Consider the following 72,089-nt stretch of genomic DNA (forward strand, 5'->3'; position numbering starts at 1 on the left):
AAGATTTTTGTCTATCAGAAGCTGCCTTCAAACGATCCCGAATTAATCTAACCTTATCTTTAGTCTTAGAAACCAATTCAGGACCCAAAACTCGTTGTTCACCCAACTAAATCCAACATAGCAGAGTACGACTCTTACAACCATATAAAGCCTTGTAATGTGCCATCTGAATGCTAAACTTGAAACTGTTATTGTAGGCGAACTCAGCTAGCGACAAATAATCCTCCCAACTACCTCGAAAATCTATCACACAGCTCTGAAGCATATCTTTCAGTATCTGAATCACCCTCTCAGATTGACCATCAATTGAGGATGGAATGCAGTACTGAAGTCTAATCTTGAACCCAGAGCCTCATGCCACTTCTTACAAAACCAAAATGTAAAGCGAAGATCTCTATCAGAAATAATCAACATAGGAACCACATGCAGTCTAACTATCTCAAAGATATAGAGCTTCGCTAACTATTGTAGAGAATAATCCGTCCAAACTAGAATGAAGTGAGCAGACTTGGTCAACCGATCCATGATGACCCAAACAGAATCCTTCTTATGAGTGTCAAGGGCAACCCACTAACTAAGTTCATCGTCACGCTTTCCTATTTCCATAAGGGAATCTTAGCTGACTGCAACAACCCCGAAGGTAACTAGTGTTCAGCCGTAACCTGCTGGCACGTCAGACAGCGAGCTACGAAATCCATAACCTCACTTTTCAAACCCAGCTACCAGTACAACTCACAAAGATGTGATACATTTTATTACCACCGGAATGCATAGCATAAAGGCTACTATGTGCCTCCTTCAGAATCGACTGTCTAAAATTTGAATCATTCGGTACACAAATTCGTCTTCGGAAATACAGAACACCATCATCACTCAACCCAAAATCTGAAGTACTGCCACTCTCAACCTGACAAAACCGCACACCCAAAGACTCATCCACATCTACTTATCTCGAATCTGAGCAATCCAAGTTAGCTAAATTGTAACTCAGCTAACAGACTCCCATCATCGAATAGACTAAGACGAGCAAACATCGTCTTTAAATCAGTCATCGCTTTACGGCTTAGAGCATCGGCCACCATATTAGCCTTACCAAGATGATACTCTATCATGCGGTCATAATGCTTGAGTAATTCAATCCATTGGCGTTGCCTAAGATTCAAATCTTTCTGTGTAAGGAGATACTTGAGGCTCTTGTGATCAGTGTAGATGATACACCTCTCACCATACAGATAGTGTCTCCAGATTTTCAACGCAAAGACTACTGCAGCCAGCTCAAGATCGTGCGTCAGATAGTTCCCTTCATGTGCCTTAAACTGACGGGACGCATAAGCCACAACCTTACCATCCTACATCAGAACCAACTCAAATCAACATCCGACACATCACTGTATACCACAAACTCCTTACCGGATTCAGGCTGTATCAGAACAGGTACCTGAGTCAAAACAAACTTAAGCTTCTCAAAGCTCGCTTTTTGCTCATCAGTCCAAACAAAAGAAACTCCCTTATGCAGAAGCTTAATTAACGGAGCTGTAATCAGAGAGAACCCCTCGACAAATCGCAGATAATATCTCGCCAAACCCAAAAAGCTACGGATCTCAGATACGTTATTAGGCTGCCTCCAATCCAGCATTGCCTTTATCTTCTTCGAATCTACTTGAATCCCCTTAGCAGATACCATATGCCTTAGAAAAGTTACTTCTCGTAACCAAAACTCACATTTTCTCAACTTAGCGTAAAGCTACTTTTCACATAAAATCTAAAGCATTAACCTAAGGTGCTCATCATGCTCATCCTCGGTCTTGGAGTATACCAGAATATCATCGATAAAGACCACAATAAACTGATCCAAATACAGTTAAAAGACTCGATTTATCAAATCCATGAATATCGCAGGAGCATTTGTCAGACCAAAAAGCATAACTAAGAACTCTTAATGTCCATAGCGAGTCCTAAATGCAGTCTTATGAACATCAGCTTACTTAACCCTCAACTGATGATACCCAGATCGAAGATCAATACTAAAAAACATTGAAGCCCCTCGAAATTGATCAAACAGGTCGTCGATCCTCGGAAGCAGATACTTATTCTTCACAGTCAACTTATTCAACTGCAGATAGTCAATAAATATCCTAATGGTCCCATCCTTTTTCTTCACAAACAGAACCAGTGCCCCCCATGGAGACATACTAAGACAAATGAAACCATGTTTTAGAAGTTCTTACAGTTGAGCCTTAAGCTTTGTAAGCTCCTTCGATACCATTTGGCATGGAGCAATAGACACTGAAGCTGTACCCAGTAGAAGCTTAATTTCGAACTCGACTTCTTGATTCAGAGGTAAACCCGATAACTCCTCAGGAAAGACATCTAGAAAGTCCTTCACTACTCTTATACTCCCAACAGAAGAATCTCTAGAATCAGGAACACTGACATATGCCAAGTACGCCTTACACTCTTTTCGAATCAGTGTTTCAACCACAAGAGCGGAGATTACATTGGATAGATAATCTCGACGCTTACCAATCACTACCACCTCCATATTATCCTTGGTCCTTAGAACGACCCTTTTAGATGCGCAGTCCAAACTGACCCGGTGCTTAACCAACCAGTCCATAACCAAAATTAGGTCAAACTCCCTAAACAAAAGCTTCATCATATTTGTGAGAAAAATAATCCCTTGCACCACTAAAGGAACATCCCTATAAAGTTTACTAACTAGAACAGACTGCCCCAATAGACTCAATACAATAACCTCACTAGAAGTGCTCTCAACAGAAATCCCTAGAGTTATAGATACAGTACTAGCTATGTAGGAGTGTGTAGAACCTATGTCTATCAGAGCAGTATAAGGTACATCAAATATAAGAAACGTACTAGTGATAACATCAGGAGTATCCCTATCCTCTCGATGTTGTACAACATAAACTAGTGCAGGTTGCCTCGCCTACGTCTGACTAGCATCTCTGCTCGGTGCTCTCTGCCCACGACCCATACCATTACCACTTCTAGCCTGTCCATGACCCCTAGGTGGCTGCTGAACTACCCTCTGAGGCTGCAAAGAACCCGATGTTGAAGCTAGCATCTGATCAGCCCTCTATGGACACTCTCTAATACAGTGCTCTAGAGACCCGCACCTCAAACAAGCCCCTATCCTCCTCCAACATTTGCTCGGATGGCACCTACCATAATCACTACATGTCTGCAACCTAGTAGGAGCAACAGAGGCCCTTACTCTAATAGGCCCATCAGATCTGGCTTTTTTTTAGGCTTTAGAATAGAATTAAAGGACTCTGAATCCCTCTTATTCTTGCCTCTCTTACGGTTTCTATTTTGGTGCTCCACGCACTTAACATCCTTGACTCTCAACCAGAACTGTGAACTCTCACTCTTTTTGTAGAGCAATCAATACTTTTAGATTATCCCTTAATCCGTCCTCAAATTGGACACACCTCTCATACTCAGTCGCAACCATGCCTCGAGTGTAGCGACTTATCCTCAAAACTTAACATCTTTGACTCTCAACCAGAACTGTGAACTCTCACTCTTTTTGTAGAGCAATCAATACTTTTAGATTATCCCTTAATCCGTCCTCAAATTGGACACATCTCTCATACTCAGTCGCAACCATGCCTCGAGTGTAGCGACTCAGCCTCAAAAACTCGACCTTATACTCGGCTACAGATCTATCACTTTGCGTGAGATTTATGAACTCACACCTACGAGCATCCACATAATTAGCTCTCACATACTTGCTCTAGAAGGTAGTCTTAAAGAAATTCCAATTCAGATGATCAGGCTGGGTACCCTCCTCAACTATCAACCACCACTGATAAGCCTCATCGCAAAGCAAGGAGACTACACCTTTCAGTTTATACTCAAGAGTGTAGTCCAGATCATTCATGATCATCTCGGTGGCCTCTAACTAGTATTTAGCCACATCAGGGGCGACTTCATTGACACCCCTAAACAACTCAGCACCATTAAATCAAAGTCGTTCAGTTACTGACCTTCAGTCCAAGCTTCAGAATGGGGTCTAGTGACCTTCTCCAAGATCCTCAGCATGGCTTGAGATAGTGCGTCGTCCCCAGCCGAGTGACTCTGAGACCTAGTCTCAGTAAAAGACGATACTAGTATCTCATTCATATCCAAATTCGGCATATTGCTCAGAGAGGAAGACTCAACTCGAGCCCTTCTACGGCCTCTACCACGGCCTTTAATACTACGTCTGCGAGTTCCACGAGTGCTCATCGCAAATTCGAGTTTTAATCTACGTTAAAAGTTTTATGCATCAATTTCAGTATCTATTAATAGATGTTTTATATATAAATTGTCAGAAGTTCAGAATTATTTTCAGAGATTTTTGTCTCTAGCTAACTCAGTATAGTTTTAGAAGATACTATCTACAGTGTTTCAGAGCAGTTCTAACTAAGTTTTTAGAAATATTTATAGGATCAGCGCCGGAGACTCGGTGTGCCATATACTTTCACAATTATTCAAATCATTTAAAAACCAATTCTTTTGGAACATAATTTTGAAACCTAAAATTTACAGCCGAGTTTTGCAACCTGACTCTGATACCACTAAATGTAACACCCCAAATCTGACTTAGACGTTATGGCTGAATCTTAGAGAAGTCACAAAGAATGGGTTTAGTTACGTAAAATCATTCCAGTTATTTAACTCATATACTTTATATCCATTTTCGAAAATGTTAGTTAAATTGATTTGTTTGCCAAAACCTACTTTACAGTAGAAGCTCAATAAATCGATACGTTTTCGAAAACCGATTTGTACTTTTAGAAAAACTTAGTTTGTTTAAAAATCGTAAATTTCATAAAATAGTTTATCATGGCATGCAAGTTATTAACAAACCAAAAACTATAGTTAAAAATCATAAATTCCAGAGAGTCCTAGAAATTACAAACTCTCAGATTATAACCCAAAATAATAAATAAAACCATAAATTAATAACTTTAAATAATTTTACGGAAGAATGGTCACCACTGAGTCCCTGCTACACCGATTCGCCTAAGACTGTGGATTACCTGACAGTACAGACAAACATATATGAGTTTACGTAAACTCAGTATATAACCCAGCAGAATTAAGCATACAATCATACAGAATCATATACACAGCCAGAATCAGATACATATTCAGATAACAGATTCCGAAGCAGATATGCAAACGTCCTACCCCTATCTTCTACACATCAACTCTGACCATTCCGTCATACCATATGGGGTTAAAAACACCTGTCTATCCCTACACACTACGTTGTGCCGTTAAGACACATATCAGATAGTATACAGTAAGCTACTAGAATAAAGATGATTAACGCCAAATAGAATAATTGCTCCTTATATACAAATCTCACCCAAAACAGATATAAAGTACATAAATAGAATTAACAGATTAAACATGCGTATCATGTTTATATATACAGATATCAGAGTAATCAGATATATATGGTATTATCATATTCAGAATAGAATATCAGACTATCAGATCTATAGTTCTAGGGTTTGTTTAGCCCTTATCGACCCTATAGTACGCCCACATTCGAATGGGACGACCCGTGTGACCCTAGGAGAAATTTTAGAAATATGGGCCTACACGTCTAGATTAGCCTTGCCCATGTGGCCCACACGTCCAACTTGGCCTAGCCCGTGTGGCTCACACAGTAACACTCAGGCCATCACACGGTTGTATGCTGCGCACGATCATGCCTTCGTTGATCACACGATCGTGTCTCGCACATGACCATCCACACGACCGGCCACACGCTCGTGTGGTGTCGATAGTGGCTATTTTTGAATTTTGCTGAAACCTGGATCTCTGTGTTTTGGGTACACATCTGGTATCGATTTGATGTAAAACCACTCTCGAGCCTCTCAAAACCTAAAAACAGAGCATCCCACACATTTTTAGCAACCAATTTACAAGTCTAACACGTCATCCACTAAAGTGAAAATTGACTTACTGCCCACCAAAAACGACCCCAACCTTAACTAAGTTGTTGATGTGAAAATCGATGCTTAACTACCTTCACTTAAGCAATAGAATTCATCGATTACTCACCAATACTAGTTATTATAACATTGCCCAAAACTCAAAATCTAATGTTAACAAAGCTAAGTCTCTACTTACCTACTCAATTGAAGAATCCAAATCGTAACAGCAATAATTGATCAAGAAAAACGACAGCAACAGAAGAGGGAAACAAAAATTGAATGTGAAATAAAATAGAAGGGAAGAAAGAAAAATGTTAGAGAGAAGGAACTTGACGATAGGAAATTTGGGGATTTTTGGAAGAGAGAGAAAATAAAATAAAATAAAATAATAAAAAAACAAAATTATAATCCAAATCCCTCAAATCTCTCCCACTAACCCCACTACCAAACCACCTACTCAGAATTTCAGTTCAAACGAAATACTAACAGACAATCGAGCAAAAATAATAATGCCCACACTCGTGCAAAGATTTGAACACAGAACCTTCAACACACCAACTCCCTTACCTCTCAAACCAACAGACTCATTCTTTTATAAAATTACAAGCAATTAAATATAAGCCCGCTGAACAAGGATCAGGCTTAATTCTAAAAATAACATAATTTGTTTAAGGTAAGGCTTGAATTTGGGACCTCACACACACACATACCTAGAACATTTAACCACTGAAACAAATATACATGTGTCAAATATTTACAGAAACAAAAACAAATTATTCAGGGCGTTACACAACAAGTTTAGGACCAAGTAGCATACAGGAGCTCAGATTGGTTTTCCACATAAGATGGTTCGAATTATTTTAATTAAGATATTGGGCTTTGGAATAGGTGTTTTCAAACTTGAAAATTTCCTGAAACTTGAATGAGCTTAGCTAAATTAAGATTTCAGATCACAAGATTTCTAAGCTAGATTTTAAATTAGTTTTTAAAACTAATTGATGTAATTTTTCCAGATTCAACCATAACGACTAGGCCGGATTTTGGGTGTTAAAAACAATTGAGACCCAAAATTTAATCACAAATTGAAAAAAAAAACATAAAAAAAAGAAACCATGGAAACGTCAATAAAGGTTACATTTGAGCCAAGTCTAAGCAACGTTTTAAAAATAAAATCAATTATCGAATCGGTCAGGTCACCAATTTTCAATTCAATTGATTTAACTGTTGGTCTAACGATAATTAAATAATCAATTAAAAAAATTATAAATTGATTCAATCACTTATTTCTATCCCAAATGTCGATATTTTAATGATTTTGAACGATTCACTCAAAAATTAATTCAAATCCTTTGTCTAGATTGATATACCAAATAATTTTTGTTTCAATTAATCTAACTAATTAATCGAATCCAATCCCAACGTCACTTTAAATTACTAGCTAACTTAGTGGCACCACATTCCGTACTAGCATTGGCAATAATAGCAACAAAATAATTAATTATAGGGAAGATTTGTCCTAAAAGAAAAACCTAGTCCTAGATATTATTATTATTATTAGATAGGTTGGAAAAATAAAGGTCAAAGGTTAGTGTTAAGGTTATATGTGGTTCAATTATGAAGATGGCCATGGGATACACTAGCTAATAGCTATGACAAAAAGAAAAAACGAAAAAAAAAACAGATAAGATATACCCATTCATGAATTTATCTCTCAGTCTTAGCCCTTTAGCTCCCTAGTTTCACTGTTTTAGATGTGGAATGCCACTGTAGAAAAAGCTGAAAGCTATAATAGTAGTCGGGGTAAATTAACATTTAATCTTTAAATTTGGTAATTTTTTCACATTTTATCTCTAAATTTTTTTGATTTACATTAGTCTTAGAATTTGATAGTTTTTCTCAAAATTATTCCATGAATTTGAATTCAGTTAAGGTATATGATGATGTTGCACTTTGATATTATTCCAAATCATCATATGAATTTTTTTTTTAGGTTTTCTATAAAATTTTAAAACTTTTATACGATGATGTGGCACAATTTCAAAGTACCATGCCACACTTTAATGAAATCTAAATTTACGGATCAATTTGAAAAAAAGTTGCCAAGTATTGAGATTAATGTAGACAAAAAAAATTTAAAGATCAAGTTGAGAAAAAATACCAAATTCAGGGACTAAATATTATTTTATTTTTTATTTATATTTGATTTACTAATAGTAAATATATATTGTTTCATAACACCTCATTCAAATAAGTCATATTTAGATATTTTTAAAATATTTAAAAAATATAAAATTTTGCAAAAAAAATATAAATATATGTTTTTGTAAGATAAAAAAAAATCTTAAAGTAAAGTTTCAAAGAAGGAAAAAGAAAAAGAAAAAAGAAAATGGCATAAAGGTTAATATAACATATAGTTTTTGTATTTATATCATAATGATGCTAGATTAGAATTATAATACATTTTATGATGTATTTTAATAAACTTTTTGAATGTAGAATTGTTAAATTAATTTCAGCACAATAGGAAGTGGGAGAGCCACCAAATGTAAATAAGTTGATTCAAAAGGTTAAGCTTTATTTTGTTAGGACACTTATTATTAAATAACTAAAAGTGTAAATGAGTGTTAGAATGAGTGAATTAATTGATATATCTAAAAAGAATTATTGGTTGATATTGATGTTAATGGTGAGTTTGAAAATAAACAATCAACCACATCTTTTTATATGTCATAATTAACATTGGTTTCAATTAGTACCTAACAAAATCAGATTTTAATTACTCTTTATCTATTCAACTTGAAATTAAATAAAATAAGAATGGATTTTGATGAAATTATTTTTCTCTTTTTAATAAAATATGCAGCGCATTTAATTTCTATCTGATAATCAATAAGATTTTATTTATCTTACCAATTTAATCGTTTTTATCGAGTCAAGACTTGTAATTGGAACATACCAGAATCCTTTAGTTTGACCAGTAGATGTTGGAGCCAAGTCTTTGGCATTATGAATGCAGCCTATTATTTGAAACATTAGTGCTGTAGGAGCCGACAACCTTTAAAGCTTGTGACACATTTGCTTCCTTATTATGATATCACTTTATTTTATAACTTATTGCAATTCATCCATTAAACCTAAATGGAGTAAAGAGAATTATGAAGGTTGACATTGCAAAGCAGATAAAAAGCATATTTTATAAGGTATATTAAAATGAAATCATTTGATAAGGTATATCAAAATGAATATTTGATAAGGTATATTAAAATGAATATTTAAGTTTTAGACTTTAATTTTTATAAAAAGAGGTATATTAAAATGAAACCATTTGTATTTATTTTTAAAATTTCTTGATATATATCATCATCTACTCTCTCAAAGTATCAAATATAAACATTTTTTTTTATATTATTGGCTTTTAATTAGCATGCAGGATGTGGATTGATGTTGGGGATCGATCCATATAAATAATGAACAAGAAAAGTAGAGAAGAGTGAACACAAATATTTTACATAGAAAACTCCACCAAAGAGGATAAAAAACCACGAGTAAAGGAGGATTCAACTTTTCATTAAATGAGTAAACAAGCGAGAGCACAATATGGAGAAAATAACCTAAATGTACAACATGTACATTACCCAAAACCTTGAATACAAAGCTTAAAATTCCAAAGAGCAAACCGATAAACAAAACGCTAAATCTCATAGGGCACTCACAAAAGGGGTATAAAATACTCTCCATAATTACCATGAAGTTCTCACTAAAACTCTTATGTGACTACATCTTGTCGCTCTAAAAAATAAGCTCTCGCTAATTGGCACCTCAAAACAGATATACAATGACCCTTTTAAATAAGCTTAGATTAGAGTTCTAATCAAACTAAAATATCTCTGGAATAATGAGAGTCCAAATGGGAAAATATAGCATAGTTTAAATGGGAGAAGAATACGAGGCACACCCTACAAATCTCCACCTTGACTCGTATTTACCACTCCTCCTTTTCCATATCCCGTCACAGGCCTAACTTGAATCTTGGAGAATGTCAACCAAGTCTAAATCGTGCTCGAACTTGAAAACTGAAAGACTTCAAGTCTTCAAATTAAAGTTTTATAATGCAACAAGAGCCACTAATACCCGAATAGGAGAGAAAACATAAACTCTCTCCGCTTGATAGTACCCCTCTATGACCAACCTTGCCTCAAAACAGTCAACGAACCATTCGAGTCCTAAAGACCAAAATGGGATGAAATTCTTCTCTAAATTAGGCACATTCTAACATCTGACACGGCTACATCTTCAACTGAATTATATGTAGAGAACAACGAATCATCACCCTTGTCACTGAATTATATGTAGAGAACAATGAATCATCGCCCTTGTCATTGGCCACATTAACTACCTCCGTAATTATTTGAAATTGTCAGAAACTGAAATTTGTGGTCCGTTGAACTTTTGAATATCCAAAGACGTTATGCCAACGAACGAGTTAATCTGCGGAAGTTGAACCATAGCTCTGATACTAATTTTTTGGGGATCGACCCATATAAATGATGAACAAGAAAAGTGAAAAAGGGTTAACAAAAATATTTCATGTGGAAAACTCTTCCGTAGAGGATAAAAAAACTACGAGCAAAAAAGGATTCAACTTTTCACTAAATGAGTAAATGAACGAGAGTACAATTTGGAGAAAATAACCTAAATGTACAACACGTACATTACCTAAAACTCTGAATACAAAGTTTAAAATCTTAAAGAGCAAATCGATAAATAAAACCCTAAATATTATAGGGCACTCACAAAAGGGGTATAAAATACTCTCCATAATTACCACAAAACTCTCAACAAAACTCTTATGCGGCTACATCTTGTCGCTCTAAAAAAAAAGCTGTTGCTAATTGGCACCTTAAAACAGAGATACAATGACCCTTTAACTAGGCTTAGATTATAGTTCTAATCATACTGAAATATCACTGGAATAATTTGATGTGATTTCGCACATGAAGACTGAATCCAATCTTGATGAGATGAAACAAGATGAATATAGACTAAATTTTCTAGGTCCAGCTATTCAAGAAGTGTTCAAATCCAAGTTTGAACTTTTACATTTTCCAATTGGGCCAACTATGGGGGGCTAAGCCAAATGGGTCAAAAAAGAGCTTATCGGGTCTATGTGTGGACGTTTGAATCAAATTCAAATTATTCTTGTTTTGGTTGGGCCAAGTCAAAGTCAAATGCTGATTTAAAAGTTGGATAAAACCTTTGTTGGGTTTGATTAATCATGGGAAAATTTAAAGGACTTTAATTAAGTTTTCAAATTAATAAGTTTGCATCTTTAAATTATGTCTTGCATTATGTGTTTTGCATTTAATTAAGTCATGCATAAAAGTATCTCATATGTTAATTAAGTTTGTGTATTAATTATGTCATGCATTATGAAATTTATATGTTAAATAAGTTTGTATTTTAATTAAGTCATGCATTTATGCATCTTACATGTTAATTATGTTAAGCATGAGTTTGTTTCTTAAGTGTGTGAAGTGTGTTATATATTTTGGTTGTTTCTCTTCATAAATACGTGAGTTATAGTATGTTAATGTGGTGTTTATAGTTGAATAAGAATATGACAATATTGCAAATGTTTAAAGTCTATTTACTCTTGTTGTAGGTGACTTTTCATTGGACCAAGATGGCTTTTCAAATCTGATTGGTTTTTGTGCCTTCAAAGCTCATTATGATGCCATTTTAAGAGATCTTTGCACAAGCATTATGACATTCAATCAAAGGGAAAACAAAGGGACAACAAAAGGGAAATGAAGGGACAACAAAACTGCTCATTAAATGATCATTAAGCCTTCATCAAGTATAGAGACATGACTATTCAAATACATATGGACTAAGTGAAGAGACATGGCTTTTCAACTACACACGGAACAAGTGAAGAGACATGACCTTTCAAATATCTTCCATTAGTCATGATCGAATTTAATTGCTTTGAATGAATGTGTTAATAGCTATTCTGGATACATTAGGTGTCGAATTTGAAAGGTCACCTATAGGTCTATATAAAGCTAGACTTGAACATTTTGTAAGGTGAAGACATAATATATCAGAATTAAAATTTATTTGTGAGAAATTTTCTCTTCAGTTCTTCATTGAACTAAACCGAACTTATCAAACTTTTCTAAATTTGTGGCGTTCAAATTGTCTTATCACTCCGTTCATCATCCTGAGGTATGGTGACTTCACTTATACCAAGGTTCTAGTAGCTTTATGAGTTAAGTGGGTCTTAGCTTTAATATAGCTAAGGTTCTTTAGCTACTACTACTACGGGTCGAGGTTTCCACCCATTGAACCCTTTCAAGACGATCCAACCCAATTGAGCCTTTTCTCAAACCCTCCAAGTCTGGAAAATTGCATCATAATTAGAGCCCAACTAGGAAAATAGAGCAGAGTTTAACTAGGAGAAGAATATGAGGCACACCCTACAATTTACATGCAGTTAAATATATTAGTCATTCACCTTGATAACTTTTTTTTTTGGTCTCAACTTTTTTTGGGTTCACATTAACCCCTGAAATTGACAAGTTTTTCTAATTTCGTCTCCAAAATTGGATTACATTAAGGTATGATGATGTGGCATAATCTCAAAGTGCCACATCATCACACCTCAATAGAATTCAAATTTAGGGTCCGAATAATGAAAAATTATGATTTTATATAATTTTTTTAAAAAAAATCAAATAAAGACGTGTCACAATTTTAAAGTGTCACATCATACTTTAATGAAATACAAATTTAAGGATCAAATTGAGAAAAACTACCAAATTTCATGAGTAATGTGAACCAAGAAATATTTCAAGGAAGTTGCTAAATTCAAGGAATTTATCCTAAAAAATCTCTATTATTATTTAAGTCTCTGATTGAGTCAACTAGAAACCAACTCGATTAGAGAAATTACAAAAATGTCTTTCCATATTTAAAATAAGTTATATTATTCAAAAGGTCTTCTTATTTTTTTATAAAACCTAATAAAAATTTACATATGATAGAATTTGAATCTATGCTACTTTACCACTGAACCAAAGCTTTATTTTAAGATAATATTTACATTTTAATTGTATCATGCATATCTATTATTTAATTTATTTTTTTATTTTAATATCATACATATTGAATGCATTATTGTTAATTAATTTTGTAACCTTCCAAACCCAGCCTAGATATTATGACCGAATTCTGAAAGTTACATTAGCCACCGAAATGGCTAAGAAAAAATATCCGGTTGTAAAATCACTCTTTTGTTAAGTTTTCGGAAAACTTAGCATGGTTGCATAAAGCTTGTTAAAAACACTGGTTGATTAGCTGGTCCCTTGTTAAGCTCAATTTATTAAAAGGTCTTGCAGTTTGAAATAAAGATTAGTTGATTACATTAGAAAAACCCCTTTTAAGTCGATAAATATTAGTTGAAATTCTATCATATGTTATTGTGTCAATAACAACTCGATAAAGATTAGTCGATAAGGGTTATTGTGTTTTATAAAAAATAAGGGAAAAATCCCTTATTTTAAGTCGAGAAAGATTAGTTGAAATAAAGATTAGTTGATTACATCGGAAAAAACCTTAGTTTTATTGTTGTGCAGCAAAAAATTTATTGTGTTTGATTTTCATAGAAAAATCCATATTTTAAGTCATGTTAGGCCAATTTTCAAATTTGTTCAAATTTGTTCAGTTTCCATTAAAACTCATGCATGCAAAAGTCCCAGTTCAGAATGTCCTATACCACAGTCCATACTTAAATAAAAATTATGGTACCAAATAAAATAATACCAAAGTAATTAAAAAAAAACTTTAATGCTAGAAAATCTTTAATGAAACTTTCAAATGTCGAATCCAAGCCTAATCCTGAGGGTTATTTGTAAGTAGTAAACTAGGGTGTGAGCGTAAAAATCCCAGTGTGAGTCCATACAATATAAGCATTTAATCAATCAAACAGACATTCATTTATTAAACAGATCAACCAATTAGTCATGGCATTACAACATTTGAGTATAGCATGCTAAATGATTCAATGTAATAATCTTACCCATTCATCCATTATATACCACGAGTTCCCCAAAACCTTCATTCGAACTTCAATATAGTAAGGGTTCAAGTCCGTGGTGGTTAAAACCACCAATAACAGTATGATAAAATTGTTGGTAAAAATGCAAACAAGCTACCAATAAAAACATAATAAATCGCCCAATCTCCTCAAATCTCCGGTGCTGTGTACTGACAACAATATTGCGGACTTTAAATGTCTTATGGTTCTCCACGAAACTCCTCCATCCCACCCCATGCAAGTGCAATTATGGCATACAATTAGTGAAGTACATCATGCTTATCAATAGTAGTTCAGTACAATGGCATGCTTCTCATGCTTCTCATGCTTTTCGGTAAACAGTATCGAGGTATGCCTTGCATATTTTCAATTAACAGAATCAGTGGCATGTGCACATGCTTTCAATACAATCAATGTCATATATGGTATGTAATATAATTACGTATATAACACAATTTTAGTCATGGCAAATTTACATGCGCATTAAATAGTAATACATAATTTAGTATGCTATACACGCATTCCATTTATAATTTCATCACCCAAATAGAACATTTAACAATCAAACTTTCTATTTAATTACGTACATTGCTCGACACCTCACTTATTTGCATTTAAGTCATTCGACCAAACCAAAATCAGCAATCAAATGACATTATTTAAATATATTTATTTAAGTTTTAGGTTATTTAGACTTAGGGAAGACCACACTTAATAAGTGTAAACACGAAACCTTAATCCATAGCTCCTAAGACTTAAATCTGATCAAGACTCGCTTAGAACAACAAAAATTATTCATAAAAATTCAGCTCCCTAAAGCCCTCATAGGGTTCGGCCATGCAACAAATTTTTAACTGACACTTAAGATCTGAAGTGGAAATTTACCACTTACCTTAACTAGCTTATGACGACTAGCAAACAAACTCTCCAACGCTACGATTGATCCGTATGATTTGGATCCAGATCTTGAACATTTAAACACCAAGAAAATGATAATTCATCAGATTCGGCCATATCAGAATATATAAACTATAAAGAGAACTACTTAGACTTAATTGAGTTAACCGAAAAATTCTGCACTTACACATCCGCGACGACAGGAAAATAATGAAGAGTAGAGGAAGAGAAAAATATGGGTGAGGACGGCAAAAGGTGAAAAGGCTGCTGATGTGTGACAATGACAGTAAAAAAAAAAAATGGGCGGCACAGGCTTAAAAGATAAAAAGAAAAGAAAATTTTGCGAGAAAAATTGAACTCAAATCTATAAACAAATTACCCTACTATTTAGCCACTAGACTAATTATTTATTCTTAATAATAACTTACAATTTTATCAATAAGTATAATTTTATCAATAAGAAAGTTAAGATGTGACAAATATTAAACTATAGATTTCGTTATTTATTATATATTATTTTAAAATTAATATTTATGTTTTAAATACATCACTCTATATACGGGTGATAAAATTTATAATATATATAAATATATATTTTTAATAATCCATGCCTTTTCCAACTTTTATGTTTAATTTAATAAGCTAGTGATTTCCATTGGCCATTGGCTTCTGGGTCATTATCTTCTTAATTAAAAATCTCAACCGAGGACTTAAATTGTGGTTCCGTTGATTTTGATGGCTTCCACCAACACTTTACACTTTGTGTTATCTATATTTTTTGAAGTTTATTTTTATAATATTTATATTCAATTCAACACATATTTTCATATGAAAATGATATGATAATAAAATAATAACATTTATATGGGATCTAAGTGCATAATGATAACTACTCAGCCTCTTTTCTTTAGAGGAACAATGAGGGCCCTCAATGCATGAAAGCTTCTTTTTAGCTTTCCCAAATTCAAGAGCTATGGTTTTTTTTTTCAACTATTAAAAATCCCCCTTTTCAATTCCACTAATTTTCAAACCAATCTCCTTTCTTTCTTTTTCTTTATTTATTAGTACTATTATTAGAAAGATTCTAAAATCTTTTACTATTGGAAAGCTCATAATCATTGCATCAAAGTAGCTAAAATCTTTTCATTTTCCCTAATAATATATGTACTTGTATTCAACACATATTTGAATGTGACTACAAAAAAGACTTACGCATATCTGTCTAACATAAAGCTGTATCAAATACTCGACTCTAGTCTACAACGAGCAAGTTATTTTGCATTAATCCCTCACCAATGGTAGGGTATTCTGGTGATAGATGCCACTCTCCATCCACCAAGAACTTGATTTCATACCTTCATTAAATGTGAAAACGAAAGTTAGAAATACTTGAAAGCAAATATGATGGAAGCCGTGGATTGCCTTTTGCTTTCTTTACTAAAAAATAAGCAAATTAGTCCCTGCATATTAGATTATTAAAATTTTCATCCATTTCTACTATTAAAAAATGATCCTAATATATCAGCATAAAGTACACAAGAAACGCCACATGTCACTGTTTGATTGTCTTGCCAGTTTTTAATAATACAAATAGATAAGAGAAAGAACCAATTTGCTCATTGATTTAACTCACAGAGACTAATTTTTTTGCCCAGGAGCAAATTGCAATCCGACTCCTACTATAGAGGTTTTCATGGTACTTTTATCAAAATATATAACAGCTAATGCATTGAGAGCACAAGGATTGATTATACCTTCCGGGTCTAAGCAATAATGTGGTGGAGAACGTGGCGAATGAACCGGTGTACTCTGGTGATAAGTGTTCCCCTTGACTCCATCCGTCGAATGACCCCATAACTTGTACGCTCTCAGCCATGCCACACCAGAATAAGGGTATTTCCTTGGATTGGACGGCATCCACATCCTTTAGCTGTTCCTTCAGTTTCTCAAGTACAGCTACACACACAAAGATACAAATCATAAAAGTTGGTTAACAATGGAATATTTTGTTGCTCAAAACTCAGAAGGGAACCATTACCTTCTAAGCGGGTATGAAGATGAGACTGAATGTATCTCCCATTGATTTTTCTAGAACCTTGTGGAATGCCAGCTTTAGATATTTCTTCTGCTAGCAAGACTAATGCCTGTAAATGAAAAACAATGTGCAAATCTAATAACAGAAGCTTTAACTTTAAAAGGGTTAGATGACTTAACCAGTTGGAATAATTAACAAAACAATCATAGGCATAATGAATGAGCAATTTTGCGGTAAAAGTATCATGGAGGGCCCTGTACTAGGAATCAGATTGTATTTTGCCCCCTTTAGACAAAAAAGGGCAAATTAATCCCTGTATGTTAGATTAAAGAGTATATCGGTTATTGCTACTAGTACCTCATCTTGATGTACAAAAACCAGTTTTTAACAGTAAAAATAGATGACATATTTAACAAAAGGACATGCTTTTTAATCTAACGTACAAAGACTAATTTATCCATTTTTTGAGTAAAGGGGCAAAATACAATCTGACTCCTAGAACAAGAACCTTTATGGTAGTTTTACTGCAATTTTGCATACATAAAACTCAAAGATTTTGGTGTAACTATGACAGAGCCAAGGGCAATTGCTCTCCCATATTACGAAAGGAGTGGTATACTAAAAAACTGCTCAATCTAAAGCATCATCATTCCAACAAAGGGAAAAGTTTTGCATGAAGAATTTTGTAAAGTACCGATTTTCAAAGTATATGAAAAACATTTTGGCCTCACCAGCACCAGCGACAATAGCTCTTCTAAAGTCTAAGCCTCGACACGAATTTCTAAAACTAAAAATCTAGAAGCATATACAGAAAAGAAAATTTTCCAAGCTTGGAACCAAAAGAATTTACCCTTACAATTTGCTTGATCACTAGTACCTCATACATGGCATTGATGAAAAGTGTCGACATTTTCTTTCAATAAGGTTGCATTAACAATCCACAATATAAGAAAAAGGAAAAGTGCATATATGTAGAATGAAAAAACAAAAGTAACTGAAGTGAATATTAACCTGAATTTCTAGTTCCATGACAGCAAGTTCACTTTTGAAGTTGACTAGTGCTTCCTCTTTCATATGTAACTGTAGACAGCATAGACAAGTCACTTTGGGATATGAAGGCATTTTGTTTTGGCTCGGGGTTAATGCGAGTAGGTTTACACGGTTAACAATTTTCACTGTAAAAGCGATATCACATAAGTCACGAAATTTCTTGGCTTGTTTCGCTGTTTAGAGATATAAAAACCTTGATTGTAGAATATGATCAAACTCTATTCATGAAGTGTTTTGGGCACCAATTTGTCTTTTACCAAAATTCTTCAGAACATTATTGCTGAACTTGGTGCTTCCTATTTACATTTAAATGAACAGAACTCTCTTCAAGCCGGTAATACAAAAGTTTTTAACATTAAAAGAGAGAAAATTTCCGTTGGGAGAACAAAGAAGCAATATATCTATTTCATGGTTGGCCAACCTTTTCTTCCTCAGTGTGATGCCAAATCTAAGCTAAGACCTTAACTCAATATATACATGTACAAACCTGTCGTTTTAGGAAGCGGTTTTGCTGGTTAGCTTCACTTAGTTTTTTGGTGAGCTTTGCCCTCTCAGAGTCAGCCAGTAGGGATTTCAGCTGCTGCACAATGGCATATACACATTAACATTAAACATTTAAGTGAAAATATATATACAATTACATTCAAACAAGTTATGATGCACAAGGCCCCTTTTGGTTGATGATTTTACCATTTGCCTTTTGTTTTCTATTCATTTTTAAATTTGCTTTTTTAGCAAAAAAAAAAAGGTGTATTTACAAATAATTATGCAAGTTTACCTCTTCACTGCTTAGTGGTTTAGCAAGAAGCTGCTCTGGTGAATCTTCGGAAGTATGCTCATCTTCAGTAAAAGGATCTTCTGACTGTAGAGATGAGGATTCCTCCAAACCAGCATGGATGGCATATGTCTTACAGACAATAGGGCTCCTATGTTGCTTTCTACCAGAATCTATACTCAAATAAGCCAACCTTTGATTACTCATCATTAGTTTCCGGACACTCAACGTACATTGAAATCTGTGGGTATTTTCCCAGTCTAATACTCTGAGGTTTAATGGAAACCATGACACTTGCTTGTCAGGACAACACCTGACAAAATCACAAGGAAATGTAAGCATGATAATGAGAAGCTAGCGTAACAAGAACCATTTATAATTAGCAAAGTAAATTTCAGACAAAACTTCATTGTCACATCTAATATAATAATCACGAAGGCCTACCTTGTAGTAGCAATCTCCATTCCAAGGAATTTCCTCAGAGAAAGTGACCAAAAACAAAGCTTAGAAGTAGAAATTTATCAGAGAAAGTAGAAGTAAAAATTGTCACAAGTAAAGAAGCCTTTTTGTTCATGAATGCATCTCTAAATAGAGCATCAAAAAAATGAAAACTTGGGACAGATCGACAGTTCCAAAAGGGCAGAGCTATATTCATACTTGCTTCCCCGGTTATATAACTTGAGACACCATAACACAGTGCTAAATGCTAATAACAGTACCGTTTCTTCTGTGCCATAATTCTATTAGTGACAATCACCACACCTCAAAACATTTACACATGAAAGTGGATTGAATCATTAATCAGAGAATATTATAATGCTACTAACAAGTGTTGGGTGCAGTGGTAAGACACATTGCATTCCCAAGGGGAGGCCCAGGTTCAAAAATTGGAGAAGGCATTATTGGGAGGGACAGCCACGAACCCCGACCATAGACTGTAAAACGGACATGAAGAATACCCAAAAAAGAGAATATTATAATGCTACAGACTTCTCAGGGAATTAATGCAACTCAACCTTTTAGTTTTGCGCTTTTTACTAAAAGAAAACCAAATGGAGGAACTGATGTATCTAACATAAATCAAAATTACCCTACAGGACACTCTAGCCACAACTATGCCAATGCTTCCCTTTAAGTTTTTTAAATTATAAGTTAACTTAATGGTAAAAATACACTTTGGCCCCCCAAAGATTAAAAAATTTCAGTTTAATCCCTTTAAAATTCTAAAATAACAAGCATATACAGAGATAAAATTGTACTTTGACTTCTTTAAAATTTTATAATTTAATTGACCCCCTCCCCCAAAGATAAACTTCGCTTTGTCCCTGCGTAAAACTAAAATGAAGTCCAAGACCCAATTCTCATTACTTGTAAACCTATCTTCTTGGATTAAAATCAGACGATATTTGCAGTTCCCTTAAAAGGAATTAACAAAAAGACATAAATATATCATTTTACTTAAAGCATCAAATAAGTATAATCCTACCAAATTGATATCCTACCCATTAATCTATATCTTTCAAACCCTAATTTTCTTCAAAGAACAATGAAAAAGAAACAGCTTCCAAATTTCAATCCTCCCACAGTGGCATTTAATCAAACACATTGAAAACAATTAATCCATTAATTATAAAAAATTAAGAACTAAAATTTAAGTTGATTGCAAGCATTTACATAAATAAAATGTTAAAATTAACAAAAATAAAAAAGAGAACTTACAGAGAATCGGAGTTAGCTCTGAGACCGTGGAGAGGAGAGCTTTTTGTTGGACGAGTATTTATGAATGTTCAGCTTTAAACGTGTTAAGGCTTCTTTACTTGACATCTGGCATACAAAGTTGAATACGTGCGATGTTGCACGTGTGAATCAAAATCTTACACGCGCCGAATCTACTAAAAATTAAATATGTGAATGATATTAAATTAAGTTGTTATTATGTTTGTTAAACATCACTTAATTAGTTAGTAAACTCAGTTAATTAGTTTATTTTTTAATAATTGAGAAAAAGTTTTATGTTTATGAGATAGATTTAATTAAACGATGTAATATTAATTTAAAATATGATATTTTTAAGAAATGTTACATATTGAACCCTTATAATTTAAAAACTCGAATATTTGCATTTACTATATTCTCAACCCAATCAATATAACTGTATTCCATTAAGTACATTGTACTATTTTTAATAAATCAAATGCCAAGATCAAAGATAGTATGCACGTGCCTAATAATTCATTTGACTACCTTGATATGATATTCTTTAGAATTAACTTTATATCTGACACAAATACCAACACTAGAGCCCAAATTGGGACGACTAACTTGGAGATAAAGTAGAGTGTCAATCATTCTTTTGAATGTGGTTGGGGGAGTGCTCAGAAGTGAGCACTCCCTGAGCATTTGTGTAGAACTTTTCATTAACAAACATAGGTGTATTGACTGGCTTAGAGTTTTCAGGCTCAAACTTCTTATGCCATAACTCTAATTTTGATATAATATCTCTTTTGCAATTGACTGATTGCACCACCTTGTAATAGTTATCTAAAGTGGGAGCAGCCTCCATGATCTTCTCATTAGTTTTAGTAATAACAAAACACTTGTCTTTTGTAAAAGTAATAAACATACATTGACCACACAATTGACTTATGCTCATTAGATTGGCTTTGAGATCATTCTCCAACAACACATTCTTCAAATGAGGCATGCTAGAAACATTCAAGGCCTCTTTATCAAGTATTTGACCTTTCTTCCCATCACCAAAAGTCACCCTTCCAACAGGAGAATCTTCAAAATTAGTGAGATAAGACTGATTACCTGTCATATGTCGAGAGTAGCCATTGACAAAATACCATACTTCAAAATCGTCTTGACCCCAATACAATGCAGTATGACATGTTATAACAATACTAGAAACAATACAATAGGCATGATTTTAACATGCGATCAGCGGCAAAAATAGTAGGCATGAATTATCATGCATACAGTATTTTAGTATCAGTAAACATGTTTTTATCATGTTATTGATTTTAACAGAAACAGTAGGCTTGTCTTTAACATGCATTTAGATATATTAGTCTCAGTGAACATGATTTATCATGCTATCAATATCAATAACAGAACTGTGGCATGCTTTAGCATCGTAGATCACACTAAAACAATATAGCATCATTTAATATCCTTACACACATGATCGGTATTACAAGTTTCGTAAATCAGGGGATTTACTTTTAGCCAATCCTAATAAAGGATTTACCACTCATTGATGGTAACACCCCACACCCGTACCCTACGCCGGGACAGAATATGAGGTGTTACCTAAGTCGGTCAAATACATTCACACGTTTCTTAGTCATCAAAATTTTGTCAAATTTAAAACTTTTCCACTCTAAATCGAAAACTCCATAATAAAGGCCTACTAGGCTCTAAACGTTCATTTAAAACCATTCGGGAATGATTCGAGTCTTACCACGAACCCTGAAAAATGTTACTAGCCACAGGGGCACACGCCCGTGTGGGAGGGGCAACACGCCTGTGTGACCAATTCGACATGGTAGTGCTATTGGCCCATGTGACTCACACGGCCTAAGCAATACAAGGACACGCCCGTGTCCCTCACACGTGCAGAATTAATTCTAAATTCACACCTACAGGAGTTTTCACACAGCCTGGCATACGCCCGTGTCCCTGGCCCGTATCCTTCACAAGGCCATGACTTGTACATGTGCAAAAACTTGGACATTCTGTTTTTAATGTTAGCAATTCTTAAATGTCACACGGCCAAGGCACACGCTCGTGTGCTGGGCCGTGCTTTTCACACGGCTGAGACACACGGCCGTGTCTCTATCCGTGCATTTACTACTATGCGTACTGACTAGCAAATTTTACGTGCAGGGGACACACACTGGATCACAAGCCAATGTGGCGGATCGTGTGTCACACACGGCCTAGACACGCACCCGTGTGCCTACCCGTGTGGACAAAATAAGGCTATTTACCAAGCCTCTTTGCCACCTTTATTTATATAACCTGTATGAAATCAATCCATACCAAAACAAGGGCACATCACATAGCTAAACTAACTATGATGGACAACATTTTATTTGTGCATTTTACTCATCCATGAAAATAATACCTTCTATATAAATATCAAAATGAGCATTGACCATTATCCATAGCCTTATAAAAAATAAATGTATTTATCCCAAGCCAACACATTTGGCTATTTCTCAATGACACAAAACATTAAATTCTAGCCCTATACATGCCATACACAAAAACAAGAAATCTAACTATACCAAGTGCTTTGAATGATAGTGTGATCGTGGCATCCGACGTCTGTTGATCCTCGAGCTATTTAGGCAACACTATAAGAAAATAGAGAAGAGGGGGAGTAAGTATAAATCTTAGTAAGAAGTATACAAACACTTAGCAACAACGATACCATTCATCAACATGCTCTTGATATAAATAGGCATAAACACAACTTACTCATCACAATCCAATACTCATATATAATATATATTGAACTCACGTCTCACACAGACTGATTAGGTACCTGTATCACTTACAACATGGTTATACTTTTCTCTTGATTTTAAACCATAACTCTCACCGTTGAACCATTCGAAACACTACCAGATATTCAATGAGCCTCAACATAGGGTAGGATGCCGATGCCATGTCCCGGACATGGTCTTACACTAGCTCAACTAGTAGTCGATGCATGTCCCAGACATGTCTTACATTCCAGACACGTCTTACACTGGCTCTCATCTCAATGCCAATGCCATGTTCCAGACATGGTCTTACACTGGCTCTCATAATATGGCCGATGCATGTCCCAAACATGTCTTACACTAGCTCACAATAACCCATACGTTATGGCATGAATATTCGATTTATTTCTTATAGTTTAAACTGGAATTCTACTATCTAAATTATCATCATGCATTCACATTTCCAAAATCAAGTAATTCATGCTAAATTAACTCATCACATATAATGACAATGTAGTTGTATTATTTGCATACAACTTACCTCGGTTACAAAATATGGTGTCTAATCGGTCTAATCAATTTGCTTGGCCTTCCCCCAGTCTAAGTTTGGAGTTTGAATTTCTTGATCTATAATAGCAAAAATTCACAAATTTAATCACTTTATCGATCTAGGCACTCAATAATCTATACTTGGGAAAATAACCATTTTGCCCCTATAATTTTACAAAACGACCATTTTACCACTAGGTCCGAAAATTGATTTTTATCGACTTTCATCATATCAAAAGCCTAGCCGAACCCCTTTTTCTCTTATAGAAATTCCAAAATTTCCACTATCTCACACATTTATCATCAAATTTTCAACTTATGCAAAATATTCCCTATTAGGGTTTTCATTAGAAATCTCTTCACAAAAGTTGTTTAATACACATACAATACTCATATCATTCCATAAAATTTTAGAAAACTATACATATGATTTCATGGAAAAACCTTAAATCTCAAACATTTTGCAAAATAGTCCCCTTAATAGAAAGCTTATAATTCAAGGGGTTCAAAAATGTAAAAATCATCAACAAAAAGTATGTAAATCACTTACTTGCAAGAGGAACAAGTTGCTGAAATTTTTGAAGCTCAAAAACCTTAAAAATGGCTAAAAAATCGGTGGTAGTGAAGAAGATGAGAATGTGATATCATCTTTTTCTTATTTTATTTCTATTTTAGTCAAAGTAGCCACCAAACCCACCATACTTGGACTTTTTGGCAAAATTGTCTCCTATGCCTTGCCATGCACTATCTTAGAGTCTAATTTTCTTTTAAAAACCCCCAATTTAGGTTCTATATCTATTTTTCACCTTTAGCTATTAAAATAGAACTTTCACACTTTATGCGATTTAGTCCTTTTTTTAAAATTAAGCCCTCAAACGCTAAAATTACTTCACCAAAATTTTCACACACCCTTATAATCATGCTATAACCCAAAAATAATTAATAAAAATAATTTTATCAACTTGAAATTTATGGTCTCGAAATCACTGTTTTGACTAAGCCTAAAATCGAGTTGTTACATTGATCGCTTCACCAAGAATTCTTATGCAACCAGTTAGTCATAAGTACAACAACAGTTTCTACAAATATTATTATTAAATATACACATATATTATTTATGGATAGAACGTCCACAATCTTTAATTGGTTAGAACTCACACCTTTAATTGCAAATCCGATATACAACTTCAATCCTTAATACTCCTATATTGCATATCTGGTCAAATTTTTCCATGATGCTATGTTAAAATTTGGGATTTATGATGTGATTAGTCCAATAATCAATGATAATACGAGTCGACTAGATTTGAACTCTTTCTTAAATAGATTGGAATAGAAAAACTCAACAGAGTTCTTATATAGTTATAGGATATTTGGAAAAAGAAAAGAAAAAGGGAGGAGAAAGAAAAAAATGGTGATGGCGGTGCGGTAGGTCAGCAGTGTAAGGTGGTGACAATTTGGCGATAATGTAGAGCAAGGAGGACAGAAAGGCGACACAACTCAAGGAAGTAGAAAATAGGGGTGGCACAAGCTGGAGGAAGAATAAAAGAAAAAGAGAGGGAAGGATTCGAATTCGAGTTTCAAAGACAATTTCACTAACGTTTAACCATTAAACCAATAACTTATTTTATTAAAAAAACACATAAAGATAACCTCAAAAATCGAGGTGTGACCATTCTTGGTTCACAAACCCGATTGTATTAACTCGATTTTTGGGATGTGACATGCAACTTGAAGACAATGCTATCGAAACTACTACAAAATTTTGTCATGATCTACAAGAGCTGGACCTAAGCAAAAGTTTCAAGCTTAGTGATCACTTTTTGTACACATTAGCCTATGGTTGTCCTAACATTACGAAGCTTAATCAGTGGTTGCACATCTTTTAGTGATGAAGCTCTTGAATATTTGACTAAATTTTGTCAAAAACTGAAAATATTAAATCTTTGTGGATGTGTTAGAGCTACAACTGACCATGCATTGTAGGTATGAATAGTACTCTGAATAATTATTGTTGCTGACTAAAAACGAATTGTTTCAATTGTTTACATGCACAAACTATTAGGCAAAACTGTAAACTATTGCAACCTTTAAATTTGGTGTGATAATGTTGGTGATATAGGAGTGTTGAGTCTAGCTTATGAATGCCCTAATCTAAGATGCCTGGACTTGTACGGCTATGTTTGCATAATAGGTAAGAATACTATAATAGATTACACGACAAATAAGTAATCCTTTGAATTGTTATTGTATTTGATGCAGGAAAATAAACAAATGTTGCTTGATGTATAGATCAATTTTATGGGGCATGAGGTACGAAGAAAAGAGATGTCACCAAGTACGTTACATTTGGGATTTATGGTTTGTCTTTAATACTTATGTTAACTCCGGGAAATTTATTATAAGACAATATTTTCATCATTATATGAACACTTTAATTGTATCTTGCATTTAATATTCTTTATATAATTACTATTACATTAACAATTAATTTAATTATGAAGAATGTTTTAAAATTAATTAAACACTATTTAGATCTTCTATTGATTAATTTTAAATCTATACTAATGGTAGATATCGTCAGTATAAAGCAATAAAAATGAAGAAAAATTACAATATTCATCTTTCCTATTGGATTTTTATTATATATTGATAATAGATTACAAAAATAAAAAACTCAAAATGAGTTTTACCGACGGAAACCGCTCTTAATTTTGTCAGTATATGATTATTAATTTACTGACGGATTAAACGGTATGAAAAGTTATGGTGGATAGTGAGCATTGAAAACAACATTTACTTACGGAATAGTTGTCATTATAGCCTAAGAGGCATATACAAACAGATTCTAGCCATCCCTAAAAGCTTAAACCAATATATCCCAATAGCAATGAATCATATTTTATTGGAGTAGCCCATTTGACCGTCAACATAGATCTTTAGGCCTTATACTAACAAATTTTTATACTTATAACTTGTAGTGTTCCTCAGTGGCCCATTGCACTTTTAGCTTGGCTACTCGCCCATTTTTACTATCCATCATTGGTGGTTCCCTCCAATAAGAACGACACGCCAAAGCCTTTTCACCAATGGATTTAATATAAGCTTTCATGCAAGTTTTCCAGTAAGTATAATGGCCAATTTCCAACATCAGGGGACATGAGGTAGATGATCCTTTTATAATTTGAATCTATCAACACAAGGGTTCTCCACTAGCTACATTAAGTGACAAGCTGTGATACCAAGTGTTGGCCCGAACAATTGTTGAAATTAGGCTTTGTGCTTGGAGGAAGTAGGTAAAGGAGTGGACACTCCATCCTTTCCATATTTTTCAACGTTATTTATACTAATAAATCTTAATTTTAATAGGTATATAATTATAATACTAATTAAATAATAATTGTTTTAAAATAATATATTATTAATAACTAATATACTCAATTGTGTAGTTCAAACCAATAAAAACTCTTTATACAAAAAAATTAATGATATTATTTTATCTATTATTTTTTATAAAAGTTTTTATCTATTGTTCTTAAGTGTGAAAAATTATTTGTTTAATGTCAGTTTAGTAATTAAATGAACATCAAAAAGTATTTTTGTCAATTCAAAATTTTTTCTAAATTCATATTTTTTTATATATATTATAAATATATGCATATTAAATCTTAAATAAATTAGAATATTTAATTATATCCAAAAATTACATATACCACAAATATAATTATATTATTAATTTTTTTTTATAAAGGTAATGGATATTCAGGGATCTTACTTGAAATTATATAAAATGAAACTTAAAACACAATTTTTTTGCTACTCATGTGTGGTTTAATTGGAAATTATATTATTAAAATAAATAATATATTCTCATTTAGTTGTCTTGTTTAATTGCTATTTTCACCCTAATTTTTTTCTCACATTTATAGGAATTTAATATTTATTTAAGTGTTGCACAAGTATAGTAAAAAGGATAGGTAATGTACATTTCATCAATTAGAATTAAAATATATTTGAAGTTAGATTAGAATAAATTTAAATAATGTGAATTAATGATGAGGTTTAAATCTAAAATAACTTAATAAAGAATTTACACGTGGCATTTGCATATGATGGCACTCGAACAATTTTGTATACTGTTTAGTATTTATAATTGTCTTTTTCAACAATTTCGTTTTCAAAGTTTGAACCTGCATTTTTTTTTTTAAAGTATAATGCACTTTACCATTATACTCAATATTTATTAACTTAAGATTTTAATCTTGGGCGATATTATTTAGGAAAATAATGTTTTTTAATAAAAAAACCTTTTAAATAATTTTGGTTGACTAAATTGAGGGCGAAAGTCATTTATATAATTTAATATAACAATAAAGCATGCCTTTAAAACGAAAACTTTTTTTAATAAAAAGAAAGAAAACTAGAAATTTGCCTAGCTATATAGATACAACAGGGTATCCTAGGGAAGATAGGTAGATTTGTTTTTTCTTTTTTTCTTTTTTAATATCACATTCTCCTTTGTTTTATGTAATATTTTAATCAAGCAGAAGAATCTCTGACCCTTTTTATTTAATAATACAAAATAAGTCTCAAATAGCATCTAATAAATTATAACCAATATATTATATTGAATGAAACAAACTAGTTAAGCTTGAAAAATAAATTCCAGAATTTTTTAAAATCTTAGCATATAATTAAAATAGTATTTTAATTAACATTTCGTATTATAATCAATGTTGCATGCATGAAAACAAAGAGTGACAAAATCAACATTTCCAATCCAAATACAATAGGGGACAAAATCACATTCAAGCTTTTTTAAAAAAAAGAATACTAATCTGTTTTCATTAATTTTTAAATTGGATATTAGCTGATATAGTTATTTAAAAAAAATAAAATTGGTGAGCTTTCCTAAGCTCTGTATTTATCACAGAAATCAATATTTTTAATTAATTAAGCAACAATGTCCAAAAACCCTAATTTTGACTAATTGGGTTTTTGAACTTTGAGACTCTCTTCAAATTCCAGATTTCATCTCTTTGATTAGTTTTTAAGCAAAGAAAAAGAACCTATTTTTATTCACCGAAGATGTTGCATATAAGGTTCATAGATATAATACTTTGGGTTTTCTTAGTTTTATATACCCTCAAGAAGTCCTCAATGCATTCTCATCAAGGTATATATATATTAATTGGTGTAACTTTTATCTTTTAGATCACTCTTGGTTAAGATTATCTTGTTATTTCAATTTTTGTTCTAGGTGATGAAAGTAAAGAATATGTTGTATCTGTTCGAAAGGTTGGGTTTCGAATCTTAGTATCTACAATCCTATTACGATATCTTTTGTATTAAAAAGATTATATATATATATTTATGCAGGAATTTGATGAGGGTTTTAGAGAAAGGAAAATGGGAGGACATGAAGTAGGTGTGGATTCAAAGAATTCAGGTGCAAATTACAGCTATGATGGCAAATGTAAAACATGGGATCATGAAACTAAGGTTGAAAGAGATGATTTTGTAGCTCTTGGTGATGATTATGGTGGCCCTAAACGTCACCCTCCTGAGCATAACTGAGCAAAAAAAAAAAAAAATTAAAGGCATGCAAATGCAGCACTTAGATCCTTTTTTTTCTTTGTATGTTTATAAGCTGGGTAAATTTTAGGGACATTAAGATATTGTGTGAATATCTAATGACATGTATGGAAAGAAAAAAAATTGTTCTTATAAAAAGGGATGTTTTTGGTGCTTGAAATGGTTTGAGAAATGAATACGACTTTCGTCTAGTACTTACATGTTACAGGTTTAAATTCTTTCATCCCCTTCTCTTCTAATATTGTATTTAAGCAATATTCATTATAAATGTTGTGTATTGAATGCAGGTGGGAATAATGATGCTGAAATTATGTCCACCCAAAAATTTCACGATCAAGCAAGTAATCAGGTTCTCTTTCTCTCAAGTGGTTTATATAATTATTCTATATTAGGTAAATTACACTCAAGATTATTAAATTATTAGTAAGTTTAAATTTTGGTTACTCAACTTCAAAAGGTTATAAGATGGTCATTAAACTATTCGAAAGTTTTCATTTAAGTAATTGGGTTATTAAAATCGTTGTTGTATGGCCTTATCTATTTGCACCATCTACACCAATCAAAAGCTCCCTTTCCCCTTCTCTTTTACAACTCAATTTTTTCATGAAACAACTTTAAACATTATGAATCTTCAGACTAAAATCCAAACAATTGTCCCTCAGATACTGACTATTAGATTGATTTGGATCCAATGTATATTCTTCTACTCATCGATGGATACTGATCCACCGTACTGATCGCCAAATTGTAACTTGGAGCTCGCTAGCTGGTCCTAAAAAAAAAAAAACTTAACAGCCCAATGACTTAAATAAAAACTTTTGAATAGTTTAGTGACTATTTTGTATCTTTTTGAAGTTGAGTGATCAAAATGTAAACTTACTAATAGTTTAATAACATTGGGTGTAGTTTAATAACCTTGAATAATAAATTAGGTTAAATTATGAGTTTGATCCCTCTGTTTTTGCATAAAATTTTGATCCTTCTATTATAACAAAATTAGAGATTTAGTCTCTTTCTCTCTCTCTATATATTTGATAGTTGTTAAGGGAATTTTGACCACTTGGAGAGAAATGACCCCTCAATAGGGTGGATAATAGACCTGTTCAACAGGTCTATGGGGTTTATGGAGGGAGAGTGCCACCTACCAAGTAAATCTCAGCATTTGCTATTTCTGGGATTTGAATCCATGCCTTTATATGGCATTGTTAAGTAAGGAGGATGCCATTTGTCCTACTTTTATGATGTCATTAGTTAGTTCAATAATTAATACCACTAACTATTCTACTTAAAATATTGACATGAAATTTTCTTAAAAACACCCATTCCAACAAAAAAAATAATACATATTAGCATGATACAGTGGAAAGGGTATTTAAAAAAAATTGCGAAACATTATAAGCAAAATATTTAATGTTGTTATTAGTTTATTTAGATCAATAAATAACATTCTAAAAGTAGATGAGTCAAATTATGCCAAACAAAATATAAAAAAGTAAATATCAAATTTGAATATAATAGAGGGATCAAAATCATAATTTGACATCAAAAACTAAATTATTAATTATTAATATGTTCTCTTAGTACATACAGGTTGAAGGGCACTCTAAAGCAAAACCTAGCTTGAAGAATCTTTCTTCAAGACTTGATAATGATGAACCTACAGTCATGGGCAACACAATTGAATCAAAAAGGCTATCCGAGGTAGATGCTAAAGAAGTTATAAACTTGATGAATAAAGATTACAAAGGATTGACCAACCTCGACAAAAGCCACCCATAAACAATCATGTACCAAAGCATTGATTGAAGTTTCTTGTTTTGTAATTGTAACCTTTGGGCTATGTTTTTTTTTTGGGCTCACAATTTTGCATCTTATCATTGAAGTGAAGTCATTTTAACCTACTTTTATATATAAAAATATGTATAGAAATGGTGATCTATATTGTTCATTTCAAGAATACAAAGCAAAGATGAAAGCATAGCACTATTAAAAGGTTGGGCATCATCAATCAACTTACCATTAAACATTATCTCATTGCGAAAGAGCCAAAATGGACCAAACTAGGCAAGACATAGATTCAAACAAGCTTTAAACCAAGCCATAAGAAACTCAAAAGGCTCCCCTAAGGAGCACAAGATGAATACTAAACTAATTGGTAGGAGAGTTGTTAACTAAGGGTCTCTTTAGTCATTCAACTTAAAAAGGTTACAAAATGATCATTAAACTGTTCAAAATTTTTCATTTAAGTCATTGAGCTATTAAGATTGTTGTTATATTTCCTTCTTTGTTCGTACCGCCTACACTTATTGAAAACTCTCATTCCTCTTCTCTTCTACAATTTCGTTTATTTTTCATGAAACAACTTTGAACGTTATGAATCTATGAACCAAAATCCGAACAACTTTTTTCTTCGATCTCAAACACTAACCATCAGATTAACAAGGGTATAATGTATGTTCTTCTACTCGTTGATGGGTATGATCCACTGTATTGATTGTCGAATTGTTGCTTGGAGTTTACGAGCCAAACTTTTTTTGTTAAAAAAAAACTTAATAGTTCAGTGACTCAAATAAAACTTTCAACTAGTTCAATGACTTAAACGAAAACTTTCAAATAATTCAATGATCATTTTGTTACTTTTTGAAGTCGAGTGACCAAAACATAAACTTAGTAATAATTTAGTGACCGTAGGTATAGTTTACCCTGAATTTATTTATATGAAGAGGACATTACAACTCCATTTTTTAAAAATCCATAATCTATTTGAATTTGTAATTTTGTGAATAAATGAAAGCTTCATCTTGATATAAATTGAAAAGCTTGGGAATAAAGTTGTTAATACTAATATATTATAACTATCCATGATGATCACTTTTTGAATCATTTTTAGCCATTCATATCTAAATTTGAAGTAGCAATATATATTTTGGGTCGGTTAAACTAGCTTTTAGATGACAGATTCTTTGCCAACCATTCCTTCCAATTGACATTGTTGGAACGGTGATTAACTATGTTGGAACCAATGTCTTCCCACCATTATTTTTTCTACGTCGCATTCCATTAAAAGATGTTCCATCGTTTTAACATGGTTGTGACATAGAGGATAGTCACTAGGAATTTCCATTCCTCTATCAATAAGAAATTTCCTTGTGGGGAGGCTTTTAGTCTTCATTTTCGAAGAAAGAATTTAACCTTAGGTAAAAAGCTGGCTTTCCAAATGTCTTCTCATCACACCCTCATTTCCTCTAGTTGTTGTTTTGGCTCGTCCAATAGCAATTTCGTATGACCATTGAAGTGAGAAGAATTTTGATTGAGAGGGGCTTCAGCACGTAGTGTTCAGATAACTTCCAATTAGCAAAATTAGAGTCTCGCGAATGATTTGATCACAGTACTGGGCATATCGACAGATAAGCATTCCCTTCGCTAATTTATCCATCTTTATCTTACTTGGTAAAATGACTAGTAATCTTCAATATAGTTCAAAGGGCTCACTACTAGTTTCCTTATAAGTCCGAACCCTGACCAGTTGTTTGACCAAAAATTAATCATTTTTTCATCCTTCACTACCCACCTAATTCCTTTCTCGATGATGTGGCTAACTTTTATTATGCCATTCTAAATGATGGAAACTTGTCGCGTCTTCGTATTTCTTCTAAGTATGTATTTCGCAAGTAGCATTTTTGCAGAAATATATCATTTTCTTCTATGATTCTCCATCTGAGTTTGGCTATTTGGGCTTGGTTTCTGTATCTCGTAATTCTCAAGCCTAAGCATCCTTCTTTTTTCGATCTCGCCACCTTCTCCTAACTCACCAAGTGCATCTTTTTCGACTATTTCTTTTCTGCCCAAAAGAAGTTTCAGTTAATGCAATCAAGTTACTCTTAGGTGATCGTTAGAAACATTTGACATAGTATGAAGTATATTGGTATGGTCGCGGTCGTTGATTAAATAAGGGTCAGTCTTCCCGCTAGTGAGAGAATATTTGCTTTCTAGGCAATAAGTTTATTTCAGACTTTATCAACAATGAATTCATAATATCTTTTGGTGATCCATTTGGAGTGGATGGGGAAGCTCAAATAGAGGCTGAGTCTGATGTTTCCTTGATGGCATGAATTGAGTTTTCCTTAGACTTATCAAGGAGTATCATATCATTCACAAAAAATAAATGAGACAAGGGTGGTCCATCTCTTGAAGCACAAATTGGTTGACAACTCTTACTTTCCACTCTTTAAAGAATATGAATATTAAGAAATTTCATACATAAAATGAAGAAGTATGGTAAGAGTAGATCTCCTTGTCTAATTCCTTTAAAAGGTTGGAATTTCTTCAAATTTGAGCCATTAGGTAGTACTAATGTAGATGTGGATGTTATGCAGTGCATGATGAGGTAAATCCAACATCATAGGAAGTTAAAGTAATGTAACACTCTTCTGATGAAGCTCCATTCAAGTTTTTCGTAAGCTTTTTCCAAGTCCAGCTTAATGACCATGGCCTTTTTCCCCCATTCGTGTGTTTAAAGGAGTGCATGGCTTCTTGAAAAATTATTATGTTATCATAGGTATGCCTTCTAGGAGGAAGCTTCCTTAATATGGGGAAATTATCCTCTAGAAGATCAGCCTTCTTCTTATGACTATGATTTTGGTGATCATCTTATAAGTTATATTGCATAGGCTAATAGGTCTAATTGGTTGATTGAGGTTTCCAATTTTGAATTTGGTATTAGGGTGATGGTTGTGTCATTAAGGCCCTCAAAAATTTTTGCCTCAATAATTGTTTTTTTATCAACCTCAATCTTGCTTTTTATATTGTACCAACATCTCTAGTAGAAGAAAGGGTGTAACCTGTAACCTCCTTAACCTAACCCAGACATTATGGCCAAATTGAGAAGACTACATTAGCCACTGGAATGGCTAAACTATCCTACTAATACTTTTAACAACCTTAAACTGACTTATTATTAGGTTGTATGTACTTTAGACTTCATTTTATTGTTATTAGCGACATTTTTAGAAAATCATTTGGTTTGCTGTTTTACTTTGAAAAAACTCGATGTAATCTAATGTGGCGAAAAATATTTGATTGAGTCAAATTTTACTTATGTCAAGTAACATAAAATTACCGATTATTAAATCCGAACCATTCAAATGAATAATGCATGCATAAAAATCCCCTAACAAAATAATCAAGCCAAGATGAGAAACTTAAAATTAGAATCCAAAACCAATAAAGAAATTATTAAAAATACTTATTTAAAAACAATCTGATGTCCGAGGTGATACTCTGTACGCTGGGTCCAGTCCTAGTTTAGAGGTTTAACTAAAAAGTTAAACATTGTGGGGGAGTGAGCTTATGAAAGCTCAGTGTAAGTCTAAGAGTTATTTAAACAAATATATAACATTACAGTAAGACGTAGAGACATCAACACATCGACCATAATAAATAGAGCAATTTATCAATTAGTGCATATATGCATTAACCAAAAGACCATAAAATCATCTCAGGGAGTTCATATCAATAAGAGTTCATATTAAACCATAACAATTGACATAATGAAGAATGGGCATGGTATGATGCAATGCAAAAGGTTCCTACCCAACCATTCGCTACACACCACGAGTTCTCTAGAACTCGTCTACTAAACTCCAAAATAGTAAGGGCTTAAGCCAGTTGCAAGTAAAAATGTGATAAATCGTTCAATCTCCTCAAATCTTCAGTGTAGTGCACTGACAATAGTATTGCAAAATTTAAATGTCGTTGTATCTCCACAGTACTTCTCCATCAACCACAAATACCCAACTCATGCAAATGCAAAATGGCATACAATCAGTGAGCAATTCATGCTATTAAAATCAATTTCGGTACAATGGCATGCTTAACATGCGTATCAATAGTCAGTGTCGATGTATGCCTTGCATACTTTTCATTTAATAGTAATGTTTACATTCATACATGCTTTCAGTGACATATTCAATTTCAAATTTGTATATAGCCAGTCATGTAACATCCCAAACCCGGCCTAGATGTTATGGTCGAATCTAGCGATGTCACCTGATAGTGTGTTCGAAAACTAAATTATTATAATAAAATCATTTCCATGTTGTTACCTATATTTATCTCTTATTAGTTCTAAAGGGAATCATTTTACTTATTTAAAACATTTGCTTCAAAATGTTTCTCGTTGCGGAAGCTTTTAAAACAAATCAATTTAAGTAATCGTGAGTTTAAAAAATACGTTAGCTTTTCAAAAACTGAACTTCCTATGACTAGTGTTATAATTCCACAAAAAAAACCAAATTTAAGCAAAAGTCTCAAGAGTCCTTAAATTACATCCCAATAATAATAATAAAACCATAAAACATAAATTAAAAAAACCGTAAAGTCCAAAAACTGTGGTCACCGTCGAGTCCTTCGCCGCACCGATCCATCTAGATTTGGGGATTACTTGTGCACATTAAACAGAGAGGGGTGAGTTTACGTAAACTCAGTGTGTAATCCCATAGAAAAAAACAATGGTAGACATAGTGCACAGTCAAATACAGTTTTAGGCCTAAGCCCCTTTCGGTATTAATAAAGGTTTGGGCCTTAGCCCATCTTAGTACAGTATCAATTATGCAGTAGGGCCTTAGCCCATCATATTATCAGTATGCATTAGGGCCTTAGCCCACACAGTATCAGTAGTATTCATGGAGTATTCAGAAACAAAGTTCTACCCAACCAGCCTTTACACACCATCTCTGTCCAACCCTACACTCCATGTGGGGATTAAATCAACCCACCCATCCCTACACTCCAGGTAGTACCGAATGTGACACAAAACAGTAATTTGCAGCTGAGCTGCCAGTATATTAGGCTTAAGAGCCTTTCAGTACACTTCTCCAAATATAATCAGCCCAACCCTTTGCGATGCAACATAAAAATCATGACATGCTATCTTATGATATTAGTATGCATATTATCATCATGCTCAATATATATAAATCAAACAGTCAGTTCACACAATTTGGGGTTTAAGTGATGTTTACCGACCCTACAATAGGTTTACAGTCGACTTGGGCGACCTGTGCAACCATAGCAATCAATTCAGTGAAAATAGGCTCACACGCCCATATGGCATGCCCGTGTAGGCCCACACACCCGTGCAGCCTGTATGGCCGTATCTTGTATGCACGATGTGACCTCGTTGATCGCACGACCATGTGGTCATACACGGCCTACCACACAGGCAACTACACACCCGTGTGGCGTCGATAGTAAGGTTTTCGGCTTTCGTCAAAACCATATTTTCTACGTTTCGAGTACACACCTATATCGTTTTCGACATAAAAGCAAGTCTAAGCGATCCTCAACCTAAAATTGATTAATATTTCACTCCATTAATCACTTATACAATTGAATTGAACTAAACTCGAAATGGGGTATTCATCCATCGAATGAAACCATTACCTTAGATCGAACAACGAAGTCTCTTCACCACCACGACACCAATCGAATAACTTCAGCCCTTTAACCTTTTCCAAACACAAAACGAATCACATTAACCACTATCCAAAACCCAAAACGAAAAATGGTACTTACCACACTTACCGATAACGGACAAAAAAGTGCCGAAGAACAAGACGCGAAACAACGCTAGTAGGGAAAACAAAATAAAAATGAAAAAAAAGTAAGAATGGGGAAAGAATTTGGTAGAGAACAGAGAAGAAGGAAAAAAAAAGAGAAGAAGTGGAAGAGAAGATAATCAGTTTTTTTCTGTAGAGAATTTTTAGGAAACTGTTTTACTCAAATCTCACTACCTACCTTGTCTCAATCCCTTAATTTTCTCCCTCAACTCCCACGACACATCCACCACTCAGAATCCTAGTTCAGCACAACTCTGGCCGAGCTTTAAGCAAAAGCATTATTCCTTGCCATCGCAGAGAATCAAACACAAGACCTCCAGCACACCAACACTCTACTTAACCACTAGACCAGCTAACCTATTCTGATACGGTTTTTCAAACAATTAAATAAAAATGTATTGAACAAGAGTGAGGCTTAACTTAGAAAAAAATTCAAAATTTGCTAAAGGCATGGCTTGAACTTGAGAACTCTCACACATACCCAGAACACTTAACCACTGAAGCAGACACAAATTTGTGTCAAAATTTACAAAAACAAAACTAAGAAATTTGGGACGTTACAAGTCAACCTATTTAACAATCTCACTGGTATGTGACATACAATAGAATCAAGTCATACGAGTATACAATTGAACAGGTTCATGGTATGCCAAACGTTATGCATGCATCCATTAACCAATATTCACAATATATTATCATTTCAAAACATGTCACAACCAGCATTCAATAATCCATAATCATGCCCTCCAAAGGGGCCTAAACACTTAGTCAATATTTTAGGATACGTACCTTACTCGGCACCTTTTATTTCTCTTATTAGGAAATTCAACCATGCCCGACCAGCAAGCATCTTTTATCAAATTATATTTTAAATTATCAATTTGTAACCAATTATGTAAATTTAGGATCCACACCTTATTTCACAACTCGCAGTACTATTCCGTAAAAATTCATACTTTCGCACATTAAACAAACACTAATCCAAAAAAAACATTAAAATTTTAATTCTACACTTAATAATAATCTTGAAACACCCCTAAGGTTTCAGCCAAAATAATGTTTTAATAAAGAATTTTCAGATTCATAAAAACGATCAATCTTACACTAAAACAATGCCTAACGAGAGTGCAAATAGATTCCATTTTTTACTGCTAGTCCAGGATGTTATGATCAGCACCTACGATCAATTTCAAATAAAAAATTAGTAATTAAACATTACTAAAAAGCCTTAAAAATATTCGGTCAAATTAGCAACTTTAACAAAATTAGTATGGCACTAGTTTTTGCAAAATTCTGCACTTACGCTACTCGTTAACTACTTTTGAATTGTCAAACGGAGGGGATCGAATACACCAAAAAATGACACAATTAAATGTTAATTAGAAGAGTGAAATAGCGATATCTATTTGTTAGGAAAGGACGGAAAAAGCGATAAAAACAACAATCCCTAAAGTGGTGTTCAAGGGACGACACATCACTATGGACGGCACAAAGAGGGCTGCTTTGGGGTGGCAAAAGGAAAGGATTAAAGGGCTGATTTAGGACTGTATAAGACTTGAAAAATAGGGGAAAAGGAAGCTGTGAACAACAAGTTAAATCAGTATTTTATGGACATAAAATGGCAGGCACAAAAGGAGTTTTAAAAGGCAGCAAACATCCCAACGACAGTAGCTTAAGGAGCTACCATAGGCAATATTTTGGGAACGTGTAAGGGTTGAAATGAGGATTTTTTTAATATAAAAACAACACCAAAATTTTAGAATTAAATCAGTAAATAAACAAAATTAAAAAGGAAGAGGAAAAAGAGAGGAAACAACACTTACACAAGGAAAAGAAAAAGGCGACAATGGTGATTTTAATGGCAAAAATGTGGGCTATTTTTAAGTGAAGAAAAAAAATCAGAGGTTGAAAAATAAATGGAAAAACAAAAATAAGAAGGTGATGAAAATGAACAACAAACCACGTTCAAGGAAGGAGAAGTGGATGACAAAAAGGGTGCAAAAAGCTAAGGTTTCTAGTGGCTCAAGGGAGGAGATGTAACACCCTGAATAATTTATTTTTGATTCTGTAAATATTTGACACAAGTGTGTATCTGCTTCAGTGGTTAAGTGTTCTGGGTATGCCTGTGCGTTCTTAGGTTTAATTCCTAATTTGGCAATTTTTGATATTTTTGATCCAAACCTTACCCTTGTTGAGTAAGATTATATAAAATTTTCTGTTAATCTATATAAGAATGAGCCTGCTGGTTCAAGTGGTAAGGGGTTGTTGTGGTGGAGGTCCTATGTTCAAATCTCCGTGCGAGCGTGGGTGTTATTTTTGCTCGGTTGAGTGTTAGTGTTTCAGTGGTGTTGGAATTCTAAGTAAGTTGAGATTATGTGGTTAGTAGGGAGTTGTGGTATGGTGGTTATCTAATTTTTATTTTATTTTTATTTTATCTTGGTTTCCAAAATTTTCCTTTCTCACTCCTCCAGAATTTCTGACATGATTTTTCTCCTTCATTCTTTTCTTTTCCCCCAAAATTCTTTTTGTCTGACATTGTTCTTTTTCTATCTTCCATATGTAATTTTCGTTGCTTCCTTTAACTTCTGTAGAAATATCTCGTTCAATTGTTGCCGTTACGAATTTCTGGTTTTTTATTCGACTGGTAAGTACAACATTACATCCTTTCTCATTGGTTTGGTTTAGCGATGTTAGGTTGTTATGTTTAATTAGTTGATTCGGTGTTTAGGTGAAGATTGTCAAGTGAAGAATTGTGCTACAATGGTTAGTGCGTGATAGAGGTGGTTTGTCGTAAGCGGTAAGCCGTCTACGTGTTGGTTTATTGTCGATTTCTTTACTCAACCTTCTAAATTGGTGTTGGGTATTTTGTTTCTAGGTTTTTGAAGGGTTGGGATTGTTTTTGCATCGAAACGGTACCAGGTGTGTACCCCTGACGCTGGAAATCGAGTTTTAGCGAAAGCTGAAAGTGCAAACTGTCGACGCTACACGGGCGTGTGGTCACCCGTGTGGATGGTCGTGTGTGAAGACAAGGCCGTGTGGTTATCATGTTTATAAAATTCCTTTGTAAATCATGTTTTGGAAGATTAAATAATTAAATTACGCTTCAACAGTGGATATAAGCGAATATAAATTGAAAAACTAAAATGATTTTATTGTATTGACTTCATTTTCAAAACCCTTCTTTGTGACATCTTCGGATTTGGCTATAACGTTTAGGCTGAGTTTGGGGTGTTACATTTAGTGGTATCAGACTTAGGTTACAAAACTTAGGATGTGAATTTTGGGTTCCAAAATTATGCTTCCAAAAGAACTGATTTTCAAGTAATTGGAATAATATTGAGAAAACATGTGGTACACCGAGTCTCTGGTGCCGATCCTATAAGTATTTCTGATACTTAAATAGTATATTTTGAAAACACTGTAGTTAGTACTTTCGAAATTGTATTGAAATAGTTAGAGACTGAAACTCTTAGAAACATCTCTGAACTTCTGATAACTTTTGCATAAAATATCTGCTAATAAATACTACAATAGATGTATAAAATTTTATAATATAGAAAAAATTTGAAAATTTATGATGAGTGCTCGTGGAACTCGCGGACGTGGTATTCATTATCATGGTAGAGGTCGTAGGGGGCTCGAGCTGAGTCTTCCACTTTGGGCAGTATGCCAAACTTGGATATGAGTGAGACGTCGGTTTCGCCTGCCACTGAGACTAGGCATCAAAGTTGTTTAGTTGGAGATGACGCACTGTCCTAAGCCATGTTGAAGATATTGGAGATGGTCGCTGGACGTATTCTGGATCTAGAGGCTGTGGGTCAATAATTGAACGACTCCAGTCCAATGGTGCCGAGCTATTTAAGGGTGTTACTAGAGTCATCCCTACTGTGGCTGAGTATTGGTTGGAGGCCACCGAGAGGATCATGAACGATATAGACTGTACACCCGAGCAGAAACTTAATGGTGCAGTCTCTCTACTTTGCGACGAGGCATATCAGTGGTGGTTATCGGTTGAAGAGGGTACTCAGCCTAATCCTCTAAATTGGGACTTCTTTAAGACTACTTTCCAAGAAAAGTATATAGAGGCGACCAATGTAAATGCTCGTATGCATGAGTTCATGAATCTCACACAACGTGATAGTTCTAAGGCTGAGTATGAGGCCGAGTTTCTAAGGTTGAGCCATTACGCTCGAGGCATGGTGGCCTCTAAATACGAGAAATGTGTCTACTTTGAAGACAGTTTGGGGGATAACTTGAGGGTATTAATTGCTTCATAGAGGGAGCGAGAGTTCGCAGTTCTGGTTGAGAAAGCGAAGATTGCCGAAGAGGTTAAGCATACGGAGCGCCAGAATAGGGACCGTAAGAGAAGCAAGAATAAGAGGGAGTCAGAGCTTTTTAGTTCTGTTCAGATGCCTAAGAAAAAGGTCAAACCTGATGGGCCGATTAGAGTAAAGGTCCCTATTGCTCCTATTGGGATTTAGGCATGTGGAGATTGTGGTAGGCGCCATCTAGGCTAGTGTTGAAGGAGGTTAGGGGTTTGTTTGAGGTGTGGATCTTTGGAGCACCGTATTAGAGAGTGTCCACAGTAGGCAGATCAGATGCAAGCTTTGGGATCGAGTTCTGTGTACCCTCAAAGAGCAGTTCAACAACCACTTAGAGGCCTTGGACCAGTTAGGGATGGTAATGGTATGGGCCGTGGGCAGGGAGCACTGGGCAGATGAACTAGTCAGACTAAGGTGAGGTAGCCCGTGGTGGTTTATACTGCTCGATGCCGAGAGGATAGAGACGTTCCTGATGTTATCACTGGTACGTTTCTTATTTTTTATGTACCTTATACTGTTTTAATAGATATAAGTTCTACACATTCCTATATAGCTAGTTTTGTTTCTGAAAACCTTGGGATTTCGGTTGAAAGCACTTTTAGTGAGATCACTGTACTGAGTCCGTTGGGGCAGTCTATCTGGGTTAATAAACTTTATAGGGATGTTTTGTTAATGGTGCAAAGGACTGTTTTCTTAGAAAATTTGATGGTGCTTCTGTTTGGGGAGTTCGACTTAATTCTGTGTGTAGACTGGTTGGTTGGTTGAGCAACGAGTAAGCTTGGATTATACGACTAAGAGGGTTGTTTTGAGGATCGAGAATGATAGGGAGGTGGTTGTAATCGGTGAGCGTCGAGATTATCTGTCCAATATTGTCTCTGCTCTTGTGGTTGAGAAACTAGTACTTAAAAGGTGTGAGGCGTATTTGGCTTACATCAGTGTTTCTGTTTCTGGATGTCTTTTCTAAGGAGTTACTAGGCTTATTTCTAAATTGAGAAGTTGAGTTCGGCATTTAGCTTCTACAGGGTATAGCTCCAGTATCTATCGTTCCTTACCACATGGCACCGAAGGAGCTTACAGAGCTTAAGGCTCAACTTCAAGAGCTTTTGGCTCGTGGTTTCATCCACCCTAGTGTGTCTCCATAGGGGGCACTGGTTCTATTTGTAAAGAAAAAGGATGGCACCATGAGGATGTACATCGATTATCGACAGTTGAATAAACTGACAGTGAAGAATAACTATCCATTCAGAGGATCGACGACTTGTTTGATCAGTTCTAAGGGGCTTCAGTGTTTTTGAAGATTGATCTTTGTTCTGGGTATCAACAGTTGAGAGTTAAGGAAGCTGATGTTTATAAGACTGTATTTAGGACTCGTTATGGACATTATTAGTTCCTAGTTATGTTTTTTGGTCTGACAAATGCTCCAACGGCATTTATGGATTTGATGAACCAAGTCTTTAAACCATATCTATATCAGTTCACCGTGGTCTTTATTGACAACATTTTAGTTTGCTCTAAGACCGAGGATGAGAATTATGAGTATATTAGAGTAGCTCTATGCTAAGTTGAGGAAGTGTGAGTTTTGGTTGCGAGATGTAACTTTTCTGGGGCACGTGGTTTCTGCTGAGGGGATCTGGGTTGATCCGAGAAAAATAGAGGTTGCGCTTGATTGGAAATATCCTAAAAATGTATCAAAGATTCGTAATTTTCTAGGTCTGGCGGGTTATTATCAGCGGTTTGTTATGGGGTTCTCTTTGATTACAGCTCCTTTGACTAAGCTTATGCGCAAGGGTGTTCCTTTTGTCTGGACTGATGCGCAGCAATCGAGCTTCGAAAAGCTCAAGTCTGTTTTGACTCAAGCTTTTGTTCTGATATAGCCTGAATCCGATAAAGAGACACGTTGATTTGGGATGTGTATTAATGCAAGATGGAAAATTTGTGACTTATGCATCCCGTCAGCTTAAGACACATGAAGGGAATTATCCAACGTATGATTTCGAGTTGGGTGCAATGGTTTTTGAGTTAAAAATCTGAAGGCATTATCTGTACGGTAAGAGGTGCGTTATCTACACTAATTACAAGAGCTTCAAGTATCTCTTTACCTAGAAAGAGTTGAATTTTAGATAGTGGCAATGGATTGAGCTGCTCAAAGATTATGCCTGCACGATTGAGTATCATTCTGGTAAAGCTAATGTGGTGGCCGACGCTCTCAATCGTAGAGTGATGATTGATTTGAGAGCGATGTTTGCTCACCTTAGTTTGTTTGATAATAAGAGTTTATTAGTTGAGTTGCAAGTCAAGCCGACTTGGATTGATCAGATTCGGGTTAAGTAGCTAGAGGATGAGTATTTGAGTTTATGGTTTCATCAGGTTGAGAGTGGTAGTGCTTCAGATTTTGGGCTGAATAGTGATGGTGTTCTGTGTTTTCAAGGTCGAATGTGTGTGCCAAATGATTTTGATTTAAAGCAATCGATTCTGATTTAAGACAGGCACATGTAGCCCTTATACTATATATCCCGGTGATAATAAGATGTATCGCGATCTTCGTAAGTTGTATTGGTGGTCGAGTTTGAAGCATGAGGTTACGAATATTGTTGCTCAATGTCTGACGTGCCATCAAGTTAAGGCTGAGCACCAGTTGCCTTTAGGTTTGCTCCAACCCGTTAATATTCTCTTATGAAAATGGGAATGAGTAACGATGGACTTCGTTAGTGGGTTGCCCTTGACACCCACTAAAAAGGATTCTATTTGGGTCATCATAGATCGATTGACCAAGTCCGCTCATTTCATTCTGGTGTGGACGGACTATTCTCTACAGAAGTTAGTGAATCTCTATATCTCCGAGATTGTAAGACTGCATGGGGTTCCTATCTCGATAATTTCTGACAAAGGTCCTCACTTTACTTCTCGGTTTTGGAAAAAATTACACGAAGCTCTAGGTTCAATATTGGACTTTAGTACTTCATTCCATCCTCAGACTGATGGTCAATATGAGAGGATGATTCAAATACTTGAGGATTCGGAGTTGTGTGATAGATTTCGAGGTAGTTGGGAGGATTATCTGTCGCTGGCTGAGTTCGTCTATAATAACAGTTTCCAGTCTAGCATCTAGATGGCACCTTACGAGGCTTTGTATGGTCGTAAGTGTCGTACTCTGCTATGTTGTACTGAGTTGGGTGATCGTCGGGTTTTAGGTCCTGAGTTGGTTTTTTGAGACTGAAGATAAGGTTAGACTGATTCAGAATCGTCTGAAGGCGGCTTTTGATAGACAAAAGTCTTATGCTGATCTGAAAAGGAGAGATATTGAGTACTCTGTGAGGGATTTCGTCTTTTTTAAGGTTTATTAGTAGAAAAAAGTTCTGACGTTCGGTCGTAAGGGTAAGTTAAGCCCTAGATTTATTGGGCCTTATAGGATTTGAAAACGTATGGGATCGGTTGCTTATCAGTTAGAGTTACCTCCAGAGTTGGACCGTATCCAAGATGTGCTTCACGTTTCGATGTTAAGGCGGTACCGATCTGATCCATCTCACGTTGTCTCTGTTGAGGAGATCGAGGTTAAATCGAATTTAACTTTTGAGGAAGAGCCGGTTCAGATTTTGGATCGAGATGTTAAGTTTTTCAGGAAAAAGTTCATTCTATTAGTAAAGGTTCTGTAGCGGAATCATGGCACTGAAGAAGCCACATAGGAACCTAAGGACTCGATGCGTCAGCAGTATTCTCATCTGTTCTGATCAGGTAAATTTCAAGGTCGAAATTTCTTTTAGGAGGTATAGTTGTAACGCCCTGCATAATTTATTTCTGATTCTGGAAACATCTGACACAAGTGTATATCTGCTTCAGTGGTTAAGTGTTCTGGGTGTGTGTATGAGGTCTTGGGTTCAATTCCCACTTTGATAATTTTTTATATTTTTGATCCAAGCCTTACCCTTGTTGGGTGGGCTTATATAAAATTGTCTGTTAATTTATATCAGAATGAGTCTGCTGGTTCGAGTGGTAAAGGGTTGTTGTGTTGAAGGTCTTGTGTTTGGATCCTTGTGCAAGCGTGGGTGTTATTTTTGCTCGGTTTAGTATTAGTGTTTCAGTGGTGTTGGGATTCTGAGGAAGTTGAGATTATGTGGTTAGTGGGGGGTTGTGATATGGTGATTATCTAATTTTTATTTTATTTTAGTTTCCAAAATTTTGTTTTTTCTCTCCTCCAGAATTTTTGACGTAGTTTTTCTTCTCCATTTTTTTCTTTTTCCCCGAAATTCTTTTTCTCTGACATTGTTCTTTTTCTATCTTCCATTTGTAATTTTTGTTGCTTCCTTTAACTTCTGTAGAAATGTCTCATTCAATCGTTGTCGTCGCAAATTTCTGGTTCTTTATTCGACTGGTAAGTAAAACCCTGCATCCTTTCTTATTGGTTTGGTTTAGAGATGTTAGGTTGTTGTGTTTAATTAGTGGATTCGGTGTTTAGGTGAAGATTGTGAAGCGGAGAACTGCGCTGCAGCAGTTAGTGTATGATAGAGGTGGTTTGTGGTCGGTGGTAAGTCGTCTATGCATTGGTTTGTTGTCGATTTCGTTATTCAACCTTCTAAATTGGTGTTGGGTATTCTGTTTCTAGGTTTTTAAAAACTCAGGATTGTTTTTGCATAGAAAAGGTACTAGGTGTGTAACCCTTACGCTGGAAATCGAGTTTCGGCGAAAGCTGAAAGTGCAAACTGTCGATGCCACATGGACGCGTGGTTGCCCATGTAGATGGCCGTGTGCGAAGACAAGGTCGTGTGGTCCACGAAGGCATGGTCGTGTGTAAGACACGGCCGTGTGAGCCGCACGATTGGCCAAGTTGGGCGTGTGGGTTTTGGGCCTAGCCATGTAGGCCCAAATATCTAGAATTTTTCCTAGGGTCACAAGAGTCGCTCCGCTCAACTGTGGGCCTACCATAGGGTCGGTAAAGGCTAATCAAACCTTAGATTATGTGATTTGATTTTCTGATAGGTTGCTCTGTGTAGGACATTGTTATGCATAACTGATTATTGTGCCATATATATTTTTCTGATATCTGTATGTGAGCATGTTAAGCATGTTGTTTCTGTATCTGTACAATGTATCTGTATTTGGGGTGGATTGATATATGTGGAGGAAGTGTTTTGAAAGGCGACCCTCGCCTATGTTCTATCAGCTTGGCTGCATATTATCTGATACATGTCGTAATGACACAATATGGTGTGTAGGGATGGGTGAGTTTTTTTAACCCCACATGGTGTGTTGAGATGGTTGGAGATGGTATGTAGAGGATGGAGTAGGATTCTGCATATCTGGTTCTGTTATTTGTTTCAGTAAAGGATTTAGGTCCAATCTGAATATGAATATATATGTGATTTCTGTATAATTTGTATGTCTATTTCTGCTGTGTTACACATTGAGTTTACGAAAACTCACATATGTTTGTCTGTTCTATTCTGTTCTGTTCAGGTAATCCACAGACTTAGGCGAATAGATGCGACAGAGCCCTCGGTGACCACGAGTTCGTACTGATTAAGTTTATGGTTTTTATTCTATTTTAATTCAAGTTTATTTCTAGAGTTTTATAATAATTGGACTCTCCGGACTATTTGGGTTGATTTTAGGATTTGGATTTTCATTTTAGTATTTTATTTGCGACGGATTTCTAAAAACCATGGTTTTTACGTAAATAAAGGATTTTCTAAAAATACGAGCTGGATTTTCGAAATAAACCAATTTTTATAAACTTCCGCTGTAAATCACATTTTGACAAATTAAATAATTAAATTACGCTTCGATAGTGGATATAAGTGAATATGAATTGAAAAATTGAAATGATTTTATCGTATTAACTTCGTTTTCAAAACCCTTCTTTGTGACATCTCCAGATTCGGCTATAACGTCTAGGTCGGGTTTGGGGTGTTACAGAAGAAGAGAATTTTAAGAGAAATGGGAAAGGAAGAAGAAAGCGATGAAAATAGCAAAAATAATAATGAAAGGCGGAAAAATTAAAGAAAAAATTGTATTTATACCTAAGTTGGACGACATCAGTAAAGTGTGGGAGCAAAAATAGTAAAATTATTTAATTTGCAAAGAAAGAGATTCGGACTCGAGTCTTTAAGCCAATCACACTCTCTCATTACTTTCTCTTAAGTATCAAGTCTATACTCATTCTTGTTCTAATTTTAGATACTTTAAATTAAAAAAAATCAGAGTGTGACAACTTTTGGTCTACTAATCCAGCTTCTTCTAACCTGATTTTCAGGGTGTGACATAACTCATCATTCCCAATGGCTTTAAAAGGACCAAAGGTGTAATATCCCTAATTTACTACTAAGTTAGGAACAGTACAAAGTCGAACTAGGTATATTTGAGAATTTTAGAAATAGATAAAATAGGAATTTTTTAGTGTTAGTATAAAAAGTAGTTAGAGCCAATAGGAAATTGAAGATACTCTTGAAATAAGAGAAATAAATATGGGGTATTGGCTAAATTGTAAGAGAATAAAAAATATTGAGGCAAAAATAAGAAAATTAAAAAATTGAAGTGATTGCATTGAATTGAAGGAAAAATGAGGAAGAGCTAGAAGTGAAATTTTACCAAAATAAAGTATGATTCATGGATGATATTATATAGAAAGTTGGAGGATTAAATGGTAATTATTCGAATAAGATAATTATGGAAAATGTAATGATTAATGACCAAATTGTGTAAAAATGTGATTGGTGGACAATTTTGATAATTATCATTTTAATTGCTAATTAGTTAGATATTTTAATAGAAAAATTGAGGAAGACTAAGAATTCATTCATCTTTCCCTAACCTTCCACGCCATCATCCATTTGTCCATCCTTTCAACTTTTACTTTTATTACAGATAGGTCTTTTCCACCATTTTCAAGCCATTCCAAGCTTAATTCCTCCAATTTCTTTCATTAATCCTTAGTAAAATCATTAGAAAAGCTTGTTAGCCACTTTGATTTCATGAAAAGAGCATCAATAGTTGTCTAGGAGGAGAGAGAAAAAAAAATAGAATTTGATTACAAGTGATTAAGGTAAGAATAATAAGTTTCTTCATGAAATTCATGTTAGTTTCATTTAAATAGCATAGATATGTTATTTGATTATGATTTTAACAAGTAAATGTTATATGTTTTGATATGAAAATGAAGAAAAAGAGAAGAAAAGTGAAGGATTGATTGGAGAAAAAGGAAAGGAAATAGCCAAGGAGTGAAAGAAGAAGAAGATTTTCTACCCAAGCTTTAGTTGTAAGAACTTTAAAATTTAAATTTTATTTAATTATGACTTAGGTATAATTTATGTTAAATAGTTAATTGAATTATGAACATGTTAATATTAAGTGCAAGATTTATTAATGAGTAAAGGTAAGTATGATTTGAATTTTTATTATATGATAATTTGATTTGATATATTGAAATAATAGTAAAAAGAACTAAATTGTGAAGTGTACAAAACTTGATGTAATAACTGAAATTTTGATAAATTGGACTACTATTTCGTATATCCTAAATGTTCTGTTTAGTTTACAATTGGCTATATCAATGAGATATGGTAAGAGAAAATTGTCAATGGATCTGGTAAGTGATTCACGCCTTGTGACATGATCCTTATTTATTAGTATTGGTTTTATGAAATTATACATATTCTAATGTTATCTAAATCTTAAATAAAAAGTTTAATTCTTGTAATACTTACTGAGCTGTCATAAGCTTAACACATTATTTTTCAACGCATAAGTTAAAATTAGATTTGAAGCGCTAAAGAGGAGGATCGATGTTGGCTCATCTCATCACATCCCAAACTTGGAAGAAAGTATGGTTTGAATATTTTGGTTTTAGCTATGGCATGTACATAGGTAGAGTTAATTTGTGAATATAAGTCTTTTGTTGGACCTAATTGTAGAACTTGAAACTCTTTGCTAACCTTATAAACTAAACCTTATTTGAATGATTTTATGATGAAGTATGTGTTCTTGAGATTGAATTGAACTTATATGAATATATGTTAGTTGAATTAGTAGAAATATGATATTAGAATACGGCTATAGGTGATGAAAATTGAAGAATTGGAAAATTTTTAAAAACAGAGTGCACTTCACGACATCGAGATTACCACATTGCGATGACATAAGTCAGTATGTGTGTCGCAATGTGGAACCCCTGACGTTGTGACATTAGCCTTAAATTTTAAAAATTTTATAATTTAGTCCCTGATGAACCTTAGACTATTAAAAGAGCTGTTTGAAGCTTGTATAAAATTTAGACATGTATTTGAATTATATTGGAAATGTTTAATGACCCTAATAAATTGAATGAGTTAATGAAATGAATTGAAATTAATTGTCATTGCTTTGACAACAAATATAGCATTTCAATATCTTAACCTGACGATCAAGTTGGGCATAGGGGTGTTACAATAGGACCACACATCTTTAGAGATTTTGGTCTTCAAAATTGGCATGAAGAGGTAAATCTATTCTTCGGTTGATAAGCTTGACCAATGTGAATCAGGGTTAGCTGGGATCAAGGTTGAAGTTGATTGGTTTGTGCAAAACAACTCCATGAAGTAGTTTTGAACTATGTTTTCGACTCCCTTTCTATTGAAGCAACAATATATTAGCTTTTTAAAAATTGATGTATTGAAAGAAAAAAAAAGTAGATATACATTGGTTTTTGAAACGTTTTGAAGAATATATATTTGAAGTAACAACTGTTTGAATAAAATTAATCATTATGAATACTAAATTGAATAATTAATTCAACTTGAACATAGGGTAGAACTAGAACATATGATCTCAAAATTGATGTAAAACAAAATACTAATCAAGGTAGCAATAAGGGGCAAGCAAGGGTCCTACTCCTCGTAAAATAGGAAAATGCTCTTTAGACCCTTTTAAAATCTATAAAAATTATTAATTAGTACATGGTAAATGTAACGCCCCGATTTTTGGGCCTAAAAGTATCGGGCCTTGAGTTTGGGTTCGGGTAGAAGGCGGCCCGAATAATTTGGATGTTATCATTATTATTATTATTTTTATTATTCCGTATGTTTAGTGTAGTAATTAAATAAATTACGAAGGGTTTATGGTGTGGGAAAAAGGTCCAGGGCTCGGCCCATAGCTTTAGCAAAATTCTTAAATTTTGCCTCTTAAGGGAATCTGGGTAGTAGGCCTTATTAATAATTTGGGTCTGAGTATGTTAGTGGGCCTTTAAAAGTCCCAAGAGTAAATTTAATTCGAGCCAATTCCTGAATTTTTAATTTTGGAGAGAGAGGGTTCTGGCGATATGGGCTTTTAAAATTGAGGTGGTAAAATAGGACACAAAAAGATCTATGGTAAAGTGGTATGTGGCGCCACCTAGGTGTTTGGGGAGTGACGTGTGGATGTTTAGGGGGAGCCAGAGTTCAAGTCACAAGGTAAGCGTGTTGTTACTTTTATTTTTATGTGCATGTGCTGGGCATGTGATAGAGTTTAAGTGGAAATTTGGCTAGGGCTTTAGGAAGGTTGGGTCGTGGGTCTGAATAGCCATTAGGGCAAGCTTTATTTTCTTTTTATTAGGGTTAGCCACCTAGAGCCTTCCCTTTCATTCCACCTAGAGCCTTCCCTTTCATTCTATTCTCTTCTCAGTGTCGCAAAAAGTTGAAAACGCAAAGTTAGATCTCCTGAGTGCCGAATTCTTCCTTCTCTTCTCCTATTTTCTTCTATTTTCTTTTCTCATTCTTTTCTTCTCTAGCCGAAACATTCCTACCATTCTACTCATCTCCTCTTTCATTCTTATTCTTTTCTAAACCTCTATAGCCGATTGCCATAAAAGTCGAAAAGTCGAAATCCCGAAAGTTGTTTCTTGTGCCGAGTTCTTCTAGCCAAAATCCTCCTATTTTCTTCATCTCTTTTGGCCGAATTTCACATCCTCTAAACCTCAACCCCTTTCGGCAATACCACTGCAAAACCACCATACCAAATCATCTTCCTCTTCACAGTTCCAAAAGCCGAAAACACCATAGCTTTTAGGGACATATAGCCGAATCTTTAGATCTCTAAGATTCGATTTCTGCTAGTGTTTAAAGGCTGAATCTGCATCAGATCTGAGTAGAAACTAAAGTGGAATCTTTTTGGTTGAAAGAACCTGTGGTAAGTACTCAGATCTATTCTTTATTTCGGGTTTTAGAAAAGCCACAATCCCTAAAGGCATAGGGAGGCTATCGATTGGAGCTTAAGGCTCTAAGGGTTGTAACAATTGATTTGTTTTGGTGTTAGTGTGATCTAGAGGTTGGCGATCGAAGGCTTGGGCAAGTGGAACGACTAGATCGAGATCTAGTCACTAGTTTTGGCAAAGGTAGGATCTTAAGGGCCATATGTATTGATGGCCGATTATGGTAAGTAAGTTTATGATGGCTGCCATTGTTTTTTGGATCTGATATGTCTAGTGACCGATTGTAGGATATCGTGGGAGATTTTGATAGCAGTTGTCGCAAATCAGGTGTGTAAACGATACCCACTAGTAGACTAGATCGGCAAAAGCCGAAAAGCTAAAATACCAAAAAGTCGACATTTCGAGAACTTACGAGCGTGCGAGCGCTCGTGGGTTGTTTATATTGATAATTTTGGTAACTTCAACGGTAAGATTGTAAAGTGCGTAATTTCGTGCACCTCGGTGAATTTGGGCTTCGATGGGCCGAAATTGGGTTAAATAGGCCAATGGGCCCAATTCGTTAAAAACGCTCGATAAGTGTTTCTGTTAATACGTTAATAAATGTAATGAGCATGGAACCCTAAAAAGACTGATAAAATTACTGAAATACCTCTGTAAGGTAAAATTACCGTAATACCCCTAAAGGGGTAAGTTTACGATTACGCCCCTCGAGGGTAAATAACTGGTCTTACGTTATAACCTGACTGCCTTTCTGAAGCATGCCTTGTTAATTATATATATTCTGCATGCATGTCATACTGCATGGGGTTGGGTTTTGTTATGGAGGAAGAACCCGTTCTGGTAGCTGTGCCACATATTCTGATATAAGCAGCTTTGCTGCGGATTATAGTTAGTGCCGCAACCGGTGCTAACACTGTAAGTGTAGGGATGGCGTGGGTGATTTATTCTCCATAGGAAGTGTAGGGATGGACGGAGGCAAGTGCAGGGTTAGATAAGGTTATCATGTATTAATCATATGAGACTGTTTTGTTATGGGCCAACTGTATTAGAATGAGCCCAACTATGTTAATATGGGCAAGGCCTAATATATCTCGACTTGTAATAGGGCTACGGCCCAGATTGATACTGATATGGGCTAGGCCCAGTATACTATGATATTGTAAGGGGCTATGGCCCAGATTAATATTGATATGGGCTAAGGCCCAGTTAACTCTGATTTCTGAATAAGGCTTAGGCCCAGTAAAGCTTGAACTGATTTGGGCTCTGGTTGGGATACTTTACACACTGAGTTTTCCAAACTCACCCCATTTTTCCCATCTTTGCAGGTGAGCCTCAGATCAGTGGACTTGGAGCTGGAGGGATTCAGAGTGGCCACATGGACTGTTTAAAATAAGTGTTTATACCTTCATTTTTATTTTAGATTATTTCCTTTATGTTTTCGGGTTTTTAATTTGTAATAAGGCCGCTTTAATTATTTTTCATTGTTCTTAGTATGTTTTGTTAGCTTAGATATGATATTGTTTCAATTGTTTGAAATTGAGTAGCTCTAGGGCGCGTTTTAAAAATGTTACATGATTTCGAAATATCGCGATAACAAAAGAAAACTTCCGCAACGAAAACGTTTTCAAAATTAATAACCTTTCCAAATGGTTTTAAACAAAATGGTTTTCCCTGAACAATCACTCAGTTAAAGTGTGGCAATGGTTGTGTGCATGTCTAGGAGTGGATCCGTGGAGAGCTTGGTACTTAAGCAGTCTAATAGACTCACCTCCTCTTTTTCGGCACCTACCTGGTGCACAGCTTCCATTCACTTTAATCTATAACGAAAAATACTCTTTAAACACTAATAAAGATTTTGGATAAAGATGCCTTTTTCTAGGAACAATTCAATGTGACACGCCAGATTCGGTCGTAACGTCTGGGCCGGGTTTGGGGTGTTACAGTAAATTTATAATTTAGCCTCTCCTCAAAATGATAAAATTTTAATTTAATAATTTTAAAAATTATAAAACTATAAATTAGTATAATGATAAAATTATATTTTAAATCTTATAAAAAATATAATTTAATTTTTCTGAGGAATTGATGCACATCCACTTTACCTCACTTTATTCCATTATTAATGTGCTTAATTGAAAATCCAATGGTGACAAAATTAAAAAAAAATTATTTAATATATTATCAGTAGAAGATTTTAAATAAGATTAAAAATATATTTTTAAAATGTAACGTAAATATAAACTAACAAAAATACTTGATAATAATAATACAACTAAATTTTTTTATTTAGAGTATATCACTATATTACTTATCCATAATAATAATAAAGTTGGGAATCCTTTTCTTTTTCATCTTTTCAGTGGATGTAAATTGATTAACCGATTAAAAGTAGACACGTGGCACCAAAATGTCCTTTTGCTAAAGGAAACCACCCTTTGAATCTTTTCCTTCTTAAATTTTAAGCATAAATTCTTCCTTTCCTTTTTCATTTGTGTGTATCATTTTATTTCTCTTTCAATCATTCTTTTATAAATGAGTGATTAAACTTGATTTGGATGTTTGATATTATAATTAAGAAAATAATTTGTTTTTGGGGCCAGAGTTGGGTTAACTGAAATTAATTTAATTGAGAAAAGATAAAAATACTCTCACATGAAACTAAGAACTAATTCAATTAGAAAAATGAAAATATCTTTAATTTAAAAAAATAAAATATATTATTTTGAAGGTATTTTTATTGTTTTATATCTTTTATACAATAAAATAAAAAAATATACATACAACGTAAGATTTGAACTCATGCCTCTTTAATTTTTTGATATTTATGTTGAAAATTGGCTTAAATTAAATACATTACAAATAAAAAGGACTAGTAATATCGCATTTAACCAAAGCGTCAAGGTCCTTACTTGCCCCCTTTGTTACACTAATGATGTCAAATTATTTGATAGAATTAACTTATTGAAAATACACATTTTAAAAAGTAAAAAAAAAAATCAAATTAGAATAAAGAGACTAAATGGATCAAAAACACGTAATATAAGGACTTAAATAAAATTTGACGAAAATATTTCAAAAGTTAAAAGTGATAAAATAAACTTTTGATTTCTTCACTAAATCAACCAAATCCAAGGTAAAAAGGCATAAAAAGTGGATGCGAATCAATGGTGTCCCCTCTTCAAAGATATTCATCGAATGGAACTTTTTGCTGGTGATTATGTACTTTGGAGATTGTGACCACAACCCATAACCCAAACCTAGCTTTTATGTTTCTTTTGGAATCGTAGCTTTTTTTTCTTTTGTTTTTGTGTTTCCCCTTATTCTTTTAGGATGTGTAAAAAGGGTTGGAATTTGTGAATGGTCATTTTTACTTTCTTTTCTTTTCTTTTCCAAATATATTATTTATATTGGTTGACAATTTTTTATTCTCATCCACAATTTTAAAAAGTCGAATTGTAGTTTTTAGTTCAAAGTATTATAGAGGTTTTTATGTTAAAATCAGATTGCATTTTGTTTTTATTATTAATAAAAATTATTATTTTTAATAAAAATTTCATCCATTTGCACTGTTAAAAATTGGTGTGATTATCTTCCCCAAGAGCTCACATCGACGGGAAGGTTTGGCACCTCGATGTCGGTTAATAGAATGAATAATCAGATAATGACACGTGATATGTCACATATATCTTATGCTGACATACATGTACCAGTTTTTAACAGTAGAAATAGATGAAATTTTTAACAGAATGACTAATTTGTTTTTTGATCTAACATACAAAGATTAAATTATCTATTTTTTAGTAAAAGGAAACAAACATAATGCGACTCCTAATATAGAGACCTCCATAATATTTTTACCAAAAAAATCAATATTTTAAATTTCTAATGGGAATTTTTAAAGGGGGAGAGAACAAAATAGTAATGGCAAAATTGGAAGAGTGAAGGGAATAGAGGGATGAAGTAAGAGGTGGGCCAAAAGAAAAGAAAACCCAAAACATTTTATATTTCATTCGATAATTTCGTGCCATAAGTATCACTACTTTTAATATACAATTTCAAGCATCTTTGTAGCCTTACAAAGTATGTGTCAGCCATGTTATTTTCTCATCACCTTTTTGCATTAAATTTGTGAAATCCTAAAAAGAAAAAAAATTAAATAAAAAATTATTTAAAAAATCACGTGGCAAATGAATTTGGACTAACACATAATTTTTCAAATAATTATAAAAAAATATTAAATATCTAGAAAATAATTTAAAATTTATTAAAAATTATTGAAATTATAAAAAATTAATATAAATTATTTAAAAATTAATCTTAATTTAAAATAAATGACCAAAATTAAAATAACCATGGCCAACCCACAAATCTAAAATAATAGAATCTATAACTTTTTTGTTTTCCGGTGAGTAATATTTATATTTCATGCCATTTACTTTGACTATATTCTCTTAAATGTTTATTATTTTTTGTCCAAATTTGCAACATACTTTTTCAAATTGGTCCACCTACTGGTGGACAAGTTGCTAGGTAAATAACTGCTTAAAACAAAATCTTTTGCTTCCATTAATTTTTACATTGTTTTCCTAATTATTTGTCATTTAAAAAAACTATATTTATAATAATTCATCATAATAATTATTAAATATTTAAATAAATTGTATAATTAATTTTCAATTTTAATATTTATTTTAATTTTAACTATTTTTTTAAAAAATTATAATTTCTCATAATTCTTAATAAATTTTAACTAATTTTTATAAATATTTTTATTATTATTTGAAAATCCATGTCTAGGATGAACTTAGACAATAAGTTGTCCAAATTCTTAGATGCAGATTTTCAAATAATTATAAAAAGAATTTTTATTTTTAGGATTTTTTTAAAAATATTTACTGATGAAACAAATTGAAACATTAGCATGAAGTACATATAGCACGTCATATGTCTCTATATACTTGCTCCGTCAATCATGTCATCAGTTAATAGTAGAAATAGATGAAATTTTTTATGAAAAGATCAATTTGCTCTTTTATCTAACATAAATAGACTAATTTACTTTTATTTTTTAAATAAAGGGGATAAAATACAATTCAATTCTAAATATAAGTAACTCTATAGCAATTTTATTTTCAGTCACCTTTATGTAATTTACTCAAAATTCGACTGAGAACATTAAAAAAAAAGTAATTTTGAAATCTCCATAGTGGTTATCTGTTACAATTGTGTGACCCAAATTCTAAGAGATTGCTTGCAAGTCAAGTTAAACAAAAATATATTTTCTTTCTAGAAGATTTAGTATTTATTAGTATAATATATTTAGCATTTATTAGTATAGTTTATTTGACTTACTAATTTAGTCTATAAATAGGCTCCTTTACAATCTTAGAAAAGATACACCCATTAGATTAGAACTCATAACACATTCAGAGAATTTTGTGTTTACGTTTGAGGGTTCTTTATTTTTCGGGTTTTCGGGGTTTAGTTTTTATCTCCATCTTTTGTACTCTTCATTCTTTTGCCATTATAGTAAAATTATCTTTGCCCGTGGTTTTTTATCCTCTTTTGAGGGGTTTTTCCACGTTAAATTTGTGTGTTCATCTTCTCAATTTCTTCTACTATTTTTACTTGTTCGTTGCTTATTCGGGACGATCCTAACAAGTGGTATCAGAGCTAGTTTAACTTTCATAGATCAGCCCGATCAGAGATGGCAGCAACAAGGTTTGAAATTGAGAAGTTCGATGGTGAGACAAATTTCAATCTGTGGCAAGTTCGGATGATGGCAATTCTAGTTCAAAATGGCTTGAAAAAGGTTGTTACAGGGAAAAAGCCTGAGAATCTAAATCAAACAGAATGGGAAGAGCTTGATGAAAAGGCCTTGTCTGCAATCCAGTTGTGCCTCGCGAATACAGTATTGCAGGAGGTATTGATGGAGAAGACCTCATTCGCCTTGTGGAAAAGGTTAGAAACTCTTTATGCGACTAAGTCTCTGGCTAACCGTTTAGTGTTGAAACAACGTCTATTTACGTTTCGCATGAACGAAGGTGAGCTTCTTAAAGATCACATCAGTCAATTCATTACTCTTTTAAATGATTTAAAGAACGTTGAGGTTTATATTGACGATGAAGATCAAGCTATGCTATTATTGTGCTCTTTACCCTCTTCATACAAGTCTTTCAGGGAGACCCTGATTTATGGCAGAGACAAACTCTCGTTCGAAGATGTGAATGGGCATTTGTTGAGTAGAGACAAACTCGACAATGAGTTTGATTTCAATAGCAAAGCAGATAGACAAGCTTCCGTTTTGGTAGCATCAAAGAAACGAGACAAAAGGTGTCGCTATTGCAAAAAGTTAGGTCACGTCAAAGCAGATTATTATAAACTGCGAAATAAAAGAGCTGCTGAGAGTAACGAGGAAGATGTAGCTGGTGCTAATTTGGTCGATGAAGGCGGTGATGATTTCTTGTTAGTGTCAACGAGCGATAACTCCAAGCTTACGTCTGAGTGGATCCTAGATTCAGGATGTTCTTTCCACATGTGTCCCAATAGAGAACGGTTCTCCACATACAGTTCAGTTGAAGGTGGAGTTGTGCACATGGGAAACGATTCATCTAGTAAAATAATCGGTATTGGTACTGTTAAAATTAGGATACACTATGGGACGATTAGGACACTCTCAGATGTCAGGTATGTACCTGATTTACGAAAGAATCTCATCTCCTTGAGTATTTTAGACTTGAAAGGATGCAGAATCAACATCGAGTCGAGCGACATTAAAGTATCTCGTGGAGCTCTCGTTTTGTTAAAAGGTAAAAGAACCTGCAGTCTTTATATTCTGGAAGGTTCTACAGTGACCGGTGAAATCGGACGTCCCTCGTCCGTTACGGAGTCAAAGTCAACTCATTTGAAGCGGAGGCAACTTGGTCATAGGAGGGAAAAAGGTATGACCGTTTCGTTGAAGAGAGGTTCTCTTTTGGATGCAGGTTTTGAAAAGTTAGGGCACTGTATTCGTGAAAATCAGACCCGGGTTAGTTTTGATTTGGCAGTGCACAAGTCGAAGGCTAGAAGTCTTCCAGCTTCTAAGCATAGATTCGACTCAGTTAATTCCCTGCATAGTTCAAGATAGGCCCGTGGCGGGTTTTGGTAAAGATGGCATTGAAAGAATTCGTGTCAAGGTGGAGATTGTTAGAATTGTGTGACCCAAATTCTAAGAGATTGCTTGCAAGTCAAGTTAAACAAAAATATATTTTCTTTCTAGAAGATTTAGTATTTATTAGTATAATATATTTAGCATTTATTAGTATAGTTTATTTGACTTACTAATTTAGCCTATAAATAGGCTCCTTTACAATCTTAGAAAAGATACACCCATTAGATTAGAACTCATAACACATTCAGAGAATTTTGTGTTTACGTTTGAGGGTTCTTTGTTTTTCGGGTTTTCGGGGTTTAGTTTTTATCTCCATCTTTTGTACTCTTCATTCTTTTGCCATTATAGTAAAATTATCTTTGCCCGTGGTTTTTTATCCTCTTTTGAGGGGTTTTTCCACGTTAAATTTGTGTGTTCATCTTCTCAATTTCTTCTACTATTTTTACTTGTTCGTTGCTTATTCGGGACGATCCTAACATTATCTTTTGGTATAACTACTCAAAGATGTCTTTCTACTATAACTAATTTAGTCTTAGTAATTTAATCATTGTATTATTCACAAATAAAGATAAGTGAAATTATATTTAAATATTTTTAATAATACATGACACATGTCTAACTACATTTGGTTAAATTTTTAATTTTTTTAAAAATCAACACAATTATATATTATTAAGAGTTAATTGCATTAGGCATCCCTAAATTATGACCTACATTTTAAATTGACTCAGAACTTTAAAATCTTCTAATCACATCCAAAACTATAAATGTTATATCAATTATATCATTCAATTATTAAAATCATTAATTTAACCATTAAATGACATATCAAATCTTGATGTAACATAATTTAAAATGAAAATTTTAAAGAAAAGTAAAACATTACTGCTAAAGTTTGTGTGACTCGAATCCCGTTACTTGTTAAAAAAATAAATAAAGTGAAAAAATAAGGGAATCTGTGGGGGCGAGAGGCCGAGGGTTACGATTGGGGGTGCGGGGGCTCCACCCCCGTGGTACGGACCATACCGCACAAGTTGAGTCCGTATAGAACTATACTTCTACTATTTGACTTTGATTAAAACTAAGTTTTTTAACGCTTAAATAGATGTAGTCGAAACTCCTATTATATCATTCGTATTTCAACATTAGTGAATTTCTCCTCCTCTGTCCGTGGTTTTTTTTCCAAAAGGGTTTTCACGTAAAATCTGTGTGTTCTTATTTTTCTTTTATTATTTCTTTGTGATCATTCTACCGTCATTATCGACATTTATTAAAACTATAATGCCCCAAAATTTGAATTTTTAATTGTGGAATTATGTAGTAATTAAGTCTCTATATCTGTGGTTATGTGCTTTGTATGTGTTAAAGGTTAGGAGTTCGAGTTGCGTCTTTAGAAAGTTTTGCTATTTTATTCTAAACTAACCTCTATCCTTGATTTTGTTGGCTTAAGCTCAATTCTATGTAAATCTATGTTAAGAATGAGTCATGCACGCGGTTTGGAAATATTTTTGCTAATTGTCAGAATTCTGATCGGTAGTTTTAAAGCATGAATTAAACGTTATTTTTTCCTTCCTCTTTCATTTTCTTTCTTTTTTCCCTTTCCTCTTTTTCATTCTTATCCCTCATCTCTTTTTTTCTTTTTCCTTTTTATTTTCGGCTTAGATTCACACTTCTTATTTGCTACTGTTATCTGGTAAGTTCGTTTTCGTTAATTTCGTAAGTACGATTGTCCAATTTCTGAAATCGTTGTTAATTGTTGGCACTGTTACAAAAAATTACTTATTACTTAAACTGTTCGAACCCTTTTTTGTAAGTTTGATTGTTGTTCTTTAGGAGAGGGACTCGAGGATAACGTCCCCCTAACGCTTTAGATTCGTGAAATGTGGTTTGTGCAAGGTGATTGTTGTTTGAATTAGGGTTTTATGTCGAAACATTTCGACGAACTTGGTTGTATACTAATCTCAACGTTTGTTATGAATTATCATTTAATTGGTCATTGAATGGTTGTTTTAGGTCTCAGGAGTCTTCTACGTCGTTCTTACTTCGAAATTACTTCAAGTGCATATCGAAAACCTGATTTTCTGTGAATTTTGGATGCCAAAAAATATGGCTGTCGGTGCCACACGGCACAGCTGTGTGAACCACATGACAGTGTGTCGGGCCGTGTAACTCATTGTTCATGAATTAGAGAGACATGGGTTGAGGATACGGGCGTGTGTCCAGACAATGTGTGGGAATGTTTTGTGCAGGGCTCACATGGGCCAAGGACAGGGCGTGTGTCCAAGTTGTGTAACTCACTGTTTGTGCATTAGGACCACACAGACAAGTGACACGGGCCTATGTCAGGTTGTGTAGAACCACACGGACTAGTTATCTAGGCCAAAAATCAGTTATATACCCAAAAATAACTTTAAAATTATTTTAATTAATAGTATTTTATTTTTTTTCATTTTTGACATATGTTTTTCTATATTTTTACTTTTAAAATTTTTCCCAGTAAAATCCAAATGTTGCTTCAATTTTTCAACATTAAACCCTAAACCTAAACCCCAAACTATAAACCTATATCCTAAACCCTAAATATATATATTACAAGGGATAAAAGTAATTAAAAAAGAATCTTATTACTTACCTAAACCCAAAAATAATTTGATTTTTTGTTATCTTATCAAAAACCCTAACTCTTAAATCTTAATAGCCTAACCCCTAAAACCATGAACAGTACTACGATCCTACCTGTAAAACAAAAAACCACAAACTCTAAACCATAAACTCTAAACCAAAAACAATAAACATTATATCATAAACCCGAAACCTTAAACCATGGACATTAAACCTTAAATGTTAAATCATAAATTCTAAACCCCAAAATAATAAACATTATATCATAACCCCTCTCCCCTAAACTCTAAACCATAAACCATAAAACATAAACCATAAACCCTTAACCCCAACCCTTAAACCATAATTAGATATTTAATTATATGTATACACCTAAAGTTTGATAGAGATACATATCAGAATTATATATGAATTTCAATTTAATGTGTAATTGTAGATGTGAAATTCTAATTGTGGTTTAAATGTATAATTGAAACTTTAATTTTGATTTAATCATACACATTTTAAAAAATAAATAAATCAATATATTTTTATATTGAATAAATATAAATATTTATGTATGCAATATATAAATATAAAATGATGTTATATCAATAATTGTGTTCATAATTTATGCTTTTAGGATTTAACCTATTGCACACTAAACCATTGTTCATGTATACTTTTGGGATTTAACCCATTTTGTTATATATATTTTTTTAAAATAATAATTTATATTATAAAAAAAATCCAAGATACACAAGTTAAGTAGTTTACCATATTTACCTCTAAATTCCAAACCCCAAACCTCAAATCCTAAACTCTAGGCCCTAAACACTAAACCATAACCCATAAACTAAATTACTTTTTTGCGGCATTTTTCCAAAAGTGCCGTTAAAACCTTGATCTATAGCGGTGTTTTTCCAAAAGCGCCGCTAAAACCTCGATCTATAGCTGCGTTTTTCCAAAAGCGCCGCTAAAACATCAACCTATAGCGGCGTTTTTCCAAAAGCGCCGCTAAAACCTCGACCTATAGCGGCGTTTTGACCAAAAACGCCGCTACTGCTCAGTTTTTTGCGGCATTTTATTGCAAACGCCGCTAATGTATAATATTTGCGGCGTTTTTTGTTTAAACACCACTAAAAACGCCGCTAAAGCCCTATTTTCTTGTAGTGAGATTTGGTATCTCATTTAACAGTTAGAATAATAATTTTCGTAATAGAAAGACTTTATTGATATAACCTTGATGATTTAAGGATGTAATTAAAATATTTTAAAATTTAAAGACTAATTTAAAATGAATGTGGTGGTAATTAACTCTAATATTAAAAACCTTCCAAAAACTTTAAAAGTTATAAAAGAATATAATAATACATTTGTGTACTGCAATTTTGTACTCTTCCTTTCTTATATTTTATGAGTGGCTGAGAAAAAATAATATAATAAAAGTTCCCAAAGTTTAAAATAAAATTATAAAAATCTCTCCTAAAGTTTGAAAACAAAAATATATTTCTAAAAGTAACCAAAATGAATCTAAAACGAATAGGAAGAATATAGTTTTCTTTTTTCTAAAAAAACATTAGGAATCTTTTAGAATTTTCTAATATTATACATTATTTCGAGTTTTCCAAAAAAAAATTAGTTAAGTTGAAGCCACATTTAGCAGAGACGATTATAAGGAGTAAGCAGGGACTTTGTTACTCAAAAATAAAAATAAAAAATTTTGATATAGCGAAATTATAAATTAATACATAATAAAATTATACTTTAATTTCTCGAAAAATGAAAAAAAATCTGTTTAATCCTTTAAAATATATAAATTATAAATTAATACATATAAACTTATCTTTTGATCTATAAAAAATGTATAACTAAATCCCGACCCCTAATAAAAAAATTTATGGATTCACATTGATAAGTCAATATTTAATATTTAAACTTAATAAGTTTTCTCAAATTTGATCCATTAAATTATGTGGCATTCTGGTATTGTGCCATGTCATCTCCTAATTTTTTAGGTAATGATGCGACACAATATCAAAGTGATACATGATTATGGACCAAAATTGAAAAAAAGTTATCAAATTGAAAAGCTTAGGGTTAATAATATTTATAATGGCAATAACATAATTAATGTAAAAAATATGAAAAGTTCGATAAAACTTACAAGCCATTCAAGTTAAATATTACTAAGCTCAAACTCAGCTTGACCGATAGTTCAAATTACTCATACTCAGCTTAATAATTACCGAATGGAGTTAAAAAAAAATTCAAATTAAATTCAAATAATTTACTAACATCAGTATCTCATTTACACCCCACATTAAACCGAATCGGATAGCATCTAAACCGATAAATACGTCTTCACGATAGGCTTATTATACTTTATCTACTTCATCTTTAGAAACAAAGAAGTCATTCGGCTTTATACTGCTTTAGAGAACCAGATATTTTTTGAATTTGGCTGTCAAAATCAGACAGAATAATGAACTGGAATATTTCTTTTGTAATCAAAGTTATCTTCTTGGATTAAACCCAGAATTTAATACTCATCTTTTACACACACACACATATATATATATATGATATTTCTCATTCCTTTTTCCGGCAAAAAAGCAAGGTGCAAAACAATGAATCCAAGCTCTATAGAGCTTAGCTTGAGTCTTAAGCCATCATATGTCCCTAAATCCATAAGCAGCTTGCTCTTAGATTTATCCAAAATCGATAATCAGTATTATAAGTTATCAGTGTTGAGTGATTATATTTGCAAGCTTGAAGAAGAGTTAGCTAGGGTTCAGCCTTTCAAACATCTTCTTCCTCTATGCACCCTACTTCTAATGGAGGGTAAGTCCACATATATATATTTTCTTGTTTAATTATTAATTCAAAGATATATTGCTGTATCTCCCTATTTTGCTGATTGTTCTGGTGTGGGCACATGGTCTAATCGACCCTATTACCTATGGTATATAGGTCATTGATGGAGAGCATGTTATCTCTAAAGCTAGCTCATAGAAACACTCACTCTGTGAACTCACCAAGACTCTCAATATAATAGAGAGACAAAACTTCAATTGGGACAATACCTTGAACACATTTGCTCTTTATTTCCTGATTATTTCTATCTTTTGAAATGTATAGAAACTGAAACATTAAAGGATAAGCTTCTAAACATAAACAATGAGAAAGAACAAAGGGAAATCCAGGAAGAATGTGATGCAAATCTCCAGGTAAAAGATAAAGATTTCAGCTTCCAATATACATACATATATATATGTATATTAGTTAAATTTGTTGAATAAATCTTATATATATATATATATGAGATTCTGTGCAGTCATGCAAAGAGAAAGGAAACAACATGGAAAGATTAATGTTGGGATACAAGAAGAATAGTACATGGAATAGTGTTGGAGAATCAAGCAGTGATGGAAAAGGAAAGGAGGTGGCAGCGATTGATCAATATTCATGGAGAAATGATAACCAAGGTTTCATGTATCTTAATAATTATGATCATCATCATCACCCAAAACCATTGACACAACCCATTTGGAAGAACAATAGGAGATGTTGGTCTTCTGAGCTTCATTCAAGATTTGTGGAGGCTTTGAATATGCTTGGAGGCATTGAAGGTCAGAACTTAAACATCACAAATATACTAACAAATTGATGGTTAAATACTTCATATTTGATTTACAGGGTTAGGGTTTTGTGCATGGATGCATTGGTTTCATTATTTTAATTTTTTTTTTTTTTGCATTTGGATTTTGGTGCATGCAGTGGCTACTCCTAAGCAAATCAGAAATTTGATGCAGGTTGAGGGGCTGACAATTGAGCAAGTAAAAAGTCATTTGCAGGTTATAATCCATCTTTTTATGCTTAATTAAAAATGCATGCATTATTATTATATGTTAGGTGTAAAAATAAGAAATACAATTTTCAAAGAACTAAGTAGTGTCTAATTTACCCTAAAAAAGTAGTGCCATTTATTTGCTACTAATTTTTGCTGAAAATAATGTTTGTTTTATATATGCACAAGATTATTCTACAAATTAAGATGTAAAAAAAATGCCATGGAGCATATTATAATCTTTTAAATATGTAATTACAGAAATACAGACTTCATTATGGTAAGGTTCGATTGGTATAGGAAGCAAACAAGGAGGGCTATGTTGCAATGCTGATATTCAGGACCTTTCCTTTCCTGTTATGGGCTCTTGGAAATTTTACATAGCTACACAAATTTAGTTTTTTAATATTTACCCTTTGATCTTAATTATTATTATTATTATTTATCATTTTTGTGCTTAATTTTTAAAATTTAGCGAAATTGTTTTCTATGAAAACAAAATTGTTTGAACAGTTAAAATCCTAACTACACTAATGTGACAATTCACACAGGGGTGAAGCCAGAACAATTTTTAGGGAGCTGAATGAAATTTTAATTTTTTATGGTATATATCTTTATAATTTTAAAGGATTAAATCAATTTTTTATAATTTTGGGGGTCAAAATGTAATTTTACCTTTACTAATTTAAAATTTTAAAAAAATAGAAGGGTTAAGTAGCAATTTTCCATTTTGGGGGCCCGGGGCCCATGCTAGCCCCCCTAGATTCGTCTTTGAGTTCACATGATAGTCTGCATATAGAATAGTCTAATAAAAGGATAAGAATAAAAATGAAATTAAAGAAAAAAAAGATGCAACCCATAGAAATGAAATCCAGATCATAATGAGAGACTCATTTCTTTTGTTTTCATTCATAAAGCCAGAAGCTAAGACGAAAAAAAGAATCGACCGTTCGAGTATTCCACCAAATTGCCTGAGAAAACTGAGAGTAAGAGAGACATATATATGTTATGGAATACCTATCTATATTGAATTGCGAATACAAAAATGATAAAATATTTTCTGATTGGACCAAATAAAAATTAATATGGGTCTCCAATAGAGACGAAAGACGATAAACAAACAAGAAAATAGGTAAAGACCCTTCAATATAAGAACCTGTATCTATATCTACTAAATTCAACGATTTCGCATAAAAGGAAAGCAAATAAATAAACGAAAGAAAATAAACAAATGAAAGAAGGGGGAAGGGGAGGAAAGGAGGGAGAAAGAGGGGAGGAGGGGCATCCTAATGAGATCCTAATCTCAAGACACAAAAGGGGATATGGTGAAATTGGTAGACGCTACAGACTTAAATGGATTGAGTGTATATCTCAAATAATTTATAGAAAATATTAAAAATGTTAAAGAGTGTTTTTTTTTAATTATTCATGTCGGTGTTGACATGCGTGAATTGTCACATGAAGTTTTATGTCAGTGTCGTTAAAAATTTGGAGGTTGAATGTCAAAATAATTCAAAAAAGTTAGAGATAAAATAACAAAAGGAGCAAAGGTTAGATGATAAATTTATCAGCAAAGTCTTATATAAATATGTGCCTGTACTTGTTATTTCATATGTAAATATCCATTGTTTTAATTATTTTTTCTAAAAATATGTATTTTTATTTTTTTCAGATTAACATATAATTATATAATATTTATTTTATCCAATAAAATCATTCACATATTAATGTTAATGAAAAATTAAAACCTTAATTCTTCTTATTTATGAAAAAATAAATATATTTAATGCGTAGAATCTATTGATTTGGTGGCAAAAATGCATTTGTAAAGAATCTAGTACAAAGTGAAAATTAAAATTGGAGGTTGTAGAATTAATATTTTAATAATTCAATAGTTAAATTTATTAAATATGATTGTATTTTTTATGCATGTCAATTTTCGAATTGATCCAATATTTCAATCATATCAATCCAAAACATTGCTCTTGACGTGTTTCAGATTCAATATGTCTTTGTAAATGTTGAGATTTCCTTGATGTGTGGTTGTGCGCATGCCTTATATGGCAGCAGTGAAACACTGCTACTCCATGAAACATATGTGGCTCTCAACAGAGCTAGGAGACAAAACCCCTATCGAAACAATACTGGACATTTTGAGGGATCTGTTGACTTTAAGCGAATGATACTTCGAAGACTTTTTTAATGCTAGTTATAACTTTTAACTACAATACAAATTGCAACTTAAGGAAAAACTGGTAGAATATTATTAACTTGCGTTATTCGATGGTCATTTTTTGACCAAATTCACTTGGACAATTAATTGTTGATTTTCGATGATTATTAGCAACATATTAGTGAAGACTTTATGTGGAAGAATCAAGTCAAGCAAGGATCGAATTCAGAATTTCAATGCAATTGAAGTTCTCCTAAATAGAAGATTTGTTCTTCAAAGGAGATTGAGTTTGGGAAGATCTCTACCAATATTTTGATTACTTAAAAACCTTTCTAAGTAAATATTTTAGAGGAATTAGTGATTGTAATTGGTTGTGTTTGAACAAGGCTTTTATTGCTTATATATTGTACATCTTATTTATGTTAGGTTAGCACATTACTTGTTCATTTAGGAACTAATTTTTAGTGCAAAAATTTGCTAGTAAAATTAATTGAGTTAATCAATTTACACCTACTCTTCCAGGGAGAAAGACTTAGAGGAAAGTGATCTAGATTGAATAGGGATAAGATTGCAACTTGGTAAGTGAGTTGAACTTAAATCATAACTTGAACATGTTGTTGACAGTGAATTACTCCCTAGGTAAGACCCCGCAAGTATAGGAAGTTTCAAAATTGTGTGAACAATTTTCTAGTGTTTATCTCTACTTTCTACTAGTAACTACTTCATCCAGGTGCAACTGAATGAATAGTTGATAATGAAGAACCAACAAACTTTGAAACTTTTAGAGGAAGAAATCTTTCAACAAAATAGGCAAATGTTGAGATTTCATTGATGAATAGCTATACACTGATGTACATCTGCCTTATCAAGCACCAAACAAGATGCTCCCACTCCATGAGCTGCGTGTGACTCTCGACGAGGTCGAGAGACAAAACCCCCACCAAGAACAATATTAGACTTGTTGAGGAGTTTGTTAGCTCTTAATAAATAACACGTCAAAATCTTCTCTCGAATGAGCCAAAAATCTATCTCTCTGTTTTTTCAAATTTTCTTTTTTTGATCAATTGTTGAAGCAAAAAACTATTCTTAGCTAAAAGAAAAATAAAAAGATGTTGTAATGCCCCAAAATTTTAGTTTTTGAATTGTTTAAATTTGTTAAGTGAAGTGATTTGGTTCAATGATTAAGTGTGTTGCTTGTGCATGTGAGGTTTTAGGTTTGAATCTTTTCCCTTGAATTTTTGTTAATTTTGCCCCAATCCCTATCTTTGAACTTATAGCTTATATTTAATTTGTGCTCAATTGATGACAAGAATGAACTTGTTGGTTCAGTGGTAAGGCTCCAACTTATCCTAAGGTTTTGTGTTCAATTCCTTGTGTGGTGCTGCCTATATGGCAGTGTTTGGGTTGAGTTTGGATTATAAAATTTGATGGGTGGTCAGTTAGTGGGATTGTATTGTTGAAATTGTCCCTCAAAATCTTTCCCTCTTTCTCTCTCATGTCACTTCTTTTTCTGTTCACGTTTTTGGTTTTTTCTTTCTTTTCTTTTGCTCTTTTTGCTAATCTCTTTTCTTCTATTGCATCCCTATTTCGATCTATTTCTATCTTTGGTTTTTCTTTTTTGTTTTTCCTGTTATTGTTGATTTAGACACCTTTTTGCTTATTTAATATGTGTCGATCGTGCATGGTAAGTGTTTTGAGGTATGATTCATAAGCCATTGTAGGTAAATTCTCTGTGTGTTTAATTTTCAATGTTTTCTATCATTTTTTTATTGGGGATTAATGGTTATTTTCTGATTTCGGTTAGGTGAGGAGTGTGAATTATGGAATTCTTTGGGGAGTTGATTATTGTTAGCTACTGTTTTTGCAAGGGTAAGTGTTTATTCGCCATTGTAAGGGTTGATTTTTATGTAATAAAGTTCGATTGTCGATGTCGTGTCGAATTAGTGAATCGGATTTGGTAAAATCATGCTAATTAATCTTTTCTTAAGTTTTGTTTAGGAGTTTGGAAGTGTGTCGTAACGATGCATATAAAAAATTGATAAGGTGTGTAACAAAAAACCCAAAAAACAGCGAATGACGCGATGCCGAAAAGTGGACTGTAGATGCCACACGGTCATGTGACAAGCCGTGTGCTAGACCATGTGGGCCACATGGGTTGGGTCAATTGGGACATGTTGACCGATTATCTAAAATTTTTGCTTAGGATCGTATTGATGTGTGATTCATTTTTACCCATTCCGTAGGGTCCATACTATATAAAACTGACTCCAAAACATGAAATTTGATATATTGCTACTGTATGTGATATAAATATTGTATGTGTTTTAATTACTAGCATGTCTAAAATGCGAAATTTGCATATGATATGTAATCTGATAATTCTGATAGCATGATTGATATGAAAAGCATGCAATAAATAGTTGCATTTGATATATGTTAGTATGGTGCGTGTGCATGGGGTGAGATAATGATGTGACGGAGGAAATGTTGGTAGTTTAATAATCTGCCTAATATGAATGTTTAAACCACATATATCTATTCTAATGGCTTGATCATGTATCTGTTCTGGCAGCTTGACTACATTATTCTAAAAAGTGACATATGCTCACTTATAGGTGTGTGGGGTTGGATGGGTATTTATTACCCTGATTGGTGTGTAAGGTTGGACAAAGATGGTGTGTAGCGGATAGGGGTAGGATTTATATCTGTTTCTTAATCTGCATATATGTATTTGAATTTGTATTTGTTTCTAAAACTGTATCTGTAAATGAATTTGATTTTGTATCTTTAACTGATCTATTGTTGGGTTGAGTTATACACTGATCTTGTTAGCTCACGCTTTTGATTATTTCTTCCCAAGTAATCAACAAACCTAGGATCGAATGGTACATGGAAACTCGAAATTGGTGTATGGCTAAAAACGACTAAACTAAGGATTTTTGTTAAATTTGGACTATTCGAGACTTTTGGACTGTGTTATTATTATTATTTTGGACTCTGTTTTTGCTTTGTGGACTATTTTTACAAATTTGGTTTTTTAATAGTCCTATATACAAAACTACTTGTTTACAAGTCAAACCATGGCTCCCAAAACTTCTTAGATTAGAAAATTTAATTGCAAATCGAAATGATCACTTAAATGGTTTTTCGTAATAATATAGATGGTTTTATCAAGGATGTCTCCCTGAAATTGGAAAACAAATTACCTAGTTTGGCACTATTTTACCTTACAATTTCAAATTGGATTTCTAGGTTTTCTAGGTTTCAAACGAGTTGGTGTAACTTCTCCATATTTGAAAATAACGTTCAGGCCAGGTGTGGGGGTGTTACAGATGTTGTATGTAAGGTTCAAGTACTTAGTAGACGACAAATCCTTGAGCTACTATTGGAGATGGTCCATAAGAAGTTATTTGAAGTTGATTTTGTTATATAAAAAAAAGCTTTAGGGAATAATTGAGGTAAATGGAGGAATAAGAGCGAATCCAATGAATGCAGAAATCTAAAATCATTTGGGATCTTGTAAGAGATATAAACATAATTTTTTTTTCATACATCCACAAAAAAAAATTATGAAAGAATTGAACAAAATTGTTATCGTGCTCATTTTGAAAGGGAAAAGTCAAAGTATGGCCACAACTTCTGACCTATCAATTTTTGTAACATGGCTTACAAAATCATCTCTGAAGTTCTGGTTAACATACTTAAGGGGGTTTTAGATGGACTAATTTCTCATTTCTAGAATGCATTTTCTTAAAATCAACTAGGATCAGACAATCTTCTATTGATAGTGTAACACCCCACACCCAACCTAAATGTTATGGCCAGATCTGGAAAAGTTACTACAATTTATTTGAAAATCTAGAATCCATTTGTCTTGTAAAATAACACTAGATTTTAATAAAAAAGATTCTGATTTATTTTTAGTGAAAATATCCTTCATATTTAATTTATTAATCCTAATGACTAAATTTATATTATCAAAGCGCACTTATTTGCAACAGAACCCTTATTTAAATTCAATTTGGAAAAATGAGTTATATATTGAAAATCCAACATTTTGTTGATAGTGAATTTTAACTTTAAAACCGAAAAACAGTTTAAAAATAGTAAATAGAAGTTCAAAATCAAACAATCCCAAAAATGTTCAAAATAGTCCAACAAAATCAAAACATAATAAACTAGAATTTAAAATAGCAAAATTATCAAAAATGTTAATCGAGCTCCCATAGCGACGACCTATCTTAAGTTTGGGGGTTACCTGAAAGTAAACAGACAGAGGTGAGTTTTCAAGCTCAGTGTGTAACTTATAAAAATAGAAGCACAAATTTAATTTTAGACATATTTTGAAAAATCATTTAGACATTTTTAACATATTAGATGCAGAATCACAATCCTACCAGCATCCCCTACACACTATTTCTGACAATCCCTACACACCATACAAGGTATTAAATGCCTAGCCAGCCCTGCACATCGCTTAGTGTCGATATGACAGTTTTTAAAATATTTGTAGCCAAGCTGCCAAATCTTAAGGCGATAATTCGCCAATATAGAAATATATGTGTGGCTAAGCCACCAGATATGGCAGATAGATTAAACTATCCACTCTTCCTCCGTAAACGTATATCTTACCCCAATTCACATGCAATACTAAAAGATATCATAAATGCATACGTCATATATGCTTTTAAAATAGATACAGATCATGCTTACCACATTATAGAGCATACTTGTCGTATTACAGATCATACATAGCATGCGACATAATA

The 72,089-nt window shown here is 33.4% G+C and overlaps 3 protein-coding genes and 1 long non-coding RNA gene across 6 annotated transcripts; 2 read left to right on the forward strand and 2 right to left on the reverse strand.

The window, feature by feature from the left end:
- Positions 1 to 13,930: 13,930 nt before the first annotated feature.
- On the reverse strand, positions 13,931 to 15,391 carry LOC107888186 (uncharacterized). Its single transcript, XR_001681312.2, has 3 exons — positions 15,140 to 15,391; positions 14,948 to 15,020; positions 13,931 to 14,410 (listed from the first exon to the last, which is right to left on the reverse strand). It is a non-coding gene; the product is annotated as an uncharacterized lncRNA (long non-coding RNA).
- A 679-nt stretch (positions 15,392 to 16,070) lies between these two features.
- Positions 16,071 to 20,598, reverse strand: LOC107887342 (protein PTST, chloroplastic). Its single transcript, XM_041117573.1, has 8 exons — positions 20,532 to 20,598; positions 19,257 to 19,289; positions 18,816 to 19,125; positions 18,525 to 18,614; positions 17,999 to 18,067; positions 16,991 to 17,096; positions 16,707 to 16,908; positions 16,071 to 16,307 (listed from the first exon to the last, which is right to left on the reverse strand). The coding sequence occupies exons 2-8, from the start codon at positions 19,274 to 19,276 to the stop codon at positions 16,205 to 16,207; spliced, it is 900 nt and encodes a 299-aa protein (XP_040973507.1). The 5' UTR covers positions 19,277 to 19,289; positions 20,532 to 20,598; the 3' UTR covers positions 16,071 to 16,204.
- Positions 20,599 to 28,900: 8,302 nt separating this feature from the next.
- On the forward strand, positions 28,901 to 31,334 carry LOC107919781 (uncharacterized). Its single transcript, XM_041117574.1, has 5 exons — positions 28,901 to 29,033; positions 29,118 to 29,155; positions 29,237 to 29,306; positions 29,740 to 29,801; positions 31,043 to 31,334. The coding sequence occupies exons 1-5, from the start codon at positions 28,946 to 28,948 to the stop codon at positions 31,229 to 31,231; spliced, it is 447 nt and encodes a 148-aa protein (XP_040973508.1). The 5' UTR covers positions 28,901 to 28,945; the 3' UTR covers positions 31,232 to 31,334.
- A 32,591-nt stretch (positions 31,335 to 63,925) lies between these two features.
- On the forward strand, positions 63,926 to 65,701 carry LOC107888184 (transcription factor HHO5). Of its 3 annotated transcripts, none has more exons than XM_041117576.1 (5): positions 63,926 to 64,141; positions 64,439 to 64,527; positions 64,635 to 64,929; positions 65,113 to 65,154; positions 65,409 to 65,701. In XM_041117576.1, the coding sequence occupies exons 1-4, from the start codon at positions 63,928 to 63,930 to the stop codon at positions 65,115 to 65,117; spliced, it is 603 nt and encodes a 200-aa protein (XP_040973510.1). In that variant the 5' UTR covers positions 63,926 to 63,927; the 3' UTR covers positions 65,118 to 65,154; positions 65,409 to 65,701. The 3 variants fall into 3 exon arrangements, with proteins under 3 accessions (XP_040973510.1, XP_016667792.1, XP_040973509.1); XM_016812303.2 differs by having other exon boundaries at positions 65,078 to 65,154; positions 65,409 to 65,690; XM_041117575.1 differs by lacking the exon at positions 65,409 to 65,701 and having other exon boundaries at positions 65,113 to 65,388.
- The last annotated feature ends 6,388 nt before the right edge of the window (positions 65,702 to 72,089 follow it).

Source organism: Gossypium hirsutum, chromosome A07 (assembly GCF_007990345.1).
Source record: "Gossypium hirsutum isolate 1008001.06 chromosome A07, Gossypium_hirsutum_v2.1, whole genome shotgun sequence".
In the NCBI taxonomy this organism is placed as follows: Eukaryota; Viridiplantae; Streptophyta; class Magnoliopsida; order Malvales; family Malvaceae; genus Gossypium; species Gossypium hirsutum.

What these genes read in the sequence shown, in the direction of transcription:
- LOC107919781 (XM_041117574.1), top strand. Translation starts at nt 28,946, where the DNA reads ATGTTGCATATAAGGTTCATAGATATAATACTTTGGGTTTTCTTAGTT. An exon ending in TGTGGATTCAAAGAATTCAG is followed by an intron (nt 29,307 to 29,739) that starts GTGCAAATTACA and finishes TATTGAATGCAG; the next exon opens with GTGGGAATAATGATGCTGAA. An exon ending in ACGATCAAGCAAGTAATCAG is followed by an intron (nt 29,802 to 31,042) that starts GTTCTCTTTCTC and finishes TAGTACATACAG; the next exon opens with GTTGAAGGGCACTCTAAAGC.
- LOC107887342 (XM_041117573.1), bottom strand. Translation starts at nt 19,276, where the DNA reads ATGGAGATTGCTACTACAAG. An exon ending in AACCACTAAGCAGTGAAGAG is followed by an intron (nt 18,615 to 18,815) that starts GTAAACTTGCAT and finishes ATTGTGCAGCAG; the next exon opens with CTGAAATCCCTACTGGCTGA. An exon ending in TCTTCATACCCGCTTAGAAG is followed by an intron (nt 16,909 to 16,990) that starts GTAATGGTTCCC and finishes TTGTGTGTGTAG; the next exon opens with CTGTACTTGAGAAACTGAAG.
- LOC107888184 (XM_016812303.2), top strand. Translation starts at nt 63,928, where the DNA reads ATGAATCCAAGCTCTATAGAGCTTAGCTTGAGTCTTAAGCCATCATAT. An exon ending in CACCCTACTTCTAATGGAGG is followed by an intron (nt 64,142 to 64,438) that starts GTAAGTCCACAT and finishes TGAAATGTATAG; the next exon opens with AAACTGAAACATTAAAGGAT. An exon ending in AATGTGATGCAAATCTCCAG is followed by an intron (nt 64,528 to 64,634) that starts GTAAAAGATAAA and finishes GATTCTGTGCAG; the next exon opens with TCATGCAAAGAGAAAGGAAA.